General features: G+C 54.2%; 3 protein-coding genes across 3 annotated transcripts in view; all 3 read right to left on the reverse strand.

The window, feature by feature from the left end:
• Positions 1-22,224: 22,224 nt before the first annotated feature.
• LOC119975822 (zinc-binding protein A33-like) lies at positions 22,225-35,048 on the reverse strand. The gene is made up of 6 exons (XM_038815702.1): positions 34,550-35,048; positions 34,364-34,459; positions 34,037-34,270; positions 31,605-31,627; positions 31,392-31,507; positions 22,225-22,958 (listed from the first exon to the last, which is right to left on the reverse strand). The coding sequence occupies exons 1-6, from the start codon at positions 34,955-34,957 to the stop codon at positions 22,330-22,332; spliced, it is 1,506 nt and encodes a 501-aa protein (XP_038671630.1). The 5' UTR covers positions 34,958-35,048; the 3' UTR covers positions 22,225-22,329.
• A 29,760-nt stretch (positions 35,049-64,808) lies between these two features.
• Positions 64,809-65,246, reverse strand: LOC119975848 (cytochrome b-c1 complex subunit 10-like). Its single transcript, XM_038815729.1, has one exon. It carries the CDS (start codon positions 65,215-65,217, stop codon positions 65,050-65,052), a length of 168 nt encoding a protein of 55 aa, XP_038671657.1. The 5' UTR covers positions 65,218-65,246; the 3' UTR covers positions 64,809-65,049.
• A 3,677-nt stretch (positions 65,247-68,923) lies between these two features.
• LOC119975844 (zinc-binding protein A33-like) overlaps positions 68,924-71,094 on the reverse strand; it is a 413,200-nt gene continuing 411,029 nt past the window's right edge. The window contains exon 4 of the mRNA XM_038815724.1: positions 68,924-69,656. The gene's annotated coding sequence lies outside the window, so the exon portion shown is untranslated. The remainder of the gene's footprint in view (positions 69,657-71,094) is intronic.

The raw sequence follows: 71,094 nt of genomic DNA on the forward strand, positions 1-71,094 counted from the left end.
GACTCCCGCCATGTAGACGTCTCGGACGGCATATGTTGAGTGGCCTTAACGGTCTGGTAGTGGGAGCTGCGTGCAAGGACTTTGAGGTCGCGTAGGTAGTCATCTAGCGATTCCCCGAGACGCTGGCGGTGAGTGGTGAGGATGTGTCGCACGTAGACCTCGTTCACGGGCCGTACATAGAGGCGTTCGAGCATCGCGAGGGCGTCTGCGTAGGAGGAGACCCCGTCGAGTTGAACAGAGATTCGATGGCTCAGCTTCTGTTCGTCAGTGACGGAAGGCATCGAGAAGGCTGCGAGATCGGCCTTGAAGCAGCGGAGCCAATGCAAAATAATTTCTTTCGCCTCCGCGGCCTGCGGATCGAGTTCCAGTCGGACAGGTTTGAGGGCCGATTCCATAGTTGCGTTTAAATTGATTAAATTGATGCGACCATCAATTCGCTCGAGAACAGTGCCTGCTTGCGACTGAACCAATGCTGAGAACCGCCTACTGCTGAGAACTCCCCTTCAAGGGGAGGAGGCATGGGCGGAGCCCATACATGCCCCAACATGTTCCCCTATGGATAATGCCATGCAATGGCCCATAGGAGAAGCCCACAAGGGCAACAGCAATTCACAGATACAAACACAAATACACTGGTGGATTATTAATATAATACATTCACCACACAGACAGTGAGAGAAAGAGAGTGAGAGAGACAGAGAGTGAGAGATGTCATAATATACACCAGTATATCATGGTGCAGACACACACTGATGGACACACACAGGGACCAATCAACATGTACAAACACTGCAGCCAATCACCAGTTAGAATTCACTCACTATAAAGGCAGAGGGCACCACGGTTCCCGCTCATTCTGGGTGCTGCCTCGGAGCGTAACAAGAACTCATCCAGCCCAGCACAGACTTACACCATGTGCCGAGAGAATCAACTGGTTCGGACAAGGCTTAGGTCTCTAGTTTAAGTTAGCATAATTTAGACCCACAGTCACCGTGTGTTAGCTAGTTAGAAATAGTTAATAAAATTGAGTTGAGCCTTCATCAGTCTTGGAAGTGTCTGTTCATTTCTCAAGTCTACACTAGCCAACACTTCAAGAGACAAAGAAAGAGGGAGAGAGAGTGGGAGAGAGAGAGAAGGAGAGAGAGACAGAGAGAGAGACAGGGGGCGCGATTCTCCGCCCCCCACAACGGGTCGGAGAATAGCGGGAGGGCCTTCCCGACATTTTTCCCGCCCTCCCGCTATTCTCCCCCCCTGCCCCCCACGGCCGCCCCCCGACACGAATCGCTGCCCGCCGTTTTTTTACGGCGAACGGCGATTCTCCCCTGGCCGATGGGCCGAGTTCCCAGGCCTTTACGGCCGTTTTTACGAACTCCAACACACCTGCTAGCACAGTTCGTAAAAACGGCCGCAAAGTGCCGTTCTGGGGAACCATGGCACCGATTAGCACGGCCGCACCACGGCCGTGCCAAGGGTGCCATGGGCCCGTGATCGGTGGGCACCGATCGCGGGCAGCGGGTACTTACCCCGCGCACACTTTGTTACTCCGCCGCCCCAATGGGTCCGTCCGCGGGGCGGCTGAGGGGCATAACGGCCCACTGACGTCATCCGCGCATGCGCGGATGACGTCATCATATGCGTCAGCCGTCGCTAACTTTGGCGCGCGGGCTTAGTGAAATTCGTTAAGCCCACGATGCCAGAGTTCACGGGGCCGCGATGCTAGCCCCGACCAGGGAGCAGAATCGGGTCCCGGGAGGGGGCGCGGAGGCTGCCGTGAAACACGGCCGGTTTCATGGCAGCCTTCACGACTCTCCGCATTTGCGGAGAATCGCGCCCAGGGAGAGAGACAGAGAGAGAGACAGGGAGAGAGAGGGAGAGAGACAGAGAAAGAGAGCGAGAGAGATAGATTGATAGATAGAGAAATACAGCACAGAACACGCCCTTCGGCCCACGATGTTGTGCCGAACTTTTGTCCTACGTTAATCATAGAATTTTGGACACTAAGGGCAATTTATCATGGCCAATCCACCCAACCTGCACATCTTTGGACTGTGGGAGGAAACCGGAGCACCCGGAGGAAACCCACGCAGACACGGGGAGGATGTGCAGACTCCACACAGACAGTGACCCAAGTCGAAATCGAACCTAGGACCCTGGAGCTGTGAAGCAATTGTGCTAACCACAATGCTATCGTGCTGCCCTTAAGAAGAAATTAATCTGCACTCCATTATTCTACCCTAATCCATGTACCTATCCAATAGCCGCTTGAAGGTCCCTAACATTTCTGACTTAACTACTTCCACAGGCAGTGCATTCCATGCCCCCACTACTCTCTGGGTAAAGAAACTTTGACATCCTGCTAATGTTGCCAGAACAGGGCAGCATGGTAGCATAGTGGTTAGCATCAATGCTTCACAGCTCCAGGGTCCCAGGTTCGATTCCCGGCTGGGTCACTGTCTGTGCGGAGTCTGCACGTCCTCCCCGTGTGTGCGTGGGTTTCCTCCGGGTGCTCCGGTTTCCTCCCACAGTCCAAAGATGTGCGGGTTAGGTGGATTGGCCATGCTAAATTGCCCGTAGTGTCCTAAAAAGTAAGGTTAAGGGGGAGTTGTTGGGTTACGGGTATAGGGTGGATACGTGGGTTTGAGTAGGGTGATCATTGCTCGGCACAACATCGAGGGCTGAAGGGCCTGTTCTGTGCTGTACTGTTCTAAATTCTAAACCTGACAAGTTCATACACAACATGGGAAGTATGAGTGGGAAGGTTTCGGGCAGACAGACACAAACATGCCTCCAGATTGAGCAGGGCTGTAGCAGCAGCCTGCAGCCTTCAACACTCACGGGGCAAAGATGGTGAAGTTAGAAAGCTCAGGGAGCAGCTAGAGGGTGTCAAAGAGGAGTTGGGAAAACTCAGACTCCGAGCTGAGGAAGAGGGACAGAGAATTCAGGAGAATTTGATCCAATGGCTCAGTTGCTGACACAATGTGAAAGAGCAGATTGGGGGGAACAGAAGGCAGTTTGGGAGCGAGAGGCGGCCCTAGTCAGGGCAGAGAAGCTGGAGCAGAAATGATTTGCAGGCAGCAGCCAGGGTCCCTCCACCAAACAAACCAGGAAACGGGACCCCCACAGGGACCACTCCCCTTGTCAGAAAGATACAGAGAACCACCCCCCCCTCCCAGAATAACCCTGGCCACTCTGCCCCCCCCCCCCACCGGAATAACCCTGGCCTCTCTGCCCCCCCCCCCCCCCACTGGAATAACTCTGGCCACTCTGCCCCCCCCCCCCCCCCCGGAATAACCCTGGCCCTCTCCCCCCCCCCCCCCAGAATAACCCTGGCCTCTCTCCCCCCCCCCCCCCCCCCAGAATAACCCTGGCCTCTCTGCCCTCCCCCCCGGAATAACCCTGGCCTCTCTGCCCCCCCACCCCGGAATAACCCTGGCCTCTCTGCCCCCCACCCCTTCCTGGAATAACCCTGGCCTCTCTGCCCCCTCCCCCCTCCCGGAATAACCCTGGCCTCTCTGCCCCCCCCCACCCCCCCGCCCGGAATAACCCTGGCCTCCCTGCCCGCCTCCCACCCGTCCTCCCGGAATAACCTGGCCTCTCTGCCTCCCCCCCCCCGCCCCCCAGAATAACCCTGGCCTCTCTGCCCCCCCTCCCGGAATAACCCTGACCCCTCTGCCCCCCCTTCCCGGAATAACCTGGCCTCTCTGCCCCCCCCCCCCACCGCCCGGAATAACCCTGGCCTCTCTGCCCCCCCCCCCACCGCCCGGAATAACCCTGGCCTCTCTGCCCCCCCCCCCCACCGCCCGGAATAACCCTGGCCTCTCTGCCCCCCCCCCCCCCACCGCCCGGAATAACCCTGGCCTCTCTGCCCCCCCCCCCCCCGGAATAACCCTGGCCTCTCTGCCCCCCCCCCCGGAATAACCCTGGCCTCTCTGCCCCCCCCCGCCCGGAATAACCCTGGCCTCTCCACCCCCACCCTGGAATAACCCTGACCCCTCTGCCCCCCCTTCCCGGAATAACCCTGGCCTCTCTCCCCCCCCCCCCCGGAATAACCCTGGCCTCTCTGCCCCTTCCCCTCCCGGAATAACCCTGGCCTCTCTGCCCCCCCCCCCACCCGGAATAACCCTGGCCTGTCTGCCCCCCCCCCCTCCGGCCCGGAATAACCCTGGCCTCTCCCCCCCCCCTCCCGGAATAACCCTGGCCTCTCCCCCCCCCCTCCCGGAATAACCCTGGCCTCTCTGCCCCTCCCCCTCCTGGAATAACCCTGGCCTCTCTGCCCCCCCCCCCCCCGCCCGGAATAACCCTGGCCTGTCTGCCCCCCCCCCCCCCCCCCGGCCCGGAATAACCCTGGCCTCTCTGCTCCCCCCCCCTCCCGGAATAACCCTGGCCTCTCTGCCCCCCCCCCCCCCCGGAATAACCCTGGCCTCTCTTCCCCCCCCCTCCCCCTCAGTGACCCGAACATCGCCCCCTTACTGGCAGCACAATTAGCCGATATTGACAAGAAGATGCCCGTCTTTGACCCACATCTGACCCCTTCACATTCTTTGATCCAGATCCACAGAGAGAGTTACACGGGGCGGATGACAACGAAGGAAACTAAATGGATCAGAATGTGCCAGATCCCACAGTTCATTCAGCCCTGCCCGACCCACAGTCTGTACGTCTGCAACTACCACACAGATTTCCTGTCACTATGGGAACGAAGGGGTTTAGTTTCAGCAGGCGGGAAACCTCTTCCCTCAGGCCCCCTCCTGAGATACAGACTTCAACCTGCCCCAGGACAGGAGTATGGGGGTGAAGGTCAGACCACAAGACTTCTCCGATGGGGAATATCCGAGCCGACGAGCTCGCTAAACAGGGAGCCCGACCGGGGGAACCATGGCAACCGCCCATTCCGGAGCAAATCAGTACGATTGTAGTCAAACAAACCGAGAAGATGCCCAGGGTGCTGACAGCAAAATAAAACAACTGAGACGAGGGGAATACCCCGATAGTTACAAAAGGTGGAAAGGGGGAATAACTGTAAAAGAGGAATCGTCCTGAAGGGGGCACTCTACATCGTACCCACCCAAGACCCCAATCAATAATCTATCAATACCCTGATGCCCAGGGGGCATCGCGGGAGAGAAGCCACAGGGGAAAAGATCAAAGTCCTGTGTTGGTGGCCTGGTCTTGATAAAGATCTCAGGCACGACAGTGACAAACTGCCTAATCTGTGCACAAAACCACCGCACAGATACACCAATAAGGGTGAGCTGGGGCCCACTCGACCGGTCGAGGGCCCCAGCTCAACATTGGCCTCCACATTGACCATGTTGGGTCTCTGCCCACCTGTCCGGGGGGATTTAAATACACACTGGTTACCATAGATACCTTCACCAAATGGGTAGCTTTCCCCACTCGAACAAACACAGCTAAAGTTGCTGCCAAAATCCTGGAGCAGCAGGTTTTTAGCCAATGGGGCCTCCCCCGGAGTATTGAGCCAGACCAAGGCCCCCACTTCATTGGCCAAGTGATGCAGGAAGTCATGTGACTGCTCAGCATGAATTCAAAATTCCACCTGGCCGATCAGCCCCAGTCCAGTGACATTGTCGAACGAATTAATGAATCACATCCTTCAAGGAATTCTCAGGAAAACTGTTCAACAAAACAGCCCCACCTGGGACATGGGGCTACCTTTCGTCCTGATGCTTGGACTGAACTCGGTGTCAAGTTCCACCGGTTTCACCCCCAACCTCCTAATGACCAGGCGCCCCCATGAGAGGCATCGAACCCCTCCTAGGCCTTGACCTCTGAACCACAGGTCACAGCCTCACCCACGTGACCACATTACGAACACTACTTGAGAACATACAAGCTGCCCAACAGTCTGCAGTGGTGAGAATTGGAAAAGGGCAAAAATGAAATCAGGCCGCCTTCGATGCCAAAGTCTACCCTTTGGAATATGAAGTGGGACGGCAACTCACGCTCCAGGTTTTCCAGCCTGACTCCTTCCTTGCTCCGAGATTCCCAGGTCCCCACTCCATTGCTGACAAAGCCAGTCCCTCCGTGTATAAACTCTTGTTAGACACAGGAAAAACTGGATGGTGCCATGTCCATCAGATAAAGTCAGACCCCCCCCAAGCAGAGCTCTCCTGGGGCCGAGCCACTCACATACTGCCCTTACCCTCCTTCGTCATCCTCATCACTGTGTAACAATCTGAATCCCGCTAACTGCTTCATGCAGGGATCAATGAAACATTTTCACACAACCTTGGCCCTGTGCAGGTGCTGTTGTCAGGCCGGCGTCACCATGACAACAGACACCTCCCCCTTCAACATCTTCTCTGTTCATATATTCCCACCGACAGACGAGGGCCCCTGGACATTTGTTTACACCAAGCCAGACTGAAAAATAATCCCTATCCGCTAAACACTGCTCACAATGTCTCCACATTCCAGGAGGATGCTGGGATTTAAAAGCAGACTTGTCCAAAGTCTGCTGAAATCCGCAGTCTGGCAAAAGCAGACAGAGCGCAGCCCCACCGGACTTCAGCAGTCAGGTGCTGACTGGAAGCATCAGAAGGAAGGAGCGCGAATGGGCACAAGACAAACATAATCTCAGCAGAGACAAAGGAGGCATTTGTATCTGAACCCTCTCTCCGGACAGAACGGCACCTGGGCGGAGGAAAAGGACAACCTTCCCCACACATCCAAACCAATTCAGGGCTGCACCCTGATTGGAGGACACGACAGAACTTTCTGGAAAATACCAGAAAGGTCTATATACTGGAGGCTGACCCTGAATCTCTCTCTCTCATCCATTCCATCGAGCAAGAAACCTCCACCCAAGACTGACAGACACTCTACCCAGAGAGTCAGCTGAGGTAGAGAGAGAGAGACAGAGAGACAGAGACAGAGTGAGAGACAGAGAGAGCCAGACAGAGAGAGAGGCAGAGAGAGAGGCACAGAGAGAGAGAAGGAGAGAGAGAGAGAGAGAGAGTGGGAGAGACAGAGTGAGAGAGACACAGAGAGAGACAGACTGATGCGACCATCAATTCACTCGAGACATGAGTAGAAGTAAACCGTGGCTTTAATCAACTTAGAACAGGACGGAAGCGAGGCCCCTGAGGTGGATCTTCTAGGGAAAACAAATAAGTGGTCAGGAGGGGTCTCGTTTGTGGCCGTGCAAAGTAGGAACCTAATGGAGTGAAGCGCATCGGGGAGGACCTCCTGCCAGTGGGAAACTGGGAGATTCAATGAGATCATAGCTGATCTTTTGTGGACTCAGCTCCACTTTCCGGCCCGAACACCATAACCCTTAATCCCTTTATTCTTCAAAACACTATCTATCTTTATCTTAAAAGTAGGCGCTGTCTCACATAGTTGGACCAGACTCCCGCCATGTAGACGTCTCGGACGGCAAATGTTGAGTGGCCTTAACGGTCTGGTAGTTGCAGCTGTGTGCGAGGACTTTGAGGTCGCGTAGGTAGTCGTCTAGCGATTCCCCGAGACGCTGGCGGTGAGTGATGAGGATGTGTCGCACGTAGACCTTGTTCACGGGCCGTACATAGAGGCGTTCGAGCATCAGAAGGAAGGAGCGCTAATGGGCACAAGACAAACATAATCTCAGCAGAGACAAAGGAGGCATTTGTATCTGAACCCTCTCTCCGGACAGAACGGCACCTGGGCGGAGGAAAAGGACAACTTTCCCCACACATCCAAACTAATTCAGGGCTGCACCCTGATTGGAGGACATGACAGAACTTTCTGGAAAATACCAGAAAGGTCTATATACTGGAGGCTGACCCTGAATCTCTCTCTCTCATCCATTCCATCGAGCAAGAAACCTCCACCCAAGACTGACAGACACTCTACCCAGAGAGTCAGCTGAGGTAGAGAGAGAGAGAGAGAAGGAGAGAGAGAGAGACAGAGAGAGAGAGACAGAGAGAGAGAGAGAGGCACAGAGAGAGAGGGGGGGGGGGAGGGAGAGAGAGAGAGAGAGAGAGAAGGAGAGAGAGAGACAGCGAAAGAGACTTTTACATCCTGCCAACTTTTCCAGAACCTTACAGGTCCATGCACAACACGGGAAGGTCTCAGGCAGATAGAATTATTGTAGTCAATGTTTAATTAATTTACTTTAGTTATTTGAGGAATAAAGTTATGACAATTTCATCAGAACCTAACGTGTGTGGTTTCTTGTTGGTTTCAATATGACAGATACCTGGGTAAATGTCTTGAAGCAACATAAGTGGGTGACTGCAGGCATTTTGCGAGGGTTTACACTCTTATGAGGGACCTTATCAAAAACCTTTGGAAAATCCAAATATACCACATCCACTGGTTCTCCCTTATCTATTCTACCATTCACATCTTCAAAAACTCCAGTGTATTTGTTAAACATGATTTCCCTTCATAAACCCAATCTGGCTTTGTCCAATCCTGTTAATACTTTCCAAATGTTCTGTTATTACATCTTTTATAACAGACTCTAGAATCTTCCCCACTCCTGGTGTCAGGCTAACTGCTCTGTCATTCTCCCTTTTTACTCTCCCTCCCTTTTTAATCAGTGGGGGTATATTTGCCACCCTCCAATCTGTAGGAACTGCTCCCGGGTCTATAGAATTTTGGAAGATGGTCACCAATGTGTCCAACATTTCCAGAGCCACTTCCTTTAATAATCTGGGATGGAGATTATCAGGCCCTGGTGATTTGTCAGCCTTTAACCCCATTCATTTCCCCAGCACCATTATCTTACTGATACTGATTTCCTTCAATTCCACCCTCTCACTGGACCCCTGCTTCCATCACATTTCTGGGAAGTTATTTCTGTCTCTTTGTGACACCCCCCTCCCCCCCCCCCCCCCCTCCCCCCGGTCCCCTCCCCCCGGGGTCTATACTTACTCTGTGCCCCTGGCAGGATCCCCTCGACTGCTTCAAGTTTTTAAATACCTGCTGTGACCCTCACCGATGTGATGTCAGCGAGGGGGGAGTTCTTTATCTGGGGGAACAGATGGCGGAAGAACCCTTTATGTACTTGTACATTTATTAAAATTAATTTAAATCAGGTTCCCGCCCAATGGTCACGTCACCAGCGAGGGGCGGGAAAATCAGAGAACAAAATCTCGCCGCCGAGATTCTCGTTCCCGCGGCCTCGGGAGATTTTCCACGGATGTCGTCATTCTCGCCCGTGGGGAAGACCAGCAGAAAATCCCCCCCCCCCCCCCCATTGTGTTTGTCAATGTAAAGAGCGGCTGGATTGGTTTATTCTCAGTGTCAGCTCGAGGTGATACCAGCACATTCACTATTGTGAAAGATCTTGAGGAACATGTTCTGTGAGTTGGGGAATTTGAGATGATTAATAATGATAATGGAGCATCATTTTCAGGCCTGGTTCAATCCGTGCCTCACTGTCTCAGTAAATAGTTCTGCATTGTTCGCTCATTTAACTTGGATGTTACACAATGGTTCCCACATGGCTTCCTATTGCTCACACTCTCACATCTCGTGTCTCCGGGTGTTCCAACCAATCAGGGACGATGTAGATCGAGTGGTCACGTGACAACGTGATGATGCGGCTTCACACGAGGTCACGGGGCAGGAGGACGGGAATTATCCCTGGGAACGCGGGAAGAGCACAAGTGTTGAAGCAGCTGCTAAGCGAGTGAATAAAATACTCTTTGTTAAAAGTCCTTGTTGTCAGTGATTCAGGGAACCTAACACATGGACAGTATCCATGGCCAGGATATTTCAGATGTTGGGGTTTCTCACTGACACTACCTGTCCCACCAGCCATGTCACACTCGGATGAGGGTTAATTGGCTGGAAACGGGTCTTCTGACCCTCACTCGGGAGGAAATCCCACCCTAAAGAGATATCGACCAATCTGATTGGCCGATGTTGTGTTATGCTGCTTCATGTAGCATAAGCTGCTTCCTTGATGTATCCTTTGACAAAGGAAACTCCAGACTCTTCGTGGTGTGTGGACCACCCTCTGTGTGGAGTCGGGGACTCTTCGTGGTGCGTGGATCACCCTCTGTGTGGAGTCGGGGACTCTTCGTGGTGCGTGGACCACCTTTCGTGTGGCATCAGGCCGCTCTCTGTGGACTTCGTCTTCTTTGTGGGTATTTGACAGGTTGCTGTCATCCAATGTCTCAACGATCTGCCATGGCAACATGGTATTGGATTCAAGTACCATGAGTAGAGTCGGGTTGAGCTTTGCAACCGTGTTGCTGATGCTGTGATCAGCATATCCGAATAACTCAGCCATGCCTGAGTAGTATTCTTTGACAAACCAATTACCTTCTTGTGTTTCGGTATTGTCATTGCGCTCTCTGTGTCCAAGGAAGAAATCATCATCTGAGTAGTCGTCTTCAAGGACCAAATCATCTCTTGGGGCGGTGCTAACGGCTTGTTGCAGTGTTCTGCGGAGGTTGATTTCAACTACTTGTAGAAGTTCAGGCATTGTTCTGTCTTTCAAGGTGAAATAATGGTGTTTTGCGGCATTAAAACTCTTTAATTTTCGGACATTTCCCCTTTAAATGGGCGTGGTCTGGGGCCTCTGACGTCATGAAGCTCGTGCCGTCATGCGTAGGACTGAATTGCGCATGGGCACGCCGTGTTCCTTTACTGTGCGCTCCTTTCGGAATCTCGATCATCGTGCCTGGGTTCAGTTGCTGGTTGTCACGGATCTTGCTGAGTTGAACTAAATAGATGTAACAGGTACTCCTGGTACCATGTTGTGTTCTGCTGCTTCGTGTAGCATAAGCTGCTTCCTTGATGTATGCTTTGACAAAGGAAGCTCCAGACTATGAAATGAGTTCAACTTGTTTATTGAACTATTAACACAGTTCTTAAATAAGTTTCACTCTCTGCTAATCTAACTGTAGTAACTCAGTCTATCTTTGCCATCCTGCTCGAAGCCACGTGCTGGGTGTGATGCTGTTGATGTACTCTCTGTTGTATTCTCTAGATGTCTATCTGTGGAAAAGGCAGATGTGCCCTGTCCTTTTATATGGGTTGTGACGTGCCCCCTTGTGGTAATGCCACGTCTGGGTGTCCTGATTACCCTTTGGTTGTGTCCTGTTGTAATTACCCATTGTCTGCATGTCATGGCATCTCTGGTGCTCCCTCTAGCGGTTACTTAGTTGTAGTGTATTTACATTAACCCCTTGTGTATTTGCAGTGATGCAGATCACCACAGCTGGCAGCTCTCTGCTCCCTGCAGCGCCAGCAGCAGCAGTGGACAGAGGTAGTTGATGACCAGGTTGGGGGGGGGGGCTTGTGGAAAGTTCCACCCATGGTCACCATGACGAAGGCAGTCTTTAATTCCAGATTTATTAATTCAATTTAAATGACACCAACTGCTATGGTGGGATTTGAACCCATCTTCCCTGAGCATTAGTCTGAGCCCCTGGATTATTCATGGGGCAGCACAGTGGTTAGCACTGCTGCCTCACAGTGCCAGGGACCCGGGTTCAATTCCAGCCTCAGGTGACGATGTGCGCAGTTTGTACTTTCTCCCCATGTCTGCGTGGGTTTCCTCCGGGTGCTCCGGTTTCCTCCCACATCCCAAAGATGTGCAGGTTCTGTGGATTGGCCATGATAAAATGCCCCATTAGTGTCCAAAGGTGTGTGGGTTTGGTGGGGTTACAGGGATAGAGTGGGGGAGTGGGCCAGTGCAGACTTGATGGGCCGAATGGCCTCCTTCTGCACTTTAGCAATGATTCCATGATTTCTATGATAAAGTCTGTCTCCAGTCTGTCTGAGAACCAGGTCCCAGACCCAGAGTCTAAGCCAAAGAACCCAATCTCAAAGAACAAAGAAAGGTACAGCACAAGAACAGGCCCTTCGGCCCTCCAAGCCTGCGCTGACCATGCTGCCTGCCTAACTTAAAACATTTTACACTTCTGCTGACTGCTCACTGTGTCCTGAAAATAACAGATATCTGATTTAGCAGCTCCAATTAACATAACTACTGTTGCATCCAACTTTTTTCTGAATTTACGCATATTTTACAGCTAGAATTCTCTGCTCTCTCCCCTCAGGGGGTTCTGAGGCGGTGGCGGGAGTGAGGCTGGAATTTACTTGGATGGGATTCCCTCCAGATTCCCACCCATCCCGACCCTGCAGTGATTTTACACTGGGTTGGGCAGAACCTCAGACGGGAAACCTGCCCTTGCCTGAATTAATGCCCACTTAAGGGCAGTTTTATGGCCAACCTCAACTTTTAGACTGGCAGGCGGATGCCAGCCCAGGATGGGGGAGGCCTGGAAACAAGGAATTAAGGAATGTTAACACTCAGCAGGAAATAGGGCGGGGGAGAGGCAATGCCTCCATCAGAACCCCAATTCTGATTACGGTCACCTCCCCACCTTGAGGCCCGATGACCTCTGGACCTCTCTATCTCCTGGCCCATCCCCAAGACCCTGATTGCCCCTTTCACAACCACCCAGGCCTCACCTACCCTCCCCTCCCCGCACTGGGACCCCTTTCACTGACCTGCGTCTGCCAGCACATGGTGGCAGCTCAGAACAGGTGGGTGTCAATGGCAAAGCCAGCATTTGTTGCCCATCTCTAATATCTACACAGACTAATGGAGCTATTCACTGACGCAAACATTAATGCTCCCTTCACTCGTTATTGTCAGTAAACAGTCAACAGAATCGTCTCCCCAAAAAGAAACAGCTGTGTTCTAGCACCACCATGTGGTCAAAGCCAGTAGTGCAGGGAAAATAAATCTGTGGAGTTCCGATCTCAGCCAGTGGGTGGCAGTGTTGCTCCATGCAAAATAGGATTTTTATGTTAAAGATATTTTTTATTTACCTGAATAAAGATCAAAACACACAAACCCTGGGGGAGATATCGTTCCTGAGCTGACCTGCCCTCAATGGGCATTCCCGAGCTGACCTGCCCTCAATGGGCGTTCCCGAGCTGACCTGACCGCAGTGGGCGTTCCCAAGCTGACCTGCCCTCAATGGGCGTTCCCAAGCTGACCTGCCCTCAATGGGCGGTGCCGAGCTGACAGTGTCATAAGGGGGCGGGGCTACACTTCTCCTGTGGTGCGCTGCTGGTTCTGATCCTGATTGGGAAAGGGGCGGGGCCTCGGGGCGGTGACAACTTCACTGACATCACAAGGTCAGGGGTTGGGGGTCAGAAATCACTATTGACAGCAGGTTGCAGTAAATGAGTCATTTAATTTCCAAATTGCAAAATCTCAATCAGACTGTAAATAAGAACAACACAAATAGAAATGTCAGAGAATTAAAATAAAAACGAAATTAAATATCCTGAACTTATGTTTGCCGTTCATTGTAGTGCCAATTGCAGCCACACGATGGTGATGTTGAGCTGTACAAAGATCAGTAAAGTTTTACAGCGCAGTATCGCCACCTGCTGCTGGATACCTGGTACTGGCAGGAATACCAAAAACACAAAATACTCAAACACTCGCTGATCAGACAATTCAGGCAGGACCTTTCTTCACAACTGAAAGAGAATTGGATCAGAAACAAAGGACGGAAAATAAACATGAGCCTGTGATGCACCATCAATTGGACGCGCGACACGATGAAGATCCAAATGCAGGCTTTAATCAGCTAGATGTTAGCCCGGCGGTCGACTACAGTAAAAGGCCGACCGACGGGTCCTCTGGGTACTTATACCCCGCCTCGTAGGCGGGGCTACTAGCCTCTCGACCAATTGGTGAGCAGTCACATGACTAGTCTCAGCCAATCAGCCAAGAGACACATGACCAGCCTGAGCCAATGGGCAGCAAGTGCTCTGCACCAATGGCAGCACTCCCAGTCATACCACCACAGTATGGAGAAAGAAGCCGGGGGGGGGGGGTGGTCAGGGAAAGGAGGGGGGGGCTGAGGACTGGTGGTCTGACTAGAGAAAATTCGAGATGAATGGTGGCTGCCCACTGGCTCGTGGCAAATGTGAACAGAATTTGACAGAGTCATTACAGTTGAAAAGCAAAAAAGGTACATTCATGTAATAGAGTCCAGTGGTGCCTTCAGATGGACTCGATCAGCCTGTCCGGTGCCCGTGGTGTCCTGGCGGACCGCCGCAGTGGAGCCGGTGACGTCGGGCCGGTGATCGTCCTTGACTCCGGGAGCGTCGGTCGTAGGTCTGTTTCCGTACCCCGGGCCGGTGCTGGAGACGCTGTGATCGGGGAAGGGAGGCCCTGTGCGCTGGTTCGTGGGAGCCGCAGGGGGGAATCGGGAATTGGGAGGGAGGTGTTGATGTAAGGGGGGAAGGCCGCACGCCGGCGGGTGCCAGGTCCCGAAGCGAGACCGTATCCTACCGACTGTCAGACTACTCCACGTACGCGTACTGCGGGTTCGCGTGGAGTAACTGGACTCGTTCAACCAACGGGTCGGACTTGTGCACCCGCACATGCTTCTGGAGCAAGATGGGCCCGGGGTGGCCAGCCAGGTCGGGAGAGGGGATCCTGAGGACGACGTCCTGGGGAAAACAAGGAGACGTTCATGAGGTGTTTGGTTAGTGGTGGTACAGAGGAGAGACCGGATTGAATGGAGGGCGTCGGGGATGACCTCTTGCCAGCGGGAAACCGGGAGATCTCTGGACCGTAGGGCCAGCAGGATGGTCTTCCAAATGGTGCCATTCTCCCGCTCGACCTGCCCGTTACCCCGGGGGTTATAGCTGGTCGTCCTGCTAGAGGGGATGCCCCTGCTGAGCAGGAATTGATGCAGTTCGTCACTCATAAAGCAGGAACCCCTGGTCGCTGTGGATGTACACGGGGTAACCAAACAGGGAGAAAATGGACAGGAGGGCCTTGATGACGGTTGTTGTGGTCATGTCGGGGCAGGGGATGGCGAAAGGGAAGCGGGAGTACTCGTCAATCACACTTAAGAATTAGGTGTTGCGGTTGCTGGAGGGGAGGGGACCCTTGAAGTCTGTACTGAGACGTTCGAAGGGGCGGGACGCCTTGATTAAATGCGCTTGCTCGGGGCGGTAGAAGTGCGGTTTGCACTCTGCGCAGATGTGGCAGTCCCTGGTCACAGCCCTGACCTCCTCAATGGAGTAGGGCAGGTTGCGGGTCTTGATGAAGTGGTAGAAACGGGTTACCCCTGGATGGCAGAGGTCCGCGTGGAGGGTGTGAAGGCGGCCGACCTGAGCGCTGGCGCAGGTACCGCGGGACAGGGCATCAAGAGGCTCGTTGAGCTTCCCAGGACGATACAAGATATCGTAGTTGTATGTGGACAACTCGATCCACCACCGCAAGATCTTGTCGTTCTTAATCTTGCCCCTCTGTGCATTATCGAACATGAAAGGTACTGACCGTTGGTCTGTGAGGAGGGTGAACCTCCTGCCGGCCAGATAGTGCCTCCAGTATCGCACAGCTTCCACTATGGCCTGTGCCTCCTTTTCCACCGAGGAATGGCGGAGTTCGGAAGCGTGGAGGGTCCGGGAGAAGAAGGCCACGGGTCTGCCCGCTTGGTTCAAGGTGGCCGCCAGAGCTACATCGAACGCGTCACTCTCGACCTGGAATGGGATAGACTTGTCGATAGCGCGCATCGTGGCCTTTGCGATAACCGCTTTGATGCGGCTAAAGGCCTGGCGGGCCAGGGCATCAGGAGGCTTGTTGATCGACAGGGGAAAGGAGGTGGATTGGATGAGGGGGTGGGCTTTGCCGGCGTAGTTGGGGACCCACTGGGCATAATAGGAGAAGAAGCCCAGACAGCGTTTGAGGGATTTGAGAGTGTTGGGAAGGGGAAGTTCCATTAGGGGGCGCATGCGTTCGGGATCGGGGCCTATCACTCCGTTGCACTCTACGTAGCCGAGGATGGCTAGACGGTCGGTGCTATATAACGCACTTATCCTTATTGTAGGTCAAATGAAGGAGTTTTGCGGTTTGGAGGAGTTTTTGAAGGTTGGTGTCGTGGTCCTGCTGGTCATGGCCGCAGATGGTGACGTTGTCGAGATATGGGAAGGTAGCCCATAAACCGTATTGGTCGACCATTCGGTCCATCTCCCGTTGCAAGACCGAGACCCCATTTGTGATGGGGTCCACCGTGGAAAAGACTTTGTATTTCGCGATCCTGTTAACCAGGTCGGAAATACGAGGGAGAGTATACGCGTCCAGCTGCGTAAACCTGTTGATGGTCTGGCTGTAGTCGATGACCATCTGGTTTTTCTCCCCAGTCCTAACTACCAGCACTTGGGCTCGCCAGGGACTGTTGCTGGCCTCGATGACTCCTTCCTTCAGCAGCCTTTGGACCTCGGCCCTGATGAAGGTCCGGTCCTGGACACTGTATCGTCTGCTCCTAGTGGCGACTGGTTTACAATCTGGGGTCAGATTCGCAAACAAGGGGGGGGATCCACTTTGAGGGACGCGAGGCTGCAGACAGTGAGGGGGGTATAGGGCCGCCGAATTGGAAGGTCAAGCTCTGCAGGTTGCACTAGAAGTCCAGTCCCAAAAGTGCCGGTGCGCAGAGACGGGGAAGGATGAGGAGTTTGTAGTTCTTGAAAACCCTCCCCTGGACGGTGAGGTCCGCTATGCAGCACCCGGTGATCTGGACGGAGTGCGAACCTGAGGCTAGCGCTATCTTATGCTTGACCGGATGAACAGGGAGCGCACTGAGTCTTACCGTGTCGGGGTGGACGAAACTTTCCGTGCTCCTGGAGTCCAGCAGGCAACTCATCTCATGCCCGTTGAGCTGGATCTGCGTCGTCATCGTGGCGAGCGTGCGTGGTCGCGACTGGTCGAGGGTGATTGAAGCAAGCCGTGGGGTGATTGCAGCGAGTCGTGGCGAGAGTTCCTGGTCGTCCTCGTTGGTGGAGCAGTCGCTGGAGGGGCCGTCTGTGCCGGCCCAAGGATAGCAGCGCCCAGGACCCGCACGTGGAGTCAGGGCCCCAAGATAGCGGCGCCCAGGACTCGCACGTGGAGTCAGGGCCCCAAGATGGCGGCGCCCAGGACCAGCACGTGGTGTCCGGGGCCCAAGATAGCGGCGACCGCGGGACCCTCGTGGCGGTTGAGGGCAGGGTCAGCGGTGTCTGCGGGCCAATCGGAGCAGCCGGGAGCGGGGGCAGGGAGGCCCGTGGGCCGGAAGCGGGGGACGTGAGGTGGAGAGGCCTGTGCGCCGCGCTCGGCCCTGGGGGATTGTGGGGGGGACGATCCGCGGTCACTGAGCGGAACAGCAGCGACCGACTTTGTCTGGCAGACCACAGTGTAATGGCCCTTCTTCCCGCAGCTCTTGCACACAGCGGAGCGGGCCGGGCAGCGCGGGCGGGGGTATTTTGCTAAGCCACAAAAATAACAGCGGGGCCCTGCGAGCTTGTCAGGGCGTCCCGCAGCGCAGGCCTGAGGGGGGGTCGGGGTCAGCGGAGGATGGAGAGGGTGCGTGCCACGAAGCCCAGGGGGCTGCCGCGCGGCCGGGGGCGTATGCGCGGGCGTTCAGGGGGCTGCCGCGCGGCCGGGGGCGTATGCGCGGGCGTTCAGGGGGCTGCCGCGCGGCCGGGGGCGTATGCGCGGGCGTTCAGGGGGCTGCCGTGCGGCTGGGGGCTGCCGCGCGGCCGGGGGCGTATGCACGGGCGTTCAGGGAGGTTGCCGTGCGGCTGGGGGCGTATGCGTGGGCGTTCAGGGGGCTGCCGTGCGGCTGGGGGCGTATGCGTGGGCGTTCAGGTCGGCCCCCTCCAGGGAGGTTGCGAGGGTCCGTGCCTCAGCAAGGCTGAGGGTGGCCTTTTCCAGTAGTCGCTGGCGAATGGAGGAGGATTGCTCGCTGGCAACGTAAGCGTCCGTGACTAAAAGTTCCATGTGCTCTGTGGCAGAAACTTGGGGACAGGCGCAATTTCTCCCCAGGGCCGCGAGGGCCCGGTAAAACCCGTCGAGGGACTCACCGGGGAACTGTTGTCTTGTAGCCAGGAGATGCCGTGCATATACCTGGTTGACCGGCCGGAGAAAGTGTCCTCTCAGGAGATCCATAGCCGCGTCACAGTCCTGTTCCTCCTCAATCATCGAATATACCGCCGTGCCCACGCACGGGTGGAGGATGTGGGGTTTCTGCTCCTCGGTGGGTTGGCTGGTTGCAGTCGTCAGGTGGCTGTTAAAACACGCCAGCCAATGTTTAAAGGTTGAGGGCACGTTCGAAGCGTGCGGGCTGATGCGGAGGCAGTCGGGTTTGATGCGCAGCTCTATTTCAAATTTCTAGTTGATTAAATTGGTGCACCATCTGGTGGACGCGAGACACGATGAAAATCCAAATGTAGGCTTTAATCAGCTAGATGTTAGCCCGGCGGTCGACTACAGTGAAAGGCCGACCGCCAGGTCCTCTGGGTACTTATACCCCACCTCGTAGGCGGGGCTACTTGCCTCTCGACCAATTGGTGAGCAGTCACATGACTTGTCTCAGTCAAACAGCCGAGAGGCACATGACCCGCCTGAGCCAATGGGCAGCAAGTGCTCTGCACCAATGGCAGCGCTCCCAGTCATACCACCACAGCCTGGACTTCCCACTCCCATGTTCCTGTCACACACCGAGTCCCTGTCGGGAAATTCCACACAGCCGGTCTGGACAACGTTCAAAACAGCCCAGGATGGGAGAGTGAAATTTCCCAGTTTGGGATCTTGCTGTGTGTCAGGAGCTGAATTCACAAATCTGGGCCTGTATTCCGAATACAGAGAGGATAAGAATGTCCTCCTGGTTTAATAACTGGGACATTGGTGGATAGTTAGAATGTGAGCATGAAAGTGAAATTAGACAGAGCAACACCACCTCCCCCTGGCTGAGAATGGTATTGCAGCAATAAAATTAGATTTTTAAAAACCAGTGCAGCAGCTCCTGGTGAGACTGGAACAACATGTTTCCCTGTTCAATTAACCAGCAGATCAAATTAATAATAAAAACAGAAAGTTCTGGAAAAATGTTCAGCAGGTCCGGTCTGCGGAGAGAGAAACAGAGTTGACGTCTCGAGTGGAATATGAATCTTTTTTAGATGATTTCCAGCATTCGCATTATTTTGTTTTTATTACAACAGATCAAATTGTTATAGTGTATAAATATAGTTTAATTGATGCAACAACATTACTTGTCAGCAAAATAGTAAACCTAAACCCACAAACTGTCTAGGGATTTATTTTTAACCCAGTAATTTCTCAGAATTGTTATGTTATTCAGCCCCTGAAATTTATTTCAATGTTCAATTAGTTCACACAATTTCATTTCAGTCACTAATATCTGATGATATCTCTCCAGGGTTCCTCTGTTTTGTTCTTTATTCAGGTAAATGAATAAAAACATTTTATGCATAAAAATCCTGTTTTGCATGGAGCAACACTGCCACCCGCTGGCTGAGATCGGGTCTCCACAGATATATTTTCCCTGCATTAGTGACTTTGGTCACCTGGTGGCGCTAGAACACAGCTGAATGCCAGAGGTGAGGTGAGAGTGACTGCCCTTGACATCAAGACAGGCAAATCATTCACCATATCGCTATCAACCTGCTGGAACTCTCTCACTCAATGCACTTGTTTCACAAACATTCACAGCAATGGGCATTCTAGCATCGCTGAACTGAAAAGTAAGATTGTTTTACATTGGCCAACATAACCCGGCAAATGGGAGTAGGGTTAAAGGGAGTTGGTTCAGCTCAGTTGGCTGGATGGCTGGTTTGTAATGTAGAGTGATGCCAGCAGTGTGGGTTCAACTCCCATATCAGCTATGGTTATTCAGGAAGGTTCAACCTTGCTCCTCGCCTGAAATGTGGTGACCCTCAGGTTAAACCCACCACCAGTCAGCTCTCTCTCAAAAAGGGGAAAGCAGCCTCTGGGACTGCAGCAACTTGTGTTTCTATTCAGTGTCTGAGAACCCTGAGGGGTGGGGAAGCTGCCAACTTAACTTCAGTTTCAAATAAAAAAGTTAACCTTCTTCAAAGCTGCCTTTTACTCTGCTTAAAACAAAGATTTAGTGCCTTTTAACAGTGATATAAAATAAACTAAATTCACACCACACACATCATTTAAAAGAAAATCCTCCATTTGTTTCATGACTTCAAAGGTCAATTAGCATCTAAAAAATTTCACAGCCACATTGATTGAGAGATAAATATTGACCAGGACACGGGGAGGAACTCTCCCCAACTCAAAATGATTCAGTGGGATCCTATATATCCACCTGAGTAAGCAGGCAGAGTCTTAATCGCCCAACATTCAACATCGTAGCTAATGGGGCGGTTTAGCTTCAGTGGGCTAGACAGCTGGTTTGTTAATGCAGAATAAAGCCAGCAGCACGGGTTCAATCCCTGTACCAGCCTCCCCGAACAGGTGCCGGAATGTGGCGACTAGGGGCTTTTCACTGTAACTTCATACTTGTGACAATAAAAGATTATTATTCAGATATTGAAGCAGTTCATGTCCAAATGCAGCAATCTCCAGGCTTTGTAACAGTTTTTATTCTTCCATTATGGGTTCTGGACATCGCTGGCTAGGTCAGAATTTATTGTCCATCCCTAGTTTCCCTTTGACAAGGTGGTGGCTGAGCTGCCGTCTTGAAGCCGCTGCAGTCCCTGGGGTGCAGGTACACCCACCGTGCTGTTAGGGAGGGAATTCCAGGATTTTGACCCACGTTAGTGAAGGAAATTCCGATATGTTTCCACGTCAGGATGGTGAATGACTTGGAGGGGAACCTTGGGGGTGATCCCAGGTATCTGCTGCTCTTGTCCTTCTAGATGGTGGTGGCCGTGGGTTTGGAAGGTGCTGCCTGAGGAACCTCGGTGAGTTCCTGCAGTGAATCTTGTCGATGGTGCACACGGCTGACACTGTCCATTGGAGGTGGAGGGAGTGAATGTTTGTGTCCAAAAAGGTTACTGGGTTACGGGGATAAAGGGGATAGGGTGGTGGTGTGGGGCTCTTTCCCAGGGCCGGTGCAGACTCAATGGGCTGAATGGCCTCCTTCTGCACTGTAAATTCTATGATTCTATGGGTTTTGCTTGATTGGAGATAAAAAGATACCAGTTAGGAGTTAAAGTGTTTCACTTTCTTGTTAAGCATTGTAAGCTATTTTTTATATGACGTTAAAGTTAGTTTAAGACTGTGTTAGTAATAAAGTTTGTTTCAATATAACATATCCTTAATTGTGTGGAGTCACACTTCGAGCAAAGTATCCTTTCCTCGCATCTTACAAATTAAATTAAACATTGGGGTTTCTGTCCGGATCCCAGCAACTATTGGGGTCTGGTCTGAGATTGTCATACCTGTATCGCTGTTCCAATTTCAAAACCCATTTCCTATTCTGACAAAACTTTTCTGAGGATTTGTTAAACATTTCTACAGGTCTCCCAGTTAATTTCCAACAATTAGCTTTAGTTTGTCCAGGTTTATTTCAATGTAAGTATATGACCATTTTCCCACATGTAACTAGCTGTGTAAATATCAGCCAAAAGCGCTACTTCTTGGGTCTTTAATACTTAATGCTCATCGAAATTGATTATAATGGTTACTGGAATGTTGTTTCAGAATTCTTCTGTAATGTACGGAAATTAATGTTAAATGATTAGTTTAGTTAAGCTATAATCAAACAATTAATTGATTAAAATGTGAGTATCGTGTGACTTATCTTAAAAGCTGTCAGTGTTATTTGCAGGGTGCTATTATATCAATGCAAGGTTTGCAATTGATCAAGTTTGAACGAGCAATATCCTGTCACTTTGCTGATTATCGCTACTCATGACTATCGTCCATTTTACTGCAAAACTCCGCACAGACAGTGATCCCAAACCCATGGCCACCACCATCTAGATGGACAAGAACAGCAGATACCTGGGATCACCCCCCCCCCCCCCCCTCCCCAACCTGGTCACTCCCCATCCTGACTGGGAAATATATCGGCCGTTCCTTCAGTGTCGCCGGGTCCAAATCCTGGAGCTCCCTCCCTAACAGCACGGTGGGTGGACCTACACCTCAGGGACTGCAGCGGCTTCAAGACGGGATTTTCACAGTAACTTCATTTACTTGTGACAATAAAGATTTTTTTTTAAAGTCCAGGCTAATTTTTTTTTTCCCTCCGTTGTTTCTGATCCAATTCTCTTTCAGTTGTGAAGAAAGGTCCTGCCTGAATTGTCAGATCAGCGAGTGTTTGAGCATTTTTTGTTTTTGGTATTCCTGCCAGTACCAGGTATCCAGCAGCAGGTGGCGATACTGCGCTGTAAAACTTTACTGATCTTTGTATAGCTCGACATCACCATCGTGTGGCTGCAATTGGCACTACAATGAACGGCAAGCAAAAGTTCAGGATATTTAATTTCGTTTTTATTTTAATTCTCTGACATTTCTATTTGTGTTGTTCTTATTTACAGTCTGATTGAGATTTTACAATTTAGAAATTAAATGACTCATTTAGTACAACCTGTTGTCAAGAGTGATTTCTGACCCCCGACCCCTGACCTTGTGATGTCAGTGATGATGTCACCACCCAAGGCCCCGCCCCTTTTCGGGTCCGGATCAGAACCGGAGCAGATGCTCAGAAACTGGTTTTCATGCCCAGTCCAGAAGAAAGGATAAAGTTTCTCAGTGAATTTATTCCCAGTGAAGGTGTGGAGATGGGACTTGGTGTCCACGTTGTAAAATGAAACTGTCCCAGACTCATAACTGAGATAAACTCCCACCTTCCCGGGGATCTGGCCGACAGGGAGACGGGAACGAGGAGAGGAGTTTATATAAATCTGATCCTCCCCCCGCCCAATGGTCCAGAATCCAGTCTCTGGGCTCAGACTGACCCAGACCTTCCTCTCCACAGTCTCTGCGGCTACTCCCAGATACCAGCGCCGATTCTTCATCACCTCCACCTCCCAGTAATGTCTCCCCGATGTGAATCCCTCTGATCCCAGCACACAGAGACATTGTGTAAACCTCTTCCTGGTGTCAGGGAGACTCCTCTGGGTCCGGGTACAGCTCAAACTCTTCAGATCCTCAGACACCTCAAGCCGGGGATTCGCTGTTTCCACATCCAGGGTCACAGAGACTGAGAGAGAAAGCAGAAAATTAGAGACTGACTGGGGATTGGGGGGAGACTTACTGGGGATAGGGGGGGAGACTCACTGGGGATCGGGGGGAGATTCACTGGGGATCGGGGAGACTCACTGGGGATCGGGGGAGACTCACTGGGGATCCGGGGGAGACTCACTGGGGATCGGGGGGAGAGACTCACTGGGGATCAGGGGACTCACTGGGGATCAGGAGAGAGACTCACTGGGGATCGGGGAGAGACTCACTGGGGATCAGGAGAGAGACTCACTGGGGATCGGGGGTGAGACTCACTGGGGATCGGGGGGGGGAGACTCACTGGGGATCTGGGGGAGACTCACTGGGGATCGGGGGGACTCACTGGGGATCGGGGCAGAGACTCACTGGGGATCCGGGGGAGACTCACTGGGGATCTGGGGAAGATTTCACCATTTTTGATTTGATTTCCTGTTCCTCAACATCAAAATAAGCCGACCTGATGTGTGTGTGTGAGACTGTTGGTGTGTGTGTAACTGTGTGTGTGGCTGTGTGTGTGTGTGTGTAACTGTGTGTGTGTGTGTAACTGTGTGTGTGTCTGTGTGTGTGTGTGTGTCTGTGTGAGAGAGATCATCAAAATAAACTAATCTCTTCTCAAATTTAGAAGATCTCAACACCGAGATATTTCCGTTCTGCTCCGTGGAAACAAATATGGCGGGTTCTCCGCTTCACGACACCGGAAGTGCGATCGGGCGGAGAATCGGGCGTAATGCACAAATCGAGGTTTGTGCCCGGCACTGATTCCGACGCCAGGCTCCAGTCCCTCCCTGGCGGTGAAATCAAAGTTTGTGCCCTGCAGCCGGCCCATGTAAAACCCTCATTTACATAGATTTAAATCTAATCAGCGGGTTGGACACAGTATGCTCCGCCCTTCCACGATGCTCCGCCCCTCTCAGGCAGAAGTCACGTGGGTGTGAATTAGTGCAAATATTTCCAAACGGGGACTGGGCTCCATGGCTGCTGAGGGGCAGAGAGAGGGTAAAAAACTCTCAAAAAGCCTCAATAATTGTCGGACTTGCTGGGGGAGAGTGGGGGCTGCCTGGGCCGGGGGGAGTAACGGGGAGTGACTTGGTGACAGGTCTGTGCACTCGGGGTGTCCCCCTCGGGATCGGGGTGGCCTGGCTCAGACCCCCATTGCTGCAGTCTGGGTTTTAAACACACCCCTTTGCTGCTTCTCACAGGCCCCTGGCTGCTCACTCTGCTGACTGCTCACTGTGTCCTGGAAATGTTCACAGAGCCTCTGGTCATTTGGGAGCCCACCCAGGCCGCCCCTCTGGAAAGCCTCAGACCCCGGCTGAGCCATCACCGGGATGGGCGTGGCCAAGCTCAATCAGTCACACACCAGGTGCTGCCACTCCTCAGTTCCCTCATCAGAAGCTCAGCCCCACTGCAGGGGAAGCAGGGGAATAGCAGAGCTCACCCCAAACAAAGGACACATGCACCGTGGCCTTTGGCACCCTCCCTGGCACACTGCCCCTCTCAGGGCAGAGGCCTCACCAGTCATACTATCAGCCAGCCCACCCCTCAGGACCACCAGCTGTCTCCAAGCCCTGCCTGCCCACCGCGCCCCTGCTCCCATCCACCCTGCCCCCGGACAGGTTGTAACAACCTGTGTGTCACACCCAGGACCCACATCACACTGCAGCTAAGCTCCCAGCAGACACACACTTCCCTGCCTCACCCCCATCTGTAGGACCTGCCCACACACAAGCCTCTAAGCATGGAGGCGATTGGTGGCACACGGTGACCCTCTCCACCCCACAACCAGGTGCCACCCTGCTGGTGGGATAACACACGGCCCACCCAGTGAGGAGACCCACAGTAAACCCCACTGGAGGAAACAGGACACGGGCCAGAGAGCCTGTCGCTGACACGGGTTTCGTCACCCACCGGAACCCCTGTCGACAGGGATGATCGGTGAGGATAGAGCCTCCCCACATCACAGGCCCGGTCCCACTCACTGATGGGGACAGGGGTGGAGTGCGGACGGCAACATATCGAGGGGAGCGGCTGAGGGGTGGGGGTGGGGTTTGTGGGGACATGTGGAGGGTGGAGCTGAAGTACAACTCAGGGTCACCGTGTAGCCTGTTGGATCGGGATGGGTTCGGGAATACTCATCGTGCTAACATGTCTTCTCTATTCCCCCCTGCGGAGAATGAATATTGGAGCGGAACCAGGAATGCTCGCTATCTACCTGGCCACAGCTGCCGTTACGGACACACGGAGGCTGGAGGCACAGGGCCTGCTCAGGGAGGATCCTGCACAAGAGGAGCCTGCCCCAGAAGAGCAGGGCCCAGCCGGTGAGGCTCGAGTGCCGGCCGTCCAACAGGCCGAGGAGGAGGTGTGAAGGAGGCGCCGCATCAGGGCACGTGTTTACCATCGGCGCCTGTCCTTCGAGGAGCTGCCGGACCGCCTGTGCCGCCGAAGACATCGGCTAACCAGTGAGACCAGGTGCCACCTGTGCCAGGCGGTGGTGCAGCTGGCACTCCTGGGGTTTGGAGGAGGTCACCCACTCCCGGTGGCTGTCATGGTGACGGTCGCCCTGAACCTCTCTGTCTCTGGGGCTTTCCAGGGGCCGAGCGGGGACCTGTCTGGGATCTCGCAGACATCGGCTCACAGGTACATCCGCCCGGTGACGGATGCCCTATGCACCCGGGCAGCGGACTATATAACCTTCAATCTGGACCAGTCACACCAGGATGCCCGGGCAGCAGGATTTCCCTCCATCGCTGGCATGCCCCAGGTCCAGGGGGTGATCGATGGTACGCATGTCCCCCTACAAGTACCGGATCATCAGGGGGGCCCTTCATCAATAGGAAGGGCTTCCACTCCCTGAATGTGCAGTTGGTGTGTGACCACTAGCTGGACATCACACACGTCTGCCCCCGATACCCAGGCAGCGGGCACGACACTTACAGCCTGGCGCACTCGTCGGTTCCCGGCACCTTCGAGGTGCTCCCTCAGGTGAGGGGTTGGCTCTTTGGCGACAAGGGTTAACCGCTGAGATCATGATTAATGACACCTGTCCAGAGGCCCCAGACCGACGCGGAGACCCGTTATAACGAGGCCGATGCAGAAACCTGGAGCATCATTGAGCGGAGCATCGACATCCTCAAGAAGCCATTCCAATGGCTGGACCGCTCTTGAACATAGAACATTACAGCTCAGTACAGGCCCTTCGGCCCTCGATGTTGCGCCGACCTGTGAAACCCCTCTAAAGCCCATCTACACTCTTCCCTTATCGTCCATATGCCTATCCAATGACCATCTGTATGCGTTTAGTGTTGGCGAGTCCACTACTGTTGCAGGCAGGGCATTCCACGCCCGTACTACTCTCTGAGTAAAACTACGCTCTGGTGGGACTCTCCAATATAGCCCCAGGAGGGTCTCTAACATCCTGCTGGCCTGCTGTGTCCTTCATAACATCAGCCAGCAGAGGGCGACATGCTGGAGGAGGAAGGACGCCCGGCCTCATCTGATGAGGAGGATGAGGAGGGTGTCCAGGAAGAACCGGGCGTGGATCCTGGGCTGACAGGACAGGCCGCCCAACGTGCGCTCCAGGGCCGCCGCTCACGGGGCAACCTCATCACCTCCTGATTGGCCTGGTCACCGGCAGCTCCCCCGCCCTGTCCCACCTCCCATACCAACCCCCCCACTTCCATGTGGTGCCCCCTTCCCCAGGGCCGCAGATACCTTCCCCATCCCTCCTCCCTTCACTCCACCTTCCCCATCCCTCCTCCCTTCACTCCACCTTCCCCGTCCCTCCTCCCTTCACTCCACCTTCCCCGTCCCTCCTCCCTTCACTCCACCTTCCCTGTCCCTCCTCCCTTCACTCCACCTTCCCCGTCCCTCCTCCCTTCACTCCACCTTCCCCGTCCCTCCTCCCTTCACTCTACCTTCCCCGTCCCTCCTCCCTTCACTCCACATTCCCCATCCCTCCTCCCTTCACTCCACCTTCCCCGTCCCTCCTCCCTTCACTCCACCATCCCCATCCCTCCTCCCTTCACTCCACCTTCCCCTTCCCTCCTCCCTTCACTCCACCTTCCCCGTCCCTCCTCCCTTCACTCCACCTTCCCCGTCCCTCCTCCCTTCACTCCACCTTCCCCGTCCCTCCTCCCTTCACTCCACCTTCCCCGTCCCTCGTCCCTTCACTCCACCTTCCCCGTCCCTACTCCCTTCACTCCACCTTCCCCGTCCCTCCTCCCTTCACACCACCTTCCCCGTCCCTCCTCCTTTCACTCCACCTTCCCCGTCCCTCCTCCCTTCACTCCACCTTCCCCGTCCCTCCTCCCTTCACTCCACCTTCCCCGTCCCTCCTCCCTTCACTCCACCTGCCCCGTCCCTCCTCCCTTCACTCCACCGTCCCCGTCCCTCCTCCCTTCACTCCACCTTCCCTATCCCTCCTCCCTTCACTCCACTTTCCCCGTCCCTCCTCCCTTCAATCCACCTCCCCTGTCCCTCCACTCCATCTTCCACGTCCCTCCTCCCTTCACTCCACCTTCCCCGTCCCTCCCCCTTTCACTCCACCTTCCCCGTCCCTCCTCCCTTCACTCCACCTTCCCCGTCCCTCCTCCCTTCACTCCACCTTCCCCGTCCCTCCTCCCTTCACTCCACCTGCCCCGTCCCTCCTCCCTTCACTCCACCTTCCCCGTCCCTCCTCCCTTCACTCCATCCCACTACCCCATCTCCCCTCCCTCCCTCCGTGGGTCCTACCAGTATCCCCACAGGGTGTTGGCGCTGGGTTGGCAGTATCAGCGGGTCTTGTCCACGGGACGGAGGATGATGACGACTCGCTGGGAGATGAGCTCTGGATCTCCTCATCGTTTGACACAGTCTCACTCCTGCCTTTCGGATCACATTCCACTGTCCGCCCGGGTCATCCCTGCATGTGTGCCGGCCAATCTATCTCACAGGCCCATATAGCTTGTGGGGAGGGGGTTTCGGGAGATAGTGAGTGGTAACGGCTCACTCACTGGGTAAGCTGACATACACGGCGGCCTCACACTTCTGGCCCCGTTTCCTGCCACCTCTCACTGAGGGTGACCCCAGGTTCAAGTGTCCTGGGGTCCTGCCCCCGCCATACATCCCAGAAGCTCGATACCTGTCCGGGCTACAGCTGCTTCCTGGGATCGGGCAGCCCTCCGACCGCCCGCTCCCTCGGGAGTCCCTGCCTCCACCTGATGTGCTGCAGCCTGTGTGAAGTGAGCAGCAGAAGGTGACCCAGGAGCCTCTTCACTAAAATGCCCCCCGAGGTGATAGTCTCTGCGATGGTGGAGGGTGCAGGTGACAGCAGTGACGAGAAGTCGGTGTCTTCCCCGGACTGGTGCTCCGGGGTGTTCTGGGGATGTGGCTGGGGGTCAGCGACCCCGGACGGCCCGGCCTCGTCTGATGGTGATCCCGCAAGACAAAAGACAAGAGACACGGTGAGATCTTGGGAAGGAGAGGTCTGTGGGAGAGGGGGTCACTCAGTTGCTGTTGGGACATCAGCTTTGCCTTGGGCTCTCACTTGGTTACCACATGCCGACCTCTGTTTCTGAGACGGCCCTTTCCTCTGCCTCGCCCGCGAGCTCCATCGCCTTCTGTTCCCCGGGGGTTTGCACTCTCAGGTCTGGGATGCCCCCGCCGGTTTTCTGCCGCTCCCGGTGATTGTGGGTCACCTTGTCCTCGGGAACACATAAAGGACATGGTGAGACGCATGGAGGTGAGTTCTACGGGAGGTCTGTAGCTGGTGGCATGTGTGTGCCAGGCACCAGGCCAAAGAGGACAATACAGGTGTTGGGGTTTGGTGCAGGGTGGGGTGTGAGGGAGATGCAGGCAGGTGGGTTGTGAGGAGTGAGGGACAGGAGTGATGCCAGGGACACAGAGGTGGTGACTCACCCGAGCTGCCCTCAGGAGATCGTTCATCGTTTTTCGGCACTGGGCCCCAGTCCTCCTGGTGAGGTTGGCAGCACTGACCATCTCTGCCACCTCCTCCCAGGCCCTGTTGATGATGGTGGGCTTGGGTCTCCTGCCCACCCTGGGGAAGAGGGTGTCCTGCCTCTGCTCCACCACGTCCAGCATGTGATTGGCCACTGACTCAGAAAGTCTGGGGGCAGGTCTCCGTGGAGCCACCTTCTTGGCTGGAATGGGAGTGTTTGGGGAGCGGAGCGTTTATAAACAGCTCCAGCTTGTCAGGCTCTCCAGCGCTAATTCAGGCCCCAGCGAATCAGACACCAGCGGGAATGGGAATTGCTCTGATTCCTGTGGGAAGAGCACTGGCTCATTTGCATGTCCTGACTCGCTTCCTGAATAGCGCCCCTCAGGGAAAGGGAAGAGCCGCAATTCAGTCCCCACGGCAACACTCAGGGCGCGATCCAATGGCCACGCTGCACCTGAAAAGCAGCTCGCCGCGGCTCAGCGTGGACGATAAAAGCCAGGAGACCCCGCTCTCGGGATCTACCCGGCTCACAACGTCCCGTGACATCTAACGTGATCTCTCGAGACGTTGTGATGTGAATCCTGCCCATTGTGGGCGGGGTCACTTTGCAGAAATTGACATATTAAAGCGAGGCAGCTGGTCTCACTTTAATATGCAGATTCCTCAGTTCCCCTCGGAGACCTCGGGCGGGCGCCGTTCGGTACTGATTTCCACAAACAGGTACCAGGCAGAATGGCATCGTGGGGGTCTCCCAGGGGATCAGAGGCCCCAGGGGTATGCCCATTGGGCAGGGTTGTACCCTGGCAGTGGTGGTGCCACCCAGGCACCACCCAGGCACCCTGGCACTGCCACCTGGCACTGCCACTTGGGTGTCAGTCTGGTGTGGTGGTGATTGGGCTGGGGTGCCCTGCGTAGGTGTTGCGAGGGGTCCGGAGACCCTCCCACGGTGCATTGGACATTGGGGGGTGTATCGGGGGTGGCGTCAGCGGCCTCGGAGATCAGGATTTTAAAATGGCCGATCTCTCGCTGCGCTGAGGAGTTCCGGCGAGCGCAGCTCCTCACTGCACAAAACGGGACGATGTGCGGCCTCGGCCCCGCGTTCCCCACTTAGGCACCTTACCCAACGTGGGGGGCGTTTTATAGCCATGTGTTTCTCGGCACTGTGAGCTCCGGGAAACACGCGGTTAAATACGCTCGCTCCGGGACTTTGTTCCCTTTTAGTTGAATCGCGCCCTTACTCTCCCAAATGGAGAATCCCGGCCATAATATTTGATATGAGGCCACATGTGGAGGTGGTTATTCAATGTGATTCTCCACAGACAAACCTCTACCTTAATCCTCTCCCTGGATGTATAAAAGATATTCATCCAGAGTGAGTGCAATGTTTCCTCAAGACAATTGAGAAAATGGGCTTTGCTGACACTTTCAGGAAATGGATTGCAATCCAGGGCTTGTTCCCCAGGTCCACAGTGAAGACCAGCTGACTCCATCCCCCTCACCACTCCTCCTCCCTCAACAGGCAGTCAAAGCCTCATTCCCAGGCTTCCTGTCCTAACCTTGGCCATGGACATGAGTCTGGTCCACAAGGTGGAGATGTATCAGGAGGATGAGGATTGCAGAGGAGGAAAGGTTCAGCTGGGAATGGCGGAGTTTCCACTTGCTGAAGTTTGTAAAGTATCGATGGGTTCTGGAGACAGAGCTTCATCTGAGAGTTCCTGTATTGGTGATGTTTAGGGAGCTGACAGTTTCAGCTGACCAAGCTGAGAATGATTTTTAGAAAGTGGATTAGTTGCATGAACATAGAACATAGAACAGTACAGCACAGAACAGGCCCTTCGGCCCTCGATGTTGTGCCGAGCAATGATCACCCTACTCAAACCCACGTATCCACACTATACCCGTAACCCAACAACCCCCCCTTAACCTTACTTTTTAGGACACTACGGGCAATTTAGCATGGCCAATCCACCTAACCCGCACATCTTTGGACTGTGGGAGGAAACCGGAGCAGCCGGAGGAAACCCACGCACACAGGGGGAGGACGTGCAGACTCCGCACAGACAGTGACCCAGCGGGGAACTGAACCTGGGACCCTGGAGCTGTGAAGCATTTATGCTAACCACCATGCTACCGTGCTGCCCCTAATGCTGCATGAATCAGACTTTAATTCCAATCAGGACCATTTTCATCCCAATTTCATTCTCACAAAGCCCTTAAACATTCTCTCTGCCGACGGATTCTCCGTTGTGCCGGCAGCGCTCCCACGCCCGCGGGTTTCCCGGCGGTGTGGGGTGGCCACAATGGGCAATCCCATTGGCAGGTGGCAGAGACGGAGAATCTCGCTGCCGGTAAGGGCCGCCGCCCAGGAAAAGGGAGCTGGTGGGCCGGAGAATCCCGCCCGGTGTCTGTGATATTTATATGGATAATGATTCAAATACAAGATATAAATCAGGACAGAGGGACTTATCTGAGTTTTACCAGGGTTAATGACATCCAGCATTCCTCGCCATCCTGGGAACGGTAAAGGGCTGTTGAATTTTCCGATGGACAGGACACCATCTGCTAGAGACAGACTTTTAACCTCATCGCTAATCCTGTAAATATTAATGAGTTGATTATAAATTGACCATAAACACTTTGCTGAGTAATTTTACCAACTTGCCCTGAGTTTCAGTAAAGTTCATGTCCTACCTCCTCTTCCCAGATGCTTCCTCCTGAAATAAACAAAACACAAATCTGAGTTGACAGAGACGGACTGTCTATATCCAGAAAGCAGAAATGACCCTCACATTGTTACAAGCTGCTGAGAATTGTCAATTCCCATTGCTGCAGACATGGAATAGAAAGAGGATGTTACACAAAGGATATTGAAGCACAGGAGAAAGTATCAAAAAGATCGACAGCAACTGGGAGGCTTCAACTAACAGCATGGACGTATTCCCTCTGGAACAGTCCAGATTCAGATAACTGTCCAGGCTCTGACTCTGGATGTACTGGTAACCCCATTGGAGGAGTTAACACTGCCAGAACCGCACTCAGGCAATGACACAAGTTGTTATGGATCAGAATTTTGTTACTTCTTTTGTGGTCATTGAGAAGGGCAGGGTCATGGAGGAGGACAAGCTGGCTGGTACAAAAGTAAGTTACAATTTGGGGGTCGGTACTGGACAATTAATCATAGAATCATAGAATTCCCACAGTGCAGAAGGGGGCCATTCGGCCCATCGAGTCACTGACCCACTGAAAGAGTACCCTACCAAGACAACTTCCCGACCCTACACCCCTAACCCCACCAAACCATTGGACACTAAGGGACAATTTATCATTGCCAATCCACCATACAGGAAGTATACCATACCTGCACATCATACCTGCCCATCTTTGGACTGTGGGAAGAAGCCGGAGCACCCGGAGGAAGCCCACACAGACAGGGGGGAATGCGAAAACTCCACACAGACAGTCACCCAATGTTGAATCGAACCCAGGGTCCCTGGCGCTGTGAGGCAGCAGTGTTAACCACTTAATTAAGAAAGCTCCTCCTCCCCCTCTCTCCACCACTAGCCTGTACAGTAAAACCTGCCGTAGTGACCATGTGGCTCGCCCTCACACCGCTGGTTCAATGCTGGAGACAATGGGCTGAGGTCCTGAAGTTGGCATTAACTAAGTTTAGGGTTTCAGTTGATCCCATGGTGGACAACTCACCTGACCCACCCCTGCTGCTGGTAAAATTATGTGGGGAAGGTAGAAGATGAGTAAACCTTTCACTGAATTTTTTCTGCCCCACCTGTTTTTCACCCCACTTGTGGATAAATTCCAGCCGATGGAGTCACTGTGTGGAATTTAATGAAGATGAGTGTCTCAAATCAACCGGAGAGTAGGAGACAGTCCCACACCGTGCTTATCGTTAATGGTCACCGTAATATGTACCAATCAGAGAGTAGCGGGCCTTCCCCTGGATCAGCCAATGGCAGGTGGGGGATGGACATCCCACAGACCGAGATGTGGACCAAGCAAAGGCCGGCAGCTCTTCATTGCTCAGCAGCTCCACTGTACTGCTGGTGGCTGCTGTCGGTAATGCACCCACGAGACAGCCAGGATCCCAGAGGGACCCAGGCCAAAGGTGAATGATGGAGGCAGGGAGTTATGGACTGTGGTTGTGGGGGAAGGGGGATAGGAGTCTGCAGCAAGGGCAGAGGGCGTCTGTCACTGCCCCACCCCCACTTCACAATTCCCGGACCCTGGAGCAGGAACTCGCTGCAACTGATGGAGGAAATTCCCACTAAATCCTCTCACTCATTTCCATCCCCAACAGCTGTAACCCAACAGGGCTTGATTTTTGGGCTTCCTGTATGGTCAGATCCCTGCTCTTTACTGGGAGGATAGCAGGGACAACAGAATGAGTCTCTTGGCTGAATATTAGGCATGGTAGCACAGTGGTTAGCACTGCTGCTTCACAGCTCCAGAGTCCCAGGTTCGATTCCCCACTGGGTCACTGTCTCTGCGGAGTCTGCACATTCTCCCCGTGTCTGCGTGAGTTTCCTCCGGGCGCTCCGGTTTCCTCCCACAAGTCCCGAAAGATGTGCTGTTAGGTAATTTGGACATTCTGAATTCTTCATTGCAGTGTTAATGTAAGCCTGTGACAATAACGATTATTATTCTGTTATATTAATTATCCTGTTAATGGGCTGAACTGGCTGCAATGCCCAACATGGATTTGATCCAGGTTAAGGTGGGAAGGCAGCAGAAACCCCACACAGTTCCATTGCCCATGCCAACTCCAACCTCACCAATCTCCAGCCCAGTCCTGACTCAGTGCACCCTGTGGGGGGGGGGGGGGGGGGGGGGGGCAGCATTAAAATCAACCCCACACAGTGTCATTCCCCATATCCCCTTCCACTCACCCCACACCCTGACTAAATGTACCCTGGGGGGGAACAGCATTAAATTCCATCCACCCAGGGAAAGCCAGGGATATATTTAAGGAGAAGTTGGATAAACACATGAGGGAGAAAGGAACAGAAGGATATATTGACAGGGAAATGAAGTAGGATGGGAGGAGGCTCGTGTGGATCATGTTGTGACTGTGAACTTTCACTGAACTAAACTGAAATATAATCCCTCACCTTCAGAAATCTCACTCCGTCTTTTTGTTCCAACTGGTTTTTCAACTTTGAGAGTTTCTCCTGAATAGAATTTAAATTCTCCTGAATTTCATAAAGATTTTCCTCCATTGGTTTTAGAATTTTTTCCTCTTCTTCCCTGAGATCTCGGATGAAACGCTGCTCTTTCTCAGTGAGAATCTGGTGCATTTTAGTGAACTCGGATGTGATGTGGCTCTGCAGACTGTCCGACTGTTTCTATAAGAAGAAACATTAAAAATAATATGTTTCTGTCATAAAAACAACAAAATAATGAATTAAATTTGGAAGCTCAGCACAGGGAGACTTTACCCTAATTTGTGAAATCTTCTGTTTCTGCTGCTGCTCCATTTCTAGAACCGTCGATTTCTTCTGTGTGAGAGAATCTAAGGAAGATTTCACCCCATCCTGGGATTGGGAGAGAAAATCAGAAAATAAAAGTGTTAGATCCTGAAAATATGATCAGATAATCAGGGGATCAAATCTGTTCCCTTTTACCTTGTAGATTTCAACAGCTTTCTTAATCGGGATGAAGCGGTGTTCTCTGTGTTCCTGTAAATCTACACAATTCACACAGATTAATTTCTTGTCAGTTTCACAAAACAGCTTCAGTTCTTCCTGATGTTCCTCACAGTGAAGTTTACTTTCCTTCTCTTCCCGATTCAGCTTTAATTTTCGAGCTTTCTCAGCCAGATTCGCTAAGGCCCGACTGCCTCTGAGGATTCTTTCTGGAAACTCCTGTCTACATTCCGGGCAGGAGTTTCTCTCCTTTTCCCAACACTGGGTGATACAGGAGCGGCAGAAGCTGTGTCCACACTCCAGTGAAACCGGATCAGTGAAGAAATCAAGACAAATGGGACAAATTAAATCCTCGGACAAACTCTGCTCGTGCTGTCTGGAAGCCATGTTCACATTCAGCACTTCCTGTTTCAAACCACTTTCAGTTTCAATGTTCCTGCTCTGCTGCTGAACACATTCAGTTCAGTAACTCCCTCATGACGTTCACTGCAATCCTCAAGAAATTATTGTTGTTTGCTGCTCTCGGTCCCATTGCTTTGGGAGTTGTAGATAAAACTTGGAGCAGAATTCAGAATAAACCGTGTTAGAGGGAGAGACAGGGAATAATTGAACCCAGGCGATGAGAGTGAAGGTCTGTTAGTGGTGGGGGTGGGTGGAGAGAGGATGGGAGGAGGATGCACAGAAATATGCGGCGGGATTCTCTGTTCGTGAGGCTAAGTGTTGGGGCCGGTGCAGGATTCGTCGAGTTTCACAACAGCAAAGCTGGCGCCACACCTGGACCGATTCGGCTACTGTTGAGGGGTTAGCACCGGCGCCACGTGGAACACAATCGATTCCAATGAGAAACGGTGCTGGATTGGCCAGGTCTGAGATTGACACTCAGGAGGCTGACAAGCTGCAGCTACACAGACACACTTCACTCCCCACACACACCATCCCAGCCAACAAGACGGCAGCGAGGAGAGCAGAACCCCGGAGACACCGAGCTGGAGACCCTGCTGGATGTGGTGGAGGTGAGGCCTGCGACCCTGTACCCCGGCCCGGGAAGGAGGCTGCCAGCCGCCGCCGTTCAGCGTGCCTGGGCGCAGGTGGCAGATGAAATGAAATGAAATGAAAATCGCTTATTGTCACGAGTAGGCTTCAATGAAGTTACTGTGAAAAGCCCCTAGTCGCCACATTCCGGCGCCTGTCCGGGGAGGCTGGTACGGGAATCGAACCGTGCTGCTGGCCTGCTTGGTCTGCTTTATAAGCCAGCGATTTAGCCTTGTGAGCTAGTGCTGTGAGCAACAGCATCCGGCCCAGTCAGCAGTGCCGGAAGAAACTGTCCAACCTCCTCAGGGCGGCCAGGGTGAGTAGGCAGCGCTGTGCCCCTGGCACCCACCCCCATCCCACACACCCATAACCCACCACCCCCTCCACCCCGGAGAGCAGGCGTACCCCCCCTCGCCCTGAACCACATGTTGGTACCCATACCGGCCGCCATGGCCGGGTGCCCGAGCGACTGAAGCCACCAGGTACCCACCCCCTGGGCTGCATGCGTCGGACTGTCTAACGCTGTCGTTTTCTGTTAACCCCCCCCGCCAGGAAAAGCCCGCTCAGAACCGCCGGGAGTGGGAGATAACTGGAGGAGGACCGCCGGACCGGCGGACCCTCACTGTGACAGAGCAGAGGGCCCTGAACGTGGTCGGCGGCCTGGAGGAATGGGAGGTTGCCGGGGGGGAGGGCGGCCATGGGCAAGGAGGTGAGACCCTGAGTTACGTTTCCCCATGACACGTGTGTCAAACCGCAACCCCCCCAACCCTCACCCTCAGCCCCACACCACCCTCACCCTCAGCCCCACACCACCCTCACCCTCAGCCCCACACCACCCTCACCCTCAGCCCCACACCACCCTCAGCCCCACACCACCCTCACCCTCAGCCCCACACCACCCTCACCCTCAGCCCCACACCACCCTCACCCTCAGCCCCACACCACCCTCAGCCCCACACCACCCTCACCCTCAGCCCCACACCACCCTCACCCTCAGCCCCACCCTTACCCTCAGCCCCACACCACCCTCACCCTCAGCCGCACACCACCCTCAGCCCCACCCTCCCCCTCACCCCCACACCACCCTCACCCCCACCCTTACCCTCAGCCCCCCAACACCCTCACCCTCACCCCCATACCACCCTCACCGCCACCCTTACCCTCACCCCCACACCACCCACACCCTCACCCCCATACCATCCTCACCCCTACACCACCCTCACCCCCACCCTTACCCTCACCCCCACACCACCCTCACCCTCAGCCCCCCCAACACCACCCCCACCCTCACCCTCAGCCCCACACCACCCTCACCCTCAGCCGCCCCAACACCACCCCCACCCTCACCCTCACCCTCAGCCTGACACCACCCTCACCCTCACCCTCAGCCCCACGCCACCCTCACCCTCAGCCCCACACCACCCTCACCCTCAGCCGCACACCACCCTCAGCCCCACCCTCCCCCTCACCCCCACACCACCCTCACCCCCACCCTTACCCTCAGCCCCACACCACCCTCACCCTCACCCCCATACCACCCTCACCCCCACACCACACCCTCACCCCCACCCTATACCTCCAGCCACCCCCACACCAACCCCGCCCACCCTTGCCCTCAGCCCCACCACCCTCACCCTCACCCCCATACCACCCTCACCGCCACCCTTAACCTCACCCCCACCCACCCACACCCTCACCCCCTACCATACCATCCTCACGCCACCACAACCACCCTCGACCACAGACCCACCCTACCCTTACCTCACACCCTACACACACCCTCACCCCTCAGCCACACACCACCCTCACGCCCTCAGCCACATACCACCCTCACCCCCAACCGCACCCTCAGCCCCACGCCATGACCTCACCCTCAGCATCACCCCCACACCACCTTCAGGTGCAGGCGGAGGTGGAGGAGGACAATCGCGTGCAGGTGCAGGAGGGGGTGCTGACCATGCGTGCCACCCAGGCCAACACCACACGGTGGCGTCCGCGGTGGAGGCATTGGGGGGGGGGCGAGGGCTTTGGCATGGATCAGCATTTCCTAGGCCTGGGACATTCTCTGCAGGTGCTGGCCGAGGCCCAGGACAGGGTTACCGCCTCACAGGCAGCCATGTGCTAGAGCCACCAGGAAATAATAATAATAATCTTTATTGTCACAAGTAGGTTTACATTAACGCTGCAATGAAGTTACTGTGAAAATCCCCTAATCACCACATTCCGGCGCCTGCTCGGGTCACAGAGGGAGAATTCAGAATGTCCAGTTCACCTAACAGCACATCTTTCGGGACTTGTGGGAGGAAACTGGAGCACCCGGAGGAAACCCACACAGACACGGGGAGACCGTGCAGACTCCGCACAGATAGTGACCCAAGCCGGGAATTGAACCCGGGTCCCTGGCACTGTGAAGCAACAGTGCTAATCACTGTGCTGCCGGGCCACTCATTGCAGGGGCACTTTTGAGTGTGGCCCAGTCACAGCAGGCCATGGCTGGGAACATCGGTGGCATTGCCCAGGCGCTGGCCAACGTGGCACAGACACAGAGGGAGGTGGCTCAATCCCAGAGGGAGATGGCACAGTCACTGGCTCATATAAATAGACTCCTATTTATTGACTACAGCTCCGCCTTCAACACCATAATCCCAGCCAAGCTCATATCAAAGCTCCAAAACCTAGGACTTGGCTCTCCACTCTGCAACTGGATCCTCGATTTTCTGACCAACAGACCTCAATCAGTAAGAATGAACACCAACACCTCCTGCACAATAGTCCTCAATACCGGTGCCCCACAAGGCTGCGTACTTAGCCCCCTACTCTACTCCCTGTACACACACGACTGTGTGGCAAAACTTTGTTCCAACTCCATCTACAAGTTTGCTGACGATACGACCATAGTGGGCCGGATCTCGAATAACGAGTCAGAATACAGGAGGGAGATAGAGAACCTGGTGGAGTGGTGTAACAACAACAATCTCTCCCTCAATGCCAGTGTGGTGATATGATCTGCATACCTGTCTGCCATTGGGCCAGAACGTCGGCTTACCATTGGCCCTGGTCGGTCATGTGCCTCTCGACCGATTGGCCGAGAGGCTGAGTTAACCACGCCTCTATTAACGAGGTATAAATGGTCAGACGCCTGACGATCGTCCTTTCCATTGTAGACGATCGCAGAGCTGTGTTCTAGTCTATTAAAGCCGGACTTTGGTAAATCACTCGCCTTGCGTACAATTGATGGTACATCAATTTAATAGACTACGACTTTGAAGATTGAGTTCCACATCAAGCCCGAATGCCTCCGCATCAGCCCGCAAAACTCCGAACTCTGCAGAACTTTTCCAACTCTGGCTGACTTGCCACGAAGGGTTCCTAGCATCTACAACCCCCCCCCCCCCCCCCCCCACCATGGCACAGAAGCTGCACGTCCTCCACTCCAGCGTGGGTATTGACGCCTACGCAATAATCAAAGAGGAAACGAATTATGATGACGCAATACAAAAGCTAAAAGGACAATTCATCAAACCGGTCAACAGGGTATTCGCTCGACATCTGCTGGCCACCAGAAAGCAGGTCCCTGGTGAGTCTCTAGACCAATACGCCCGGGCCCTCTATGACCTGGGGAGAAGTTGCTCCTGTGTAGTGGTGTCCGCTACAGAGCACATGGAGCTACTGATCAGAGACGCTTACGTGGCTGGGATGCTGTCTCCCGTGATCCGCCAGCGGATGCTGGAAAGAGACAAACTCAGTTTAACGGATTCGCTGACTCTCTCCTCCTCTCTGGAGGTCGCAGATCAAAGCGCTCGCACCAATGACCCTGGCCAGGCCTCCTGGCACGCTTCCCACCCACCACCCGCCGCTCCCGACCTCCCTCAGGCTTGTGCCGCGGGACGCCCCGATAAATCCGCGGGGCCCCGCTGCTACTTTTGTGGGTACGCTAAACACCCTCGCTCGCGCTGCCCAGCCCTCTCCGCCCTCTATAAGAGCTGCGGGAAGAAGGGCCACTACTCCACGGTCTGCCAGGCCAAAACGCTGTCTGGAAGCTGCACAGCACTCCCCCCCGCCCCCAGGCCTCTGCGATCGGCCTGTGTGCCTCTCTCTCTCCCCCAGGGCCGCCCCAGCCGCTCCCGACTCGCGCCCCAGAGCCGCTCCACCTCACCCAACTCCTCACGACTCGCGCCCCGCCGGCCGACAAGCGCACCTCCCCAGGCCCTCCCGGTCCCTGCCTGCCTGCCGCGCGTACCTCTCCCCCCCGCCCCCGGGGCCCGGCGCCCAACCGGCCCGCCTCTCCGGGCCCTCCCGGTCCCTGCCTGCCTGCCGCATGTACCTCTCCCCCCCCGCCCCCGGGCCCCGGCGCCCGACCGGCTTGCCTCTCCGGGCCCTCCCGGTCCCTGCCTGCCCGCCGCGCGTACCTCTCCCCCCCCGCCCCCGGGCCCCGGCGCCCGACCGGCTCGCCTCTCCGGGCCCTCCCGGTCCCTGCCTGCCCGCCGCGCGTACCTCTCCCCCCCCCGCCCCCGGGCCCCGGCGCCCGACCGGCTCGCCTCTCCGGGCCCTCCCGGTCCCTGCCTGCCCGCCGCGCGAATCTGCTCCACCCGCCCCCGGCCTCCTGCACCCGGCCTGCGCGCCTCACCTCCTCCGCTCGCAGCAGCTCCACCCGGCTCGCCGGCAATGCTAGCTCCGCCCCCAGCGGCCACGAGGGCTTCCTGGGCGCCGCCATCTTGGGGCGCCGACCTCACGTGCGGGTCCTGGACGCCGCCATCTTGGGGCGCCGACCCCACGTGCGGGTCCTGGGTGCCGCCATCTTGGGGCGCCGACCCCACGTGCGGGTCCTGGGCGCCGCCATCTTGGGACGCCGACCCCACGTGCGGGTCCTGGGCGCCGCCATCGTGGGACGCAGACTTCACATATGGATCCTGGCCACCGACTTCCGGGACTGCCACGCAAGGTCCCTCCAGCATCGACTCGGACGGCGACGACGGATTTTCTCAACGGCTCGCGGCCGTTCAACTCGACCAGTCACGTCCACGCACGCTCGCCAAAACGACAACGCTGATCCACCTCAACGGCCACGTGACGGACTGCCTGCTGGACTCCGGGAGCACGGAAAGCTTCGTTCACCCTGACACGGTAAGACGCTGCGCGCTCCCTGTCCATCCCGTAACACACAAAATCGGTTTAGCCTCAGGTTCGCACTCCGTCCACATCACCGGGTGCTGCATCGCGGACCTCACGGTCCAAGGGAAGGTTTTTAAAAATTATAAATTCCTTGTCCTCCCTGACCTTTGCGCACTGGCACTTCTAGGACTGGATTTTCAGTGCAACCTGCAGAGCTTGACCTTCCAATTCGGCGGCCCTATACCCCCCCTCACTGTCTGCAGCCTCGCGTCCCTCAAAGTGGACCCCCCCTCCCTGTTTGCTAATCTCACCCCCGATTGCAAACCCGTCGCGACCCGGAGCAGACGGTACAGCGCCCAGGACCGGTCCTTCATCAGGTCCGAGGTCCAGAGGTTGCTGACGGAAGGGGTCATCGAGGCCAGCAACAGTCCCTGGCGAGCCCAAGTGTTGGTGGTCCGGACTGGGGAGAAATACCGGATGGTCATCGATTATAGCCAAACCATCAACCGGTTTACGCGACTGGACGCGTATCCTCTCCCCCGTGTTTCCACCATGGTAAACGAGATCGCAACATACAAGGTCTTCTCCACTGTGGACCTTAAGTCCGCTTACCACCAGCTCCCCATCCGCGCGAGTGACCGCCTGTACACCGCGTTCGAGGCTGATGGGCGCCTCTACCACTTCCTTAGGGTTCCGTTTGGTGTCACAAATGGGGTCTCGGTCTTCCAACGGGAGATGGACCGAATGGTCGACAAGTACGGATTACGGGCTACCTTCCCGTATCTTGATAATGTCACCATCTGCGGCCACGACCAGCAGGACCATGACGCCAACCTCCAGAAATTCCTCCAAACCGCAAAACTCCTTAACCTCACGTACAATAAGGATAAATGCGTGTTCAGCACCGACCGCCTAGCCATCCTCGCCTACGTAGTGCGTAACGGAGTGATAGGCCCCAATCCCGAACGCATGCGCCCCCTGATGGAACTCCCTCTCCCCAATACCCCCAAATCCCTCAAACGCTGCCTGGGGTTCTTCGCATACTACGCCCAATGGGTTCCCAATTACGCTGACAGGGCCCGTCCCCTCATGCAAACCACGACCTTCCCGCCGTCGACGGAGGCCTGCCAGGCCTTTAGCCGCATCAAAGTGGACATCACAAAGGCCACGATCCGCGCCATCGACGAGGCCCTCCCCCTCCAGGTCGAGAGCGACGCATCAGAAGTAGCTCTGGCGGCCACCCTGAACCAAGCGGGCAGACCCGTGGCCTTCTTCTCCAGAACTCTCCAGGCTTCTGAACTCCGCCACCCCTCTGTGGAAAAGGAAGCCCAGGCAATAGTCGAAGCCGTGCGACATTGGAGGCACTATTTGGCCGGCAGGAGGTTTACCCTCCTCACAGACCAACGGTCAGTAGCCTTCATGTTTGATAATGCACAAAGGGGCAAGATCAAAAATGACAAGATTTTACGGTGGCGGATCGAGTTGTCCATGTACAACTATGATATCTTGTATCGTCCTGGGAAGCTCAATGAGCCTCCTGATGCCCTGTCCCTCGGTACCTGCGCCAGCGCGCAGACAGACCGCCTCTGCTCCCTCCACGCAGACCTCTGCCATCCAGGGGTGACCCGCCTACACCATTTCATTAAGGCCCGCAATCTGCCCTACTCCATCGAGGAAGTCAGGTCAGTAACCCGTGACTGCCACATCTGCGCCGAGTGCAAACCGCACTTCTACCGCCCCGAGCGCGCACACCTGATCAAAGCATCCCGCCCCTTCGAACATCTTAGCATTGACTTCAAGGGGCCCCTTCCCTCTAACAACCGCAACATTTACTTCCTGGCGGTTATCAACGAACATTCCCGCTTCCCCTTCGCCATTCCCTGTCCCGACATGACCACATCGACCGTCATTAAGGCCCTACTCTCCATCTTCTCACTGTTCGGCTACCCCGCGTACATACACAGCGATCGGGGGTCCTCATTTATGAGCGATGAGCTGCATCAATTCCTGCTCGACAGGGGCATCGCCTCTAGTAGGACGACCAGCTATAACCCTCGGGGTAACGGACAGGTCGAGCGGGAGAATGGTACCATCTGGAAGACCATACTACTGGGCCTCCGGTCCAGAAATCTCCCTATTTTCCGATGGCAAGAGGTGATCCCCTACACTCTATCTGCTCACTCCTCTGTACCGCAACTAATCAGACACCCCATGAACGTCTTCTCGTTTTCCCCAGGAAGTCATCCTCCAGATCCCCTCTCCCGACGTGGCTGGTCACCCCCGGGCCCATCTTGCTCCGGAAGCATGTGCGGGTGCACAAGTCCGACCCGTTGGTGGAGCATGTCCAGTTACTCCACGCTAACCCGCAGTACGCGTATGTGGAGTACCCCAACGGTCGGCAGGACATGGTCTCCCTCCGGGACCTGGCACCCGCCGGCGTGCGCCCCCCCCCCCCCCCACCACAGACCCCCCCTCCCCTTTTTCACCCCAGCACCCCACTCAGCTTCCCCATCCCTCATCCATGGCGTCTCCGCGGCCAGCTCAGGTGACGGAGACTACTCGAAGTCCATCGCTCCCGGACTCCAGGACATCAGCAGGGCCATCGGCCGATCCGACGTCAACTCCTCCACTGCGTCTGCTCTGCCAGGACGTCAAGGACCACCAAAGGACTGATCGAATCCTTCTAGAGTTCTACAGCCCCATGGACCTTTTTTTTTTGTAAATATTGTTATGTCTGGGCCAGTGGGAAGCCCCCAAATTCGATAAGGGTAAGGAGAGAAAATGTATTCTCCCGAAGGCTACTCATATAACCAGTTCTCCCCCCCCCCCCCCGGGTCTCGTTCACACCCCCCCCCCCCCGGCCTTCCTTCTCCGCAAGGGGTGAATGTGGTGATATGATCTGCATACCTGTCTGCCATTGGGCCAGAACGTCGGCTTACCATTGGCCCTGGTCGGTCATGTGCCTCTCGACCGATTGGCCGAGAGGCTGAGTTAACCACGCCTCTATTAACGAGGTATAAATGGTCAGACGCCTGACGATCGTCCTTTCCATTGTAGACGATTGCAGAGCTGTGTTCTAGTCTATTAAAGCCGGACTTTGGTAAATCACTTGCCTTGCGTACAATTGATGGTACATCAGCCAGCAAAACTGAAGAGCTGGTCATTGACTTCAGGAAGCAAAGTACTGTCCACACCCCTGTCAGCATCAATGGGGTCGAGGTGGAGATGGTTAGCAGTTTCAAATTCGTTGGAGTGCACATCACCAAAAATCTGTCCTGGTCCACTCACATCGACGCTATCACCAAGAAAGCACAACAGCGCCTATACTTCCTCAGGAAACTAAGGAAATTCGGCATCCACATTAACCCTTACCAACTTTTACAGATGCACCACAGGAAGCATCCTATCTGGCTGCATCACAGCCTGGTATGGCAACTGCTCGGCCCAGGACCGCAAGGAACTTCAGAGAGTCGTGAATACCGCCCAGTCCATCACACGAACCTGCCTCCCATCCATGGACTCTGTCTACACCTCCCGCTGCCTGGGGAAAGCGGGCAGCACAATCAAGGAACCCTCCAACCCGGCTTACTCACTTTTCCAACTTCTTCCATTGGGCAGGAGATACAGAAGTGTGAGAAACGCACGAACAGACTCAAAAACAGTTTCTTCCCCACTGTCACCAGACTCCTAAATGACCCTCTTCTGGACTGACCTCATTAACACTACACCCTGTATGCTTCATCCGATGCCAATGCTTATGTACTTACATTGTATATCTTGTGTTGCCCTATTGTGTATTTTCTTGTATTTTCTTGAATTTTGTCTAATTTCCCTTTTCTTCCCATGTACTTAATGATCTGTTGAGTGCCTGCAGAAAAATACTTTTCACTGTACCTCGGTACACGTGACAATAAACAAATCCAAATCCAAATCCAAATGTGACCCAGACCCGGAAGGTGGTGGCACAGTCAATGGGTGATGTGGCGCAGTCCCAGACGGAGATGGTCCACTCCCAGTGCTCCATGGCTGCGAGTGCAGTGGTTAGCACTGGGACTACGGCGCTGAGGACCTGGGTTCGAATCCCGGCCCTGGGTCACTGTTCGTGTGGAGTTTGCACATTCTCCCCGTGTCTGGTTGGTTTCACTCCCACAACCCAAAGATGTGCTGGTCCGGCACCTGTTCGGGTACACAGAGGGCGAATTCACAATGTACAAATTACCTAAACTGCACGTCTTTCGGGACTTGTGGGAGGAAACCGGAGCACCCGGAGGAAACCCACGCAGACACAGGGAGAAGGTGCAGACTCCGCACAGACAGTGATCCAAGCTGGGAATCGAACCTGGGACCCTGGCGCTGTGAAGCAACAGTGTTAACCGCTGTGCTTCCATGTTGCAGATTTTATGCGGACTTGCTAAAAAGTGACCCCGCCCATTGTGGGTGGGATTCCCCTTGCAACATCTCGCGAGACTGGGTTGAATCTCGCTAGGCGTTGCGAGCTGGGTAGATCCCGGGAGCGGGGTCTCCCGGCTTTCACCAGCTAACAAGGTCGAGCAGCATTTAGGCTGCACTTGCTCAGCTAACCCCAGCCAGCTCACAACAATGGAGCCCAGGAGACCCGCCCCAAGATTCGGGGGCACAGATCTGGGGAGGCTGTGAGACGCAGTGGAGGCCAGGAGGGATGTCCTGTTCCCCCCCGAGAGTCCTGGGGGATGAGCCATAGGGCAGCCAGTGCCGCCGGGGATGAGGTGGCAGCGGCTGTGAGCTCCGGGAATGTGACCAGGAGGAATGGCCTCCACTGCAGGAAAAAGGTCAATGACCGACACCGGGCAGCACAAGTGACTGGACACCAACACCCCCCACCCCCCAAGGGAGCATCCACCCCCCAACTCCCCATGTGACCCCCAACCTCTCTACCCCCTCCCCCTTCAACCCCCCCACTCCAACCCTTCACATCCCCCCTCCCACCACTGTGAATCACACATGTGGCTAACAATGCCCTCTCTGTGTCTCCTCAGGAAAAGCTCTGCCACAATCGGCGGGAGACGGCCCAGACTGGCGGTGGGGAGCCAGACTTAAGAATCCTCACCTCCTTCGAGGAGCGGGCCGTGGAGGTGACTGGGGTGGCCGAGGACAGATTGGTCACCCACGCGGAGGTTGGAGGATGCGGCAGAGGTGAGGAAGCACCGGGCCCCACCTGGGTGACCTGTCAAACGTGAGTTGTTATTGCCATAGTGACTGACCCATCCCCTCCCCACTGACCACATGTCCATTCTCCCGCAGGTCCTCCAGCCGACGGTGCCGGCCCATCCCGGGCGGCTCCCTCTCCTGACTCCCAGGAAACCACCTCGGAGGAGAGCTCCGAGGATGTAACGGTTATGGCGGCGGCACAGCTGTCACCCCCCACCCTCCACCAGCACAGATACACCCACCTCGGTGGGAAATGTTAGTGGTCAGGCTTCTGGGGCACAATCTGGTGAGTGCTACACAGCTGCTGATGTAGATCAGGTGGAGGCAGGAACCCTCAGGCAAGACAGCAGTCAGAGGGCTGCTGGATCCCTGACCCTGCTGGGTCCCAGCCTGATGCTGAGCCTCTGGAACAGAGTTACCCGGAGCTGATTGAGACGATAGGGAGCAGCCGGGACATTCAGAGGGAGATGTCAGCATCACTCCAGCAGATCCATAGCCAAAAGGAGGAGTCCCAGAGGCTACGGGCACAGGAGCTTTCACCGGCAATGCGTGGCACCGAGGCCAACACTGGCAGGGTGGCGGCCGCAGTGGAGAGCCTGGTGCACGACGTCGGCACCATCAGTGAAGGTGTCCAAGGTGTTGTGCAGTCGGTGACGGCCATGGCTGAGGGTCTCAGCAGAATGTCCCATTCGATGGGTGATGTCACTCAGTACCAGGCTGACCTTGATGAGGTTCTGCGGGACATGTCCCGCTCTCAATGGGAATGGCCGAGACACTGCAGAGCTTGTCCCAGTCACAGGTGGGCATTGCTGAAGTGCTGTACCACTGAGGGCATCAACATGACCGTGCGGACCATGGGGAACCGCCAGGGCTGGCAGAGCCAGACGATGCAGGGGCAGCTGGGGCTGGTACCAGCTGCCACTCCATCCCAAGGTGAACCCCAGGGCCCGAGGGGCACCGATGGGGAGGAGGGGGTGCTGGGTGCCAACCCGGACCATTCCCATGGAGTGGGGATGGTGGCCACCAGCTCTCCAGAGTTCCACCCGTCTGATGAGGCCGCGTCTCGGGGTCAGCACACGGGACAGGACGGCACGGCTGTGACTGTGCCACTGACAAGTGAGCCGGGCCCTCCGGCCTCAGAGTCTCCACAAGACGCCCGCCAGGGACAATGAAGGCCACAGGATGAGATCAGCAGCTGGCTGCCTCCAACATAGATGTGCATCCTGGGGAAACACCAAGGTGGAGTGGTAGAGCTGGGAGGGCCAAGCCTGTTGAGGATCACTGAGGGCACTGGGGAAGGGGGAGGGAGGGAGGGTTGGTAGGTACGGGGTGGCACCATCAGGAGGGTGGGGAATTGTAAAACACATTCAACATCTTTGTGCACTACCATTCTGACGCTTCTGTCACTTTCTTCCACAATGCGGCCTGACCTCCGAACCCTGAGCCCATCTCTCCAGGCATCTCCCCCTCCCCGAGGCACTCACCCCCCCTCCGGCCGTGGCCATGTCCCCGGAGCTGTGTCCCATCCCTCGGGTGTTGGGGTGTTGGCTGCTGCGTGTGTGGTGTTGCCTCCCGCAGTGCTCAGGCACAGTGGCCAGGCATCAGGGTGTGATTGGGATGCTCGGCAATGACTCCCACATGCTACATGCCCGCCCACCCACGGGAATCCACTTTGGGTTGTGTGAAATGCCCATTTAGCCACGATTACCAATTTCCTATTAGCAATAGTCTTCAGCTGCACGGCCAGAGGCCTCAGCAATCGGTGGGGGTTATGGGTGGTCGGTGGGGGTTATGGGTGGGCGGTGGGGGTTATGGGTGGTCGGTGGAGGTTATGGGTGGGCGGTGGGGGTTATGTGTGGTCGGTGGGGGTTATGGGTGGGCGGTGGGGGTTATGGGTGGGCGGTGGGGGTTATGGTTGGGCAGTGTGGGTTATGGGTGGGCGGTGGGGGTTATGGGTGGGCGGTGGAGGTTATGGGTGGTCGGTGGGGGTTATGGGTGGGCGGTGGGGGTTATGGTGGTCGGTGGAGGTTATGAGTGGGCGGTGGGGGTTATGGGTGGGCGGTGGGGGTTATGTGTGGTCGGTGGGGGTTATGGGTGGGCGGTGGGGGTTATTGGTGGGCGGTGGGGGTTAGGGGTGGGCGGTGGGGGTTATGGGTGGTCGGTGGGGGTTATGGTTGGGCGGTGGGGGTTATGGGTGGGCGGTGGGGGTTATGGGTGGTCGGTGGGGGTTATGGGTGGTCGGTGGGGGTTATGGTGGTCGGTGGGGGTTATGGGTGGGCGGTGGGGGTTATGGGTGGGCGGTGGGGGTTATGGTTGGGCGGTGGGGGTTATGGGTGGGCGGTGGGGGTTATGGGTGGTCGGTGGGGGTTATGGGTGGGCGGTGGGGGTTATGGGTGGGCGGTGGGGGTTATGGGTGGGCGGTGGGGGGTTATGGGTGGCGGTGGGGGTTATGGGTGGGCGGTGGGGGTTATGGGTGGGTGGTGGGGGTTATGGGTGGGTGGTGGGGGTTATGGGTGGTCGATGCGGGTTATTGTTGGGCAGTGGGGGTTATTGGTGGGCGGTGGGGGTTATGGGTGGTCGGTGGGGGTTATGGGTGGGCGGTGGAGGTTATGGGTGGGCGGTGGGGGTTATGGGTGGGGGTTATGGGTGGGCGGTGGGGGTTATGGGTGGGCGGTGGGGGTTATGGGTGGGCGGTGGGGGTTATGGGTGGGCGGATGGGGGTTATGGTGGGGGGCGGTGGGGGTTATGGGTGGGTCGGTGGGGGTTATGGTCGGCGGGGCGGTGGGTGTTTATGGGTGGGCTGTGGGGGTTATGGGTGGGCGGTGGAGGTTTATGGGTGGGCGGTGGGGGGTATGGGTTGGCAGGGGGTTCTGGGTGGGCGGTGGGTATGGGGGGCGGTGGTTGTTATGGGTGGGCGGGTGGGGGTTGGGGGATGGTGGGTCGACAGGCGAGGGACAAGGTTGCCCCCTGAATGGGTTGGATCCGGGGGTGGCATGGTGCTGCCGGTAATCATTTTTGCCGCCCCCAGTTTTCCCCCCCCCCAGCCATGGCAGCGGAGGATCCCCACCCCCAGCCGAGGGCCCCCTCACTCCCCAACTGAGCACAGGGGGCAATCCCAAGCACCCCCCGGACCCTTCCCTGTGAGCAAAGATGGCCACTCAGCCCCTCGGCTCCCCACAGAAGCCCTTCCGCCCGGTGCCAGCGAGACCACTTGCTGGGGAGGCCGCTGAATGACGGGAGGCCGTTGGATATGGGCTGGCTCCCATTAACTGTCTGGAAATGGGAGATCCCGATTTTCCCTATGGGAGCGGCCGGTTGCATCGTAAATAGTTTGGTGCCTGGCGTGGTTCTCGGTTTCTGCCTCTCCCGCTGTTCACCGTCCTCGTTTAGCCCGAGCGAGAGCGGAACGATGCCGGAAAATCCCGCCCAAGATGTCAATTACTGTCTATCTGAGTGAAACTTACACAGAAACTTCCATCTGACTGCCTGCTGCCTTTTCCCCAGGGACATTTCACTGCAGGAAGGTTTATTTAAAAAATAAAACCTCGCAGGAGATTGTTTGGGGTGAGAGGGGTGGACCCACTGGGTGGATTCAGACGGAGAGGCAGCTCCCTCCCTCCTCTCTCTCACCCCTCCCTCCTCTCTCTCACCCCTCCCTCCTCTCTCTCACCCCTCCATCCTCCCTCTCACCCCTCCCTCCTCTCTCACCCCTCCCTCCTCTCTCTCACCCCTCCCTCCTCTCACCCCTCCCTCCTCTCTCTCACCCCTCCCTCCTCTCTCTCACCCCTCCCTCCTCTCTCTCACCCCTCCCTCCTCTCTCACCCCTCCCTCCTCTCTCACCCCTCCCTCCTCTCTCACCCCTCTCTCACCCCTCCCTCCTCTCTCACCCCTCCCTCCTCTCTCACCCCTCCCTCCTCTCTCTCACCCCTCCCTCCTCTCTCACCCCTCCCTCCTCTCTCACCCCTCCCTCCTCTCTCACCCCTCCCTCCTCTCTCACCCTCCCTCCTCTCTCACCCCTCCCTCCTCTCTCACCCCTCCCTCCTCTCTCACCCCTCCCTCCTCTCTCTCACCCCTCCCTCCTCTCTCACCCCTCCCTCCTCTCTCTCACCCCTCCCTCCTCTCTCACCCCTCCCTCCTCTCTCTCACCCCTCCCTCCTCTCTCACCCCTCCTCCTCTCTCTCACCCCTCCCTCCTCTCTCACCCCTCCCTCCTCTCTCTCACCCCTCCCTCCTCTCTCTCACCCCTCCCTCCTCTCTCTCACCCCTCCCTCCTCTCTCACCCCTCCCTCCTCTCTCACCCCTCCCTCCTCTCTCTCACCCTCCCTCCTCTCACCCCTCCCTCCTCTCTCTCACCCCTCCCTCCTCTCTCACCCCTCCCTCCTCTCTCTCACCCCTCCCTCCTCTCTCACCCCTCCCTCCTCTCTCACCCCTCCCTCCTCTCTCACCCCTCCCTCTCTCACCCCTCCCTCCTCTCTCTCACCCCTCCCTCCTCTCTCACCCCTCCCTCCTCTCTCTCACCCTCCCTCTCTCTCACCCCTCCCTCCTCTCTCACCCCTCCCTCCTCTCTCTCACCCCTCCCTCCTCTCTCACCCCTCCCTCCTCTCTCTCACCCCTCCCTCCTCTCTCTCACCCCTCCCTCCTCTCTCACCCCTCCCTCCTCTCTCTCACCCCTCCTCCTCTCACCCTCCCTCCTCTCTCTCACCCCTCCCTCCTCTCTCTCACCCCTCCCTCCTCTCTCACCCCTCCCTCCTCTCTCACCCCTCCCTCCTCTCTCACCCCTCCCTCCTCTCTCACCCCTCCCTCCTCTCTCTCACCCCTCCCTCCTCTCTCTCACCTCCCTCCTCTCTCTAACCCCTCCCTCCTCTCTCTCACCTCCCTCCTCTCTCTAACCTCCCTCCTCTCTCACCCCTCCCTCCTCTCTCACCACTCCCTCCTCTCTCACCCCCCTCCTCTCTCACCCCCCTCCTCTCTCACCCCTCCCTCCTCTCTCTCTCACCCCTCCCTCCTCTCTCACCCCTCCCTCCTCTCACCCCTCCCTCCTCTCTCACCCCTCCCTCCTCTGTCTCTCACCCCTCCCTCCTCTCTCACCCCTCCCTCCTCTCTCACCCCTCCCTCCTCTCACCCCTCCCTCCTCTCTCACCCCTCCCTCCTCTCACACCCCTCCCTCCTCTCTCACCCCTCCATCCTCTCACACTTCCCTCCTCTCACCCCTCCCTCCTCTATCACCCCTCCCTCCTCTCTCTCTCTCTCCCCTCCCTCCTCTCTCACCCCTCCCTCCTCTCCCTCACCCCCCTCCTCTCTCTCACCCCTCCCTCCTCTCCTTCCACCCTCCCTCTCTCTCTCTCACCCCTCCCTCCTCCCTCACCCCTCCCTCCTCTCTCTCACCCCTCTCTCCTCTCTCTCACCCCTCCCTCCTCTCTCACGCCTCCCTCCTCTCTCTCTCACCCCTCCCTCCTCTCACCCCTCCCTCCTCTCTCACCCCTCCCTCCTCTTTCACCCCTCCTCCTCTCACCCCCCTCTCACCCTCCCTCCTCTATCACCCCTCCCTCCTCTCTCTCTCTCACCCTTCCCTCCTCCCTCACCCCTCCCTCCTCTCTCACCCCTCCCTCCTCTCTCACCCCTCCCTCCTCTCTCTCACCCCTCCCTCCTCTCTCACCCCTCCCTCCTCTCTCTCACCCCTCCCTCCTCTCCCACCCCTCCCTCCTCTCACCCCTCCCTCCTCTCTCACCCCTCCCTCCGTCCTCTCTCACCCCCTCCTCTCTCTCACCCCTCCCTCTCTCCCACCCTTGCCCCACCATTTCTTTCCCACTCACATACACAGAGAATAAATGTTCCTCCTTCCGATGTGGACACAGCTTCAATGCAGCAAGTTGAGAGTTTCTCTGAGGAGCTGCTGTGTTGGGTCAGCCTGGAGATCTTCAGCTGAAACTCTTGTGTGTCCCAGAGCTGAGTGTCAAACTGGTCTGGCACATGTCCAGGGAGAGCAGGGAGTGGACAGAGCCTCATGGTTATCAAGGAGCAGGCGGAGAGTGACAGGGCCCTGAATCCACAGCCACACTGCAGAGAGATTGACAAGGCTGATGGGCTGGACTCTGCACCCTCTGCTGTCTGTATTGGTGTGGATTCTCCCGCCATGTTGTTAGGGAGGCAGTTACAGGGTTTCAATCACTTTCGCTCTCTTTCTTTTCCCTCTTTTTTTCTGTGCTTTCTCATTCCATCTTTTCACTTTTTCCTGTCTTCTCTGCCCCCGGCCGACAAATTCCCTCAGCAACATACCCCGCAGTGAATTTCTCCCCAAAACGCACTCCCATGAATCTGTCCCCCAGGAATCCAGCTGCAACCCTCCCACCCACCGGGGAATACCCTCTATTTCCCACCCCCAGGAATACCCTCCATCCCCCTCCCCCCCCCCCCCCCCCCCCCCCGGAATAGCCTCCATCTCTCCCCCACACACCCTCCCCACCAGGAATAGCCTCCATCTCTCTCTCACCCCCGCCCCCACCCAGGAATAGCCTCCACCTCCCCCCCCACCCAGGAATAGCCTCCATATCTCCCCTACATCCATGATTGCCTCAATCTCTCCCCCACTCCCCCCAGGATTACCTTCATCTCTCTACGCCCACCAATACCCTTCATTCCCCCCCCCCCCCGCCCTCCCAGGAATAGCCTCCATCTCCCCCCCACCCAGGAATAGCCTCCATCTCTTCCCCCACTCCCCCAGGAATAGCCTCCATCTCTCCCCCCCACCCAAATAGCCTCAATCTGTCCCCCACTACCCCAGGATTAGCCTCCATCTCTCTCTCCCCCCCCCAATACCCTCCATCTCTTCCCCCCCCCACCCCAGGAATAGCCTCCATCTCTTTCTCCCCCCCCTGGAATAGCCTCCAACTCACCCCCCCCCCAGGAATAGCCTCCAACTCACCCCCCCCACACCCAGGAATAGCCTCCATCTCCCCCCCCCCCGCGAATACCCACCATCTTCCCCTTCCCATCCGCTGTGATTTCCCCCAGCTAGTCTCCCCTCTCTCCTCCCCTGAAAACTCCCCCTAAACAACACCCTCTGTGACCCCCCCCCCCCCCCCCCCGCCAACCAGTTTGCTGTCAACAAGATTTATTTGTGGGTGTTCAGCAATTTAAAAAGTTGTTTGTGGGTGGGGTGGGGGTGGGGGCGGATGTGCAAAGTTAAAGTCAGAGCAATGGAGACCGGATGTGGCTCTGTCTGTGTGGCTAGGGGCGATTAAAATGATGCGATCGTTTGACTCCAACAGGAAGGGGATTTCCTTCATTTTGTTTTGTTTCACTGAACTCTGTCCGTGTGTGAAAACCAGACAGTTTCTCCCACTCCAGGCACAGGGACACTTTGTGGAACTATTCTCAGAGAATGTGAGGTTTCATTGGTCAAGAGAGAGAGAGAGAGGGAAGGGGGAGAGGGGGCTGGAGAGAGAGTCACAGAGAGGGAAAGATACAAACAGAAATAATAATAATCGTGTATTGTCACAAGTAGGCTTCAATGAAGTTACTGTGAAAAGCCCCTAGTCGCCACATTCCGGCGCCTGTTTGGAGAGGCTGGTACAGGAATCGAACTCGCACTGCTGCCGTTGTTCTGCTTTACAAGCCAGCTGTTTGGCCCACTGTGCTAAACCAGAGAGGGAGTCACAGAGGGGGTAAGATACAAAGAGAAATAGAGAGAGAGGGTGACACAGAGAGGGAAAGATGCAAAGAGAAATAGAGAGAGAGGGAGACACAGAGAGGGAAAGATGCAAAGAGAAATAGAGAGAGAGAGGGGGGACACAGAGAGGGTAAGATGCAAAGAGAAATAGAGAGAGAGGGAGACACAGAGAGGGAAAGAAGCAAAGAGAAATAGAGAGAGAGGGAGACACAGAGAGGGAAAGATGCAAAGAAAAATAGAGAGAGAGGGAGACACAGAGAGGGAAAGATACAAAGAGAAATAGAGAGAGAGGGAGACACAGAGAGGGAAAGATGCAAAGAGAAATAGAGAGAGGGAGACACAGAGAGGGAAAGATGCAAACAGAAATAGAGAGAGAGGGAGACACAGAGAGGGAAAGATGCAAAGAGAAATAGAGAGAGAGGGGGGACACAGAGAGAGTAAGATGCAAAGAGAAATAGAGAGAGAGGGAGACACAGAGAGGGAAAGATGCAAAGAGAAATAGAGAGAGAGGGAGACACAGAGAGGGAAAGATGCAAAGAAAAATAGAGAGAGAGGGACACAGAGAGGGAAATATGCAAAGAGAAATAGAGAGAGAGGGACACAGAGAGGGAAAGATGCAAAGAAAAATAGAGAGAGAGGGACACAGAGAGGGAAATATGCAAAGAGAAATAGAGAGAGAGAGAGACACAGAGAGGGAAAGATGCAAAGAGAAATAGAGAGAGAGACACACACAGTGAGGGTAAGATACAAAGAGAAATAGAGAGAGAGGGAGACACAGACAGGGAAAGATGCAAAGAAAAATAGAGAGAGAGACACACACAGTGAGGGAAAGATACAAAGAGAAATAGAGAGAGGGAGACACAGAGAGGGAAAGATGCAAAGAGAAATAGAGAGAGAGACACACACAGTGAGGGTAAGATACAAAGAGAAATAGAGAGAGAGGGAGACACAGACAGGGAAAGATGCAAAGAAAAATAGAGAGAGAGGGAGACACAGAGAGGGAAAGATGCAAAGAGAAATAGAGAGAGAGAGAGTCACAGAGAGGGAAAGATGCAAAGAGAAATAGAGAGAGAGAGAGTCACAGAGTGGGAAAGATACAAAGAGAAATAGAGAGAGAGGAGACACAGAGAGGGAAAGATGCAAAGAGACATAGAGAGAGAAGGAGACACAGAGAGGGAAAGATGCAAAGAAAAATAGAGAGAGAGGGACACAGAGAAGGAAATATGCAAAGAGAAATAGAGAGAGAGAGAGACACAGAGAGGGAATGATGCAAAGAGAAATAGAGAGGGAGACACACACAGTGAGGGTAAGATACAAAGAGAAATAGAGAGAGAGGGAGACAGAGAGGGAAAGATGCAAAGAGAAATAGAGAGAGAGACACACACAGTGAGGGTAAGATACAAAGAGAAATAGAGAGAGAGGGAGACACAGACAGGGAAAGATGCAAAGAAAAATAGAGAGAGAGGGACACAGAGAGGGAAATATGCAAAGAGAAATAGAGAGAGAGAGAGACACAGAGAGGGAAAGATGCAAAGAGAAATAGAGAGAGAGAGAGACACAGAGAGGGAAAGATGCAAAGAGAAATAGAGAGAGAGTCACAGAGAGGGAAAGATGCAAAGAGAAATAGAGAGAGAGAGAGTCACAGAGAGGGAAAGATGCAAAGAGAAATAGAGATAGAGAGTCACAGTGGGAAAGATACAAAGAGAAATAGAGAGAGAGAGAGTCACAGAGAGGGAAAGATACAAAGAGAAAGAGAGAGAGGGAGACACAGAGAGGACAAACACCCAGGTTTATAATCTATATATTTAGAGATGAGGAACACACAGCGCTGGGTTAACCCAGCTGGATTGATTCCATTCAACAAGCAGCAAGTCCAAGCAGTGGCAGGAAACGTATTTACACTGAAATGTGTAACCAGATTGATTCAGGGGCCTGGGATAAAAGATCACAAATAAACCCAGTTAAAGCAGCATTCCCAGGAACATCGGGATTAGGAGCAGAAGCCGGCAATTCAGCCCCTGGAGCCTGCTCCGCCATCCAATCAGATCATGGCTGATCTCCTCCTGGTCTCAAATCCACCTCCCAGCCTCCTCTCCATATCCCTTTAACCTGTGTTTTTTATCAGAAATATATCGATCTCCTTCCTGGAACCATTGAATAAGCTGAACCCTAACTGCGCTGTGGGGCAGTGAGTTCCTGTTCTGACACCCTGCGCGAGCGCACGGTCAATTCCAGCCCACACACCCCGGACTCCCAACATAAATGAATTAACCGTGTTTTCCAAAGATTTCCTTGATTGCTCCAATCAGTTACAGACACCAGGGGCTGGATTCTCCCAATTTGAGACTAAGTGCTGACGCCGTCGTGAAAACTGTGAACTTTTACGACGATAAAAACTGTTCAGCCACTCCGAAGGGGCTAGCACGGGCATCATGGGAAACGCCAGTTTTCATGCGGAATGGAGCCGGATTGGCCGGTTCCGTGATTGCCGCACAGCCGCAGCCGCACTTAAGATACTCTTAAGTTACGGCATCCAGTGCAGAAAAAAACTGCACAACCTCCTCAGGGAGGCCAGGGTGAGTAGGCAGAGCTGTGCCCATGGCATCAACCCCCCTACTCCCCACACACATGTGGCCCGCAGCCCCCCCCCGGTGGACGGCCGGACCCCCACCCTGCCCCACATGCCAGCGCCCATGCCACCCGCAATGGCCGGGTACCCTGGCCACTGATGCCATCAGCTACACAACCCCTGGGCTGCAGGCGCCGGACTGTCTAACACTGTCGTTGTTTGTGTTTGCCCCCCCCCCCCTCCCCCCGGGACAAGGCCACGCACAACCGCCGGGAGCGGGAGAAGATCGAAGCGGGACCACTGCGTCACCTCACTGTGCCCAAGCAGAGGGCACTGGACGTGGTCGGCGGCCCAAAGAGAGGGAGGTCACCAAGGCAGGGGTCAGCGGCACGCGACGAAGTGAGACCCCCTGCCTGGTTTTGGATCCTCACGACACAAGTGTGTGTCCCCCAACCCCACCCCAACCCCTCTCACACTCCCCTCACCCCTCCAACACCACCCCAACCCCCCTCACCCCCCAACTCCCCTCACCCCCTCACCTCAGCCCTCACCCTCACGCCTCACCACCGTCCGGTTGTCTAACCATACATGCCGTCTTGTGTCTTGCAGGACCCGACGAGTTGGGCCTGGCCCATCCGGGGGCCGCTCCGCCCCCAGCCAATGCCAGAGCCATGCCCCCCTGGACGGCAGAGCATCGATGGGAGAGCAGCCAGAACCCCAGCCCTCTGCCCAAGACTCAGGAGACCTGGAGTTCGGGTCATAGGAGGGCACTGATTTTCCCTCACTGCTGTCTCCAACACTGTCCACCATCTCAGAGACTATCATCTTGGTCGGGCACATTAGTGAGGAGGCTCCTGGTCCACAATCTGGTGCGAACCACACAGTCGGTCCGGTGCAGCAGGTGGAGACAGGAGCAGCCGAGGGGCCGGTCGGTCGGAGGGCAGTCCAGCTCCAGGAACCAGCTGCTGTCCAGACAGGTCCCGGGCTCCTGGAATATCCAGTCCCAGCCACAGTGCAGATGCAGGCAGAGACCCAGGGACTACAGGAGGGGATGACGGCGAGCACCCAGCACCTGCAGGGGTGCTCCGCTCACACCCCTGTCCCATGGAGACACCTGGGGGGCCATCGGGGACCCCGAGGGAGGAGGAGGTGATGGGGCCCAATGGCTCCCACAGGGGAGGTGCCGGAACACGGCAGCACCTCGGACTGCCCCTCCTGTCCCTGGTGCCTCTGGTGGGCAGCGGACAGAACAGAGCAGCACTACGCCAACCGGACGTCCTGAGGAGCAGCCCGGCCCATCCATGCCAGGCCGCCCCGGGAGACGTGCGCCAATGGGGACCTTAAAGAAGGAATTAAAAAGTGAGGCCTGGTAAAAAGCTGATCAATTCCTCCAATGTTAGCAGCAGTCAGCAGCCCCACAAGCAAGTGGCAGCTTCCAAATGCATCAGGTCAGCTGCTGCCTCCAGAGGCTGTTCACAGAGACACTGAAACATCCTCCAATCACAGCCTCTGTCTGTCCAGGACGCTGACTGATCCTCCAATCACAGCCACTGTCTCTCCGGGCCGCTGACTGATCCTCCAATCACAGCCTCTGTCTCTCCCGGCCGCTGACTGATCCTCCAATCACAGCCTCTGTCTCTCCCACTCTCTCCGGCCGCTCGCTCGCGCTATGACCGTTGTAAAATGAAACTGTCTCAGACTCATAACTGAGATAAACTCCCACCTTCCCGGGGATCTGACCGACACGGAGAGGGGATTCAGGAGAGGAATTTATATAAAACTGATCATCATACCGCCCAATGGTCCAGAATCCAGTCTCTGGGCTCAGACTGACCGAGTCCTTCCTCTCCACAGACTCTGCGGCTACTCCCAGATCCCAGGCCCGATTCCCCATCACCTCCACCACCCAGTAATGTCTCCCCGATATGAATCCCGCTGATCCCAGCACACAGGGCCAGTGTGTAAACCTCTTCCTGATGTCAGGGAGATTCCTCTGGGTCCCGGTCCATCTCAAACACTTCAGATCCTCAGACACCCCGAGCCAGGGATTCACTGTTTCCACATCCAGGGTCACAGAGCCTGGGAGAAAAAGTAGAAAATTAGAGACACACTAGGGATCGGGGGGTGGGGGGGGGGGGGGGGGGATGGGGGGGGAGACTCACTGGGGATCGGGGGGGAGAGACTCACTGGGGATCGGGGGAGACTCACTGGGGATCGGGGGGAGACTCACTGGGGATCGGGGGAGCGACTCATTGGGGATCGGGGGGGAGACTCACTGGGGATCGGGGGGAGCGACTCACTGGGGATCGGGGGGATACTCACTGGGGATCGGGGGGAGAGACTCACTGGGGATCGGGGGGGAGCGACTCACTGGGGATCGGGGGAGCGACTCACTGGGGATCAGGGGGAGAGACTCACTGGGGATCGGGGGGAGAGACTCACTGGGGATTGGGGGGAGACTCACTGGGGATCGGGGAGCGACTCACTGGGGATCGGGGGAGCGACTCACTGGGGATCGGGGGGGAGAGACTCACTGGGGATCGGGGGAGCGACTCACTGGGGATCGGGGGGAGACTCACTGGGGATCGGGGGAGCGACTCACTGGGGATCGGGGGAGACTCACTGGGGATCGGGGGAGCGACTCACTGGGGATCGGGGGGGAGAGACTCACTGGGGATCGGGGGGAGACTCACTGGGGATCGGGGGAGACTCACTGGGGATCAGGGGAGCGACTCACTGGGCATCGGGGGGAGAGACTCACTGGGGATCGGGGGGAGACTCACTGGGGATCGGGGAGACTCACTGGGGATCGGGGGAGCGACTCACTGGGGATCGGGGGAGCGACTCACTGGGGATCGGGGGGATACTCACTGGGGATCGGGGGGAGAGACTCACTGGGGATCAGGGAGAGACTCACTGGGGATCGGGGGGATACTCACTGGGCATCGGGGGGGAGAGACGCACTGGGGATCGGGGGGAGACTCACTGGGGATCAGGGGAGAGAGACTCACTGGGGATCGGGGGGGAGAGACGCACTGGGGATCGGGGGGAGACTCACTGGGGATCGGGGGGGAGAGACGCACTGGGGATCGGGGAGAGAGACTCACTGGGGACTGGGGGGGAGACTTACTGGGGATCGGAGTGATTCACTCACTGGGGATCGGGGAGACTCACTGGGGATCGGAAGGAGAGACTCACTGGGGTTGGGAAGGTTCCCTCCACGATTTCACCATATCTGTTTTGATTTCCTGTTCCTCAACATCAAAAGGATCTGCGCTGAGGGGAGGGAACTCACTCTGATGGGCTGTGTGTGAGTGACATCATCAAAATAAACTCATCTCTTCTTCAATACCGACTGGGAAATTTAGATCAAGATCCTAACACTGAGATATTTCCGTTCTGCTCCGGAAACAAATAATATTTGATCGGAGGCCACATGTGGAGGTGGTTATTCAATGTGATTCTCCACAGGCAAACCTCTACCTTAATCCTCTCCCTGGATGTGTAAAAGATATTCATCTAATGTTTCCTCAAGACAATTGAGAAAATGGGCTTTGCTGACACTTTCAGGAAATGGATTGCAATCCAGTGCTTGTTCCCCAGGTCCTCAATACCAGGGCCCCGCAAGGCTGCATACTTAGCCCCCTACTCTACTCCCTGTACACACACGACAGAGTGGGAAAACTTGGTTCCAACTCCATTTACAAGTTTGCTGACGATACGACCATAGTGGGCCGGATCTCAAATAATGACGAGTCAGAATACAGGAGGGAGATAGAGAACCTAGTGGAGTGGTGTAGCTGAAGTGTTGGGCACTGTGGACTTGTGAAGCAGACATATGCCACCAACACTGAAGAAGGTTCAACACTATTTTATTAACTCTGAGTAAATACCAGACATACTATAACTGTGGGTATACACGATGCTAGTTTAACGAGAGACCTGTGCCTGTCCGAACCAGTTGAATCTCTCAGCACGTGGTGTGAGTTTGTACTGTACTTGATGAGCTCTTGTGCTTTTGAGAGGCAGCATCCAGAATGAGCGGGAAAAGTGATGCCCTCTGTCTTTATAGTGTGTGTGTTCTAACTGGTGATTGGCGGTAGTGTTTGTGCCAGTTGATTGGTCCTAGTGTATGTCCATCAGTGTGTGTCTGCACCAAGATATACTGGTGTATATTATGACAACGACAACAATCTCTCCCTCAATGCCAGCAAAACTAAAGAACTGGTCATTGACTTCAGGAAGCAAAGTACTGTCCACACCCCTGTCAGCATCAATGGGGCTGAGGTGGAGATGGTCAGCAATTTCAAATTCCTAGGGGTGCACATCTCAAAAAATCTGTCCTGGTCCACCCACGTCGACGCTACCACCAAGAAAGCACAGCTGCGACTATACTTCCTCAGGAAATTAAGGAAATTCGGCCTTTCCACATTAACCCTCACCAACTTTTACAGATGCACCATAGAAAGCATCGTATTGGGCTGCATCACAGCCTGGTATGGCAACTGCTCGGCCCAAGACTGCAAGAAACTACAGAGTTGTGAACACCGCCCAGTCCATCACACGAACCTGCCTCCCATCCATTGACACCATCGACACCTCCCGCTGCCTGGGGAAAGCGGGCAGCATAATCAAAGATCCCCCCAACCCGGCTTATTCACTCTTCTAACTTCTTCCATTGGGCAGGAGATACAGAAGTGTGAGAAACGCATGAACAGACTGAAAAACAGCTTCTTCCCCACTGTCACCAGATTCCTAAATGACCTTCTTATGGACTGACCTCATTAACACTACACCCTGTATGCTTCATCCGATGCCAATGCTTATGTAGTTATATTGTATATCTTGTGTTGCCCTATTATGTATTTTCTTGAATTTTGTTTAATTCCCTTTTCTTCCCATGTACTGAAAGATCTGTTGAGCTGCTTGCAGAAAAATACTTTTCACTGTACCTCGGTACACATGACAATAAACAAATCCATTCCAATCCAGATATTCATCCAGAGTGAGTGCAATGTTTCAAGACAATTGAGAAAATGGGCTTTGCTGACACTTTCAGGAAATGGATTGCAATCCAGGGCTTGTTCCCCAGGTCCACAGTGAAGACCAGCTGACTCCATCCCCCTCACCACTCCTCCTCTCTCAACAGGCAGACAAAGCCTCTGTGGTGATATGATCTGCATACTCATCTGCCATTGGGCCAGAACGTCGGCTTACCATTGGCCCTGGTCGGTCATGTGCCTCTCGACCGATTGGCCGAGAGGCTGAGTTAACCACGCCTCTAGTAACGAGGTATAAATGGTCAGACGACTGACGATCGTCCCTTTCCATTGTAGACGATCGCAGAGCTGTGTTCAAGTCAATTAAAGCCAGACTTTGGTAAATCACTCGCCTCGCGTACAATTGATGGTACATCAGCCTCATTCCCAGGCTTCCTGTCCCAACCTTTCTGTTGACAGAATTTTCTTCCTTTAATGGAGCCGGTGAATGGAACCTGGAAACATTCAACTGGTTTCATCCGGGGGGAAGGATCTGTAAAAAATGAAATGGAAATGAAGTGTAAGTATAAAGGAAAGAGTGAAGGAGGGCGGAGAAGCAACTAGACTAACCAGCAACTAAATATCCAGCCAATAAATAGAGTTATACAACAGGAGAGTAAAGACAGAATGAAAACTGAAAGAGGACAAATGCAATTTGCTAATTGCCGCCCCATCAGTCTGCTGGAAATAATCAGCAAAGTGATGGGAGATGGATGTGATGGACAGAGATCTCAAATGACACTTTCTCACCAACAACTTTTAATGGTCCATTAAATAGTCCGTCCCGCCCGCCCCGCTTCCCTCCCTCCCGCGGGGATGTGAGCAGTTTGAATGGAAATGAATGTGGGAGTGATGGCAAAGGGCTGCCAGGGAGTTTTGTTTGTGGATGCAGACATTTCCCTGAAGGATGTGAGTGAAATATCAAAGAGTGAGGGGGGTGAAGCTGCAGCTGTCCCTGTGCAGCCCCCCCCCCGGCGCTTCTCCATTTCCCTGCTGCCCCTTTTCTGATCAGGTGGCTCTGATTTTAAACGGTGTTTAACTGCCGAGCAGAGGAGCGCGCGCGCAGCCCCGCTGCAGACTGAGTGAAGGCGGCTGGAGAGCGGCCGCAAGCGAGCGCGCATGCGCGAGCTGAGCGCTCAAAGCCCAACGGTCACAGCGCGAGCGAGTGGCTGGAGAGAGTGGGAGAGACAGAGGCTGTGATTGGAGGATCAGTCAGCGGCCCGGAGAGACAGAGGCTGTGATTGGAGAATCAGTCAGCGGCACGGAGAGACAGAGGCTGTAATTGGAGGATCAGTCAGCGGCCCGGAGAGACAGAGGCTGTGATTGGAGGATCAGTCAGCGGCCCGGAGAGACAGAGGCTGTGATTGGAGGATCAGTCAGCGGCCCGGAGAGACAGAGGCTGTGATTGGAGGATCAGTCAGCTGCCCGGAGAGACAGAGGCTGTGATTGGAGGATCAGTCAGCGGCCCGGAGAGACAGAGGCTGTGATTGGAGGATCAGTCAGCGGCCCGGAGAGACAGAGGCTGAATTACGGGCGGATATGTTGAAGTTTTAACTCAGACATGGGCAGGAAAAGGGTATCAGCAATGAAGGGATACTTTTAAAATTAATCTTATTTGGGCCAACTGAGGGGGCTGAATAAAGAAAGGGAGCCAGTTCATCCTTCCTCACCCGGGGCACAACAACTTAGGGATATCCTGTCCGGAATCAGAATAAATTGAGGCTCGTGCCGAGATAGTTCCCACAGAAGGGGACGGAGGGGAAGGAATTTGGTGACCTCGCCCAGGGACTGGTCATAATAATAAACTTCAAGAGAACATGGACTGGCTGCTGGAATGGGCAGACTTGGGGCAGTTGTAATTTAATGTAGGTGTTATGGGCCAGGGTTTAGAGAACCCCAAAGTGCATCATGGAGTTCACCTGACCCACAACTTTGAATAGATTGTGGTATGGGGAGCACACGGCCCACTCTACAGGGGTGGGTACCGCAGAAATGGAGAAGTATTTTTAAAGCAAAACAATGTTTATTCTATGAACTCAAGTTAACCTTTTAAAACATACAGTGAACATCTTAGCAACCATTAATTCAAATACAACCCCCAAAGAATACAACACTAAATAATCCTTAAGCTGTCCTGTTAACATCCATAAGACTTTAAAAAAAAGCTTTAAACAGAAGCACATCAGGTTAAAGTCACTACTGAGAGCAGTTATTAGTTTTAAATCACAAAAGGATTGATTTACAGTCTATAGATTACAGAGAGAGAGACTAATACCCCTTCTGGCCGTGACTGCAGCTATCCAGCTCTGAAAACAAAACTAAAACCCACCCTGCAGCAAACAGTCTAAAACGAAAGTAAAAAGCTGACAGACAGCCCAGCTCCACCCACTCTCTGACATCACTGCAGCAATAAACACCTATTTCTTAAAGGTACTCTCACTACAGATATTTATATACACACCCATTTCTTAAAGGTACTCTGTCATGACATAGGGAAGTGTTCTACTTAATGGTGGGATGGCAGGATTGGGCTGGAGTCAGGGCCACCACCTCCTGAAGCAGGCCCAAGGGAGGAATGGAGGAAGCCGATGCTGAAGTGGACGGGATTGAAGACCCACTTCTATCGGCTGGGACATCAGCTCAGTTCTGAACATGAGGGTTAGGCAGCACTTACCACTCAGGTCGCTCCACCATCCACCACCATGCACCACCCCTCCAAGACCTCTCAATTCCTGCATGATTTAGCACACTGGGCTAAATCGCTGGCTTTTAAAGCAGGCCAGCAGCACGGTTCAATTCCCGTAGCAGCCTCCCCGAACAGGTGCTGGAATGTGGTGACTAGGGGCTTTTCACAGTAACTTCATTGAAGCCTACTTGTGACAATAAGCGATTTTAATTTCATTTCATTTCATACCCCCATGTCGACATGCACGGTTAGGGGGGCAGTGCACCGGGCATCACCCTCTCACCCTGAGTGACGCACTCACCTGAGCTCCTCTGGGAGGTTTGCTCACCAGCAGCACGCTGTGGGAGAACAGGCGTAACTCACACCGGTCTGCCCTCACCCTGATGTGAATGGACTTTCTTACTGGAAAAGTGGTTCCGTTGAGGGGCCATATCAATGTAACTGAGCAGTTGAATGGACAGACCGCAGATTTGTCCCTGCACATTGTTAAAGGAAATTATCCAGCATTAATGTGGAGAACCTGGCTGGAAAAGATCAAACTAAACTGGGCCCAGGTGAATCTCACGTCAGATTCTGGAGCAGGTCACCGAAGATTTTAAAGAAACAAACCATTGTCTTGAATGGAGAGTATGTGGGAGATCTCAGTCAAGTTAAAGATTCAGTCAAGCAAGATGCTTAAAGGTGAGGTAAGTGCCTCTGCCTCTGATTGATGGTTTATTCACTGGGTTGGCTGGAGGCCAACACTTCAGGAAAATTGACCTTAGTCAAGCTTCTCTCCAGATGAATGTGGATCCAGATTCACAACTATCTTTGACAGTCGTGACACACAATGGGCTGTCCAGATATTAAAGTCTTCAATTTGGTGTCACATCCACACCTGAGATGTTCCAACGTGTCATGGATCAAATTCTTTAAAAAAATATATTTTTTTTAACGAGCTTTCATATTTTATTTCAGGAGATTCAATTTGGGGCAAAACTCAAAAGGTTGGAGTAGTCAGAACACAAAATGCTCACGTGGATATAGTCTATTTGTTTCACATTGACATCGCCATTCAAAAGCTGCTAAAAATGATTCCTGCTCCAAGTTTAAAGTTCAAAAACAAAGTTCAGTTGAGGCAGTACTGATATCTGCCATTGGTCGCTTATCTGGATTGTTCATCTGCAGCCATTAAAATATGATTAGTTCATTCAGTCTTGAATTTCCCTCTTACATATGGGATACGGTCAACTATTACTCTCCAATCTGTTACGTACACCAGTACCACACAACCAACACCTCCCCATGTTGCCATTGTTGGAATCCAGTTCTTTATCAACTGGACGTATCTGGGTCCGATTAATTTTGCCAACATCCCGGTGACCGCTCACTGACCCACTCCCATGGATCAAATTCTAAGTGGATTAGGAGGCCAGTTTTACTGAGATGCTATCTTAGTTCCTGGAAAAAATTAGGAAGAATCTCCACAATCGAGATGCTGCACTCCAGAGCCTAGAAGATTACGAATTAAGAGTGTGGAAAGATAAATGTGAATTTTGCCAATCTTCTATTGAATATCTGGGTCACGTCATGGACACAAAGTGACTGCACTAATCACCTTCAAAAGTCAAAACCATTACGGAGGCATCTATGCCTCAAAATGTGAACATTTATTCTTTTTTGGGACTATTAAATGTTTTTGATCATGTTATGGTTACACAGATACTGCAGTGTAAAGCTGTAGCTGGGATTTCTTCTGTGTTTCCATTTCTCACTCGGCTCCTACACTTGACTCCAGCGCCTTTTGTGACCGGTGATCACAGTGAAAATTCAGCCCAGAGAGTTGAACTTTCCCTTGCAGTTCATTGTAGTGCCAGCTTCAGCCACACGATGGTGATATCGAGCTGTATGAAAAACAGTAAAGTTGTGCAGCGCAGTATCGCCACCTGCTGCTGGATACCTGGACTTCCCACTTCCATGTTCCTGTCACACACCGAGTTCCTATCGCGCGAAATTCCACACTGCCGGTCTGGACAACGTTCAAAAAAGCGCAGGTTGGGAGAGTGAAATTTCCCAGTTTGGGACCTTGCTGTGTGTCAGGAGCTGAATTCACAAATCTGGGCCTGTATTCCGAGTACAGACAGGATAAGAATGTCCTCCTGGTTTAGTAACTGGGACATTGGTGGGTAGTTAGAATGTGAGAATGAAAGTGAAATTAGACAGAGCAACACTACCTCCCTGTGGTTGAGAATAGTATTGCAGCAATAAAATTAGATTTTTAAAAACCAGTGCAGCAGCTCCTGGTGAGACTGGAACAATATGTTTCCCTGTTCAATTAACCAGCAGATCAAATTAATAATAAAAACAGAAAGTTCTGGAAAAGTGTTCAGCAGGTCCGGTCTGTGGAGAGAGAAACAGAGTTGACGTATCGAGTGGAATATGAATCTTTTTTAGATGATTTCCAGCATTCGCAGTATTTTGTTTTTATTACAACAGATCAAATTGTTGTAATGTATAAATATCGTTTAATTGATGCAACAACATTACTTGTCAGCAAAACAGTAAACCTAAAACCACAAACTGTCTATGGATTTATTTTTAACCCAGTAATTTTTCAGAATCCTTATGTTATTCAGGCCCTGAAATTTATTTCAATGTTCAATTAGTTCACAAAACTTCATTTCAGTCACTAATATCTGATGATATCTCTCCAGGGTTCCTCTGTTTTGTTCTTTATTCAGGTAAATGAATAAAAACATTTTAAGCATAAAAATCCTGTTTTGCATGGAGCTATACTGCCACCCGCTGGCTGAGATCGGGACTCCACAGATTTAATTTCCCTGCATTCGTGACTTTGGTCACCTGGTGGCGCTAGAACACAGCTGAATGCCACAGGTGAGGTGAGAGTGACTGCCCTTGACATCAAGACAGGTAAATCATTCACCATATCGCTATCAACCTGCTGGAACTCTCTCACTCAATGCACTTGTTTCACAAACATTCACAGCAATGGGCATTCTAGCATCGCTGAACTGAAAAGTAAGATTGTTTTACATTGGCCAATATAACACGGCAAATGGGTGTTGGGTTAAAGGGAGTTGGTTCAGCTCAGTTGACTGGACGGCTGGTTTGTAATGTAGAGCGATGCCAGCAGTGTGGGTTCAACTCCCATATCAGCTATGGTTATTCAGGAAGGTTCAACCTTGCTCCTTGCCTGAAATGTGGTGACCCTCAGGTTAAACCCACCACCAGTCAGCTCTCTCTCAAAAAGGGGAAAGCAGCCTCTGGGACTGCAGCAACTTGTGTTTCTATTCAGTGTCTGAGAACCCTGAGGGGTGGGGAAGCTGACAACTTAACTTCAGTTTCATATAAAAAAGTTAACTTTCTTCAAAGCTGCCTTTTCCTCTGCTTAAAACAAAGATTTAGTGCCTTTTAACAGTGATATAAAATAAACTACATTCACACCACACACAGCATTTAAAAGAAAATCCTCCATTTGTTTCATGACTTCAAAGGTCAATTAGCATCTAAAAAATTTCACAGCCATATTGATTGAGAGATAAATATTGACCAGGACACGGGGAGGAACTCTCCCCAACTCAAAATGATTCAGTGGGATCCTATATATCCACCTGAGTAAGCAGGCAGAGTCTTAATTGCCCAACATTCAACATCGTAGCTAATGGGGTGGTTTAGCTTAGTGGGCTAGACAGCTGGTTTGTAATGCAGAATAGGGCCAGCAGCACGGGTTCAATTCCTGTACCAGCCTCCCCGAACAGGTGCCGGAATGTGGCGACTAGGGGCTTTTCACTGTAACTTCATACTTGTGACAATAAAAGATTATTATTCAGATATTGAAGCAGTTCATGTCCAAATGCAGCAATCTCCAGGCTTTGTAAGAGTTTTTATTCTTCCATTATGGGTTCTGGACATCGCTGGCGAGGTCAGAATTTATTGTCCATCCCTAGTTTCCCTTTGACAAGGTGGTGCTGAGCTGCCGTCTTGAAGCCGCTGCAGTCGCTCGGGTGCAGGTACACCCACCGTGCTGTTAGGGAAGGAATTCCAATTTCAAAACCCATTTCCTAATCTGACAAAACTTTTCTGAGGATTTGTTAAACATTTCTACAGGTCTCCCAGTTAATTTCCAACAATTAGCTTTAGTTTGTCCAGGTTTATTTCAATGTAAGTATATGACCATTTCCCCACATGTAACTAGCTGTGTAAATATCATCCAAAAGCGCTACTTCTTGGGTCTTTAATACTTAATGCTCATCGAAATTGATTATAATGGTTACTGGAATGTTGTTTCAGAATTCTTCTGTAATGTACGGAAATTAATGTTAAATGATTAGTTTAGTTAAGTTATAATCAAACAATTAATTGATTAAAATGTGAGTATCGTGTGACTTATCTCAAAAGCTGTCAGTGTTATTTGCAGCGTGCTGTTATATCAATGCAAGGTTTGCAATTGTTCAAGTTTGAACGAGCAATATCCTGTCACTTTGCTGATTATCGCTACTCATGACTATCGTCCATTTTACTGCAAAACTCCGCACAGGCAGTGATCCCAAACCCATGGCCACCACCATCTAGAAGACAAGAGCAGCAGATACCTGGGATCACCCCCACCTGGAGGTTCCCCTCCAAGTCACTCCCCATCCTGACTGGGAAATATATCGGCCGTTCCTTCAGTGTCGCCGGGTCCAAATCCTGGAGCTCCCTCCCTAACAGCATGGTGGGTGTACCTACACCTCAGGGACTGCAGCGGCTTCAAGACGGGATTTTCACAGTAACTTCATTTAATTGTGACAATAAAGTTTTTTTTTTTGAAGTCCAGGCTAATGTTTATTTTCCCTCCTTTGTTTCTGATCCAATTCTCTTTCAGTTGTGAAGAAAGGTCCGGCCTGAATTGTCAGATCAGCGAGTGTTTGAGCATTTTTTTGTTTTTTTTATTCCTGCCAGTACCAGGTATCCAGCAGCAGGTGGCGATACTGCGCTGTAAAACTTTACTGATCTTTGTACAGCTAAACATCACCATCGTGTGGCTGCAATTGGCACTACAATGAACGGCAAGCAAAAGATCAGGATATCAAATTTGGTTTTATTTTAATTCTCTGACATTTCTATTTGTGTTGTTCTTATTTACAGTCTGATTGAGATTTTACAATTTGGAAATTAAATGACTCATTTAGTACAACCTGTTGTCAAAAGTGATTTCTGACCCCCGACCTCTGACCTTATGATGTCAGTGATGATGTCACCACCCCGAGGCCCCGCCCCTTTCCCGATCAGGATCAGAACCGGAGCAGATTCTCAGAAAGTGGTTTTATACCAAGTCCTGAAGAAAGGATAAAGTTTCTCAGTGAATTTATTCCCAGTGAAGGTGTGGAGATGGGACTTGGTGTCCACGTTGTAAAATGAAACTGTCCCAGACTCATAACTGAGATAAACTCCCACCTTCCCGGGAATCTGACCGACAGGGAGACGGGATTGAGGAGAGGAGTTTATATAAATCTGATCCCTAAACTGCCCAATGGTCCAGAATCCAGTCTCTGGGATCAGTCTGATCCCTCTCTTCCTCTCCACAGACTCTGCGGCTACTCCCAGATTCCAGTCCCCGATTCCCCGTCACCTCCACCTCCCAGTAATGTCTCCCCGATGTGAATCCCTCTGATCCCAGCACACAGGGACAGTCTGTAAACCTCTTCCTGGTGTCAGGGAGAGTCCTCTGGGTCTCGGTCCGTCTCAAACTCTTCAGATCCTCAGACACCTCGAGCCAGGGATTCGCTGTTTCCACATCCAGGGTCACAGAGACTGGGAGAGAAAACAGAAAATTAGAGACTCACTGGGGATCCGGGGGAGACTCACTGGGGATCGGGGGAGAGACTCGCTGGGGATCGGGGGGAGAGACTCACTGGGGATCGGGGGGAGAGACTCACTGGGGATCGGGGGAGAGACTCACTGGGGATCGGGGGGGAGACTCACTGGGGATCCGGGGGAGATTTCACCATTTTTGATTTGATTTCCTGTTCCTCAACATCAAAATAAGCCGACCTGATGTGTGTGTGTGTGTGGGACTGTGTGTGAGGCTGTGTGTGTGTCTGTGTTTCTGTGTGTGTGTGTGTGTGTGTGAGACAGAGATCATCAAAATAAACTAATCTCTTCTCAAATTTAGAAGAAGATCTCAACACCGAGATATTTCCGTTCTGCTCAGTGGAAACAAATATGGCGGGTTCTCCGCTTCACGACACCGGAAGTGCGATCGGACGGAGAATCGGGCATAATGCATAAATCGAGGTTTGTGCCCGGCACTGATTCCGACGCCAGGCTCCAGTCCCTCCCTGGCGGTGAAATCAAAGTTTGTGCCCTGCAGCGGGCCCATGTAAAACCCTCATTTACATAGATTTAAATCTAATTAGCGGATTGGACACAGTATGCTCCGCCCTTCCACGATGCTCCGCCCATCTCAGGCAGAAGTCACGCGGGTGTGAATTAGTGCAAATATTTCCAAACAGGGACTGGGCTCCATGGCTGCTGGGGGGCAGAGAGAGGGTAATAAACTCTCAAAAAGCCTCAATAATTGTCGGACTTGCTGGGGGTGTCTGCCTGGGCCGGGGGGAGTAACGGGGAGCGACTTGGTGACAGGTCTGTGCACTCGGGGTGTCCCCCTCGGGATCGGGGTGGCCTGGCTCAGACCCCCATTGCTGCAGTCTGTGTTTTAAACACACCCCTTTGCTGCTTCTCACAGGCCCCTGGCTGCTCACTCTGCTGACTGCTCACTGTGTCCTGGAAATGTTCACAGAGCCTCTGGTCATTTGGGAGCCCACCCAGGCCGCCCCTCTGGAAAGCCTCAGACCCCGGCTGAGCCATCACCGGGATGGGCGTGGCCAAGCTCAATCAGTCACACACCAGGTGCTGCCACTCCTCAGTTCCCTCATCAGAAGCTCAGCCCCACTGCAGGGGAAGCAGGGGAATAGCAGAGCTCACCCCAAACAAAGGACACATGCATCGTGGCCTTTGGCACCCTCCCTGGCACACTGCCCCTCTCAAGGCAGAGGCCTCACCAGTCACACTATCAGCCAGCCCACCCCTCAGGACCACCAGCTGTCTCCAAGCCCTACCTGCCCACCGCGCCCCTGCTCCCATCCACCCTGCCCCCGGACAGGTTGTAACAACCTGTGTGTCACACCCAGGACCCACATCACACTGCAGCTAAGCTCCCAGCAGACACACACTTCCCTGCCTCACCCCC

The sequence above is a fragment of the Scyliorhinus canicula genome, chromosome 13 (assembly GCF_902713615.1).
Source record: "Scyliorhinus canicula chromosome 13, sScyCan1.1, whole genome shotgun sequence".
NCBI lineage: Eukaryota > Metazoa > Chordata > Chondrichthyes > Carcharhiniformes > Scyliorhinidae > Scyliorhinus > Scyliorhinus canicula.

Excerpts from the sequence above, each read along its gene's own strand:
- LOC119975822 (XM_038815702.1), bottom strand. The coding sequence starts at position 34,957 with ATGGCTTCCAGACAGCACGAGCAGAGTTTGTCCGAGGATTTAATTTGT. Across the intron at positions 34,460-34,549 it reads AAGCTGTTGAAATCTACAAG|GATGGGGTGAAATCTTCCTT; the intron begins GTAAAAGGGAAC and ends TCCCAATCCCAG. Across the intron at positions 34,271-34,363 it reads AGAAGATTTCACAAATTAGG|AAACAGTCGGACAGTCTGCA; the intron begins GTAAAGTCTCCC and ends TTCTTCTTATAG.
- LOC119975848 (XM_038815729.1), bottom strand. The coding sequence starts at position 65,217 with ATGTTGGCAAAATTAATCGGACCCAGATACGTCCAGTTGATAAAGAAC.